At 41.2% G+C, this 72,089-nt stretch overlaps 1 protein-coding gene across 1 annotated transcript; it reads right to left on the bottom strand.

Moving 5' to 3' along the window:
• Positions 1-29,991: 29,991 nt before the first annotated feature.
• On the bottom strand, positions 29,992-71,041 carry SEC63 (SEC63 homolog, protein translocation regulator). The gene is made up of 21 exons (XM_063124823.1): positions 70,838-71,041; positions 59,945-60,044; positions 58,761-58,875; positions 57,927-58,039; positions 57,078-57,139; positions 56,376-56,434; positions 55,353-55,403; positions 54,326-54,434; positions 52,686-52,780; positions 52,473-52,605; positions 50,203-50,295; positions 49,544-49,698; positions 45,312-45,459; positions 43,403-43,485; positions 42,183-42,242; positions 39,379-39,549; positions 37,428-37,583; positions 35,876-35,977; positions 32,907-33,005; positions 31,494-31,598; positions 29,992-30,402 (listed from the first exon to the last, which is right to left on the bottom strand). The coding sequence occupies exons 1-21, from the start codon at positions 70,959-70,961 to the stop codon at positions 30,259-30,261; spliced, it is 2,277 nt and encodes a 758-aa protein (XP_062980893.1). The 5' UTR covers positions 70,962-71,041; the 3' UTR covers positions 29,992-30,258.
• Positions 71,042-72,089: the final 1,048 nt, after the last annotated feature.

The following is a 72,089-nucleotide window of genomic DNA, read 5'->3' as shown; positions in this document are numbered from 1 at the left end:
AATGATGCCAGCAAAAGGTTTTAATGATGTTCTAGAACTATCACACAAATCTTATGCTGTAAATCTAATACTACTTTCCTGAGCCATTTCACCCAACTGGGCCAATATTCAAACTTGAAATGATGATGATGATGATGATGATGATGATGATGATGATGATGATTTTCATTAAACTGGGGAAAAAATCAATACTTTAGAGTACTAGCATTTGTTATACTGTATAAACATTCACATTTAGTTTTGGAGTGCCACAGTGCCACAGTTACACTAGATAGAAAGAGTTGCATAAGTTATATTTAAAATCTTAAGACATTACTTCTCCAAAACAATCTCTGTGTGATTGGAGACTTTTTTGTTAACAAAAGTTTTTTTAAAAACGGAAACCATATCTTTATGAAACAAAAAGTGCAAATGCTCTAGTTAAAACATTTTTATTTATTGATTGCTCCTTTCATTCAATTACTACATATTTAATACCACACTGGGCTTTGTGCTGTACCAAGCAGTCCCTGCCCAGACCAGGGGGTGGGGGATTTCTACAACCCGCTCTCCTCTTCTCCGAGATCAGCATAGTGACAAATATCCAAAAACGTTCCTCAGCAGAATCTTACAAAGAGATTGTTTTTCTCTTCCTTCAATTCTGTAATAGTTTTCGACCATGATTTCCTGCCATCCCTGTCTTTTTGCATTTCCTCAGCAGATGTGTCATTGCTGTGGCTTGTCATGTCCAGTTATGTCGGTCATGTCACACAACGGTACCAGTGTCATGTAACATGAGCTGGCTGACACAGCAGCAGCATTGCAGTATGGCATTAGCCTCAGCCTGATTTTGTTTTGTTTTTTAAGCTGGAGGAGAGAACTTACATTCCCCGCCCCCAAACATCCTCACCCCTCACGGTTTTAATTCAAGATCCAACTCTTATAGACCAGCTCCCATAATTTCAGTAGATGGCTTGCAAGCTTACGAAGGGTAGATTTAAATCAATTAAATATCAATCTGAATTTAATCCTAACAATTTACTGGTGTGGTGAACTAAAAATGCTTTTAGAGGAGTCATGCGGGCAGATGCCGGAAGCCTTTATATGAACTCCAACCTGTGTGGGAGCAACTATAGAGTCTGCTTCAACCGCACAGGTTTGTCTACATGCAAAGCAGGGCTGGGGAACATCTCTCTCTCTCTCTCTCTCTCTCTCTCTCTCTCTCTCTCTCTCTCTGCATTCCCATCTCCATGTTCTGTCCTACCACCTTCCCCACAAGCCTCTCAACACAAATACACATCTGAAACTCATGGGGTGCTGGTGGAAGATGTTAGGGTTAGCCAATTTGACACAGTGGAAGTTGTCAGGGAAAGGGTTAAATGACCTTTCCCATCTAGCTTCTCCACTCTATATTTCCCCTTCCTAAAGCTGTTCTTTCTGAACAAAACAGGTTAGTTAGTTATTCCATTTATACCCCATCCTTTTTCTTCCAAGGCGGCATATACAATCCTCCTCCTCCTCTCCATTTTATCCTCACAACAACAACCCTTTTAGGTTGGGCTGAGAGTCTGTGACTAGCCCAAAGTCACCCAGTGAGCTTCCATGGCTGAGTGAGGACTAGAACCCAGATCTCCTGACTCCCAGTCCAACACTCTAGCCTCTACAGCACAATGGCTATTAGCATCTACTTTGGCCCTAACAATGCTAAGACAACGTAGAATTCCCTGGATTCTTTGGGGGAAAGGTATGGCAGTTAAAACTGGTATAAACAACTAGGGACCAGGATAGCTGAGAGAGCGCCTTCTCCCTTGGTCACTGAGGTCATTAGGTAGCATGCTCCTGGTAGTTTCACATGGACCTATGGCTCAATTGGAGTCACCAGGAGAAGAGCCTTTAGTGTGGTAGCCCCTTCTCTTTGGAACTCCCTGCCCCTGGAGGTCAGCCAGATACCAACACTGTGCTGCTTCTTGCGCCTCCTGAAAACAACTCTTTTCCAGGGCCATGTCTTGACAGCAGCGCATTGGTGCAGTCAGTGAGCCCTCAAACCCCTGCGTTTTTGCTCCTTCGCATTGTCCCCACGTGAAGGAGAGAGTGCGGGGGTTGCAACGAGGAAGGGAGGGAGAAGCAGCTCTGCTGTGCCACCAGATGGGCTTGGCACCTCCCTCCCTGGTTCCCACCCCCCTTTACATTGCTCTCACTGGAGGATGCAGCTGATCTTTGGCTCTCTGCAGAGACACAAGGAGGCGGCGAGGCCCACCCCCTGTCCAGCTGATGCAACCAATCAGGGGTTGGCATCGTCTGGGGCAGATGCCGGTCGTCACCTCACTCCAAGTGAAAAAAGTTGGGGTAAGTCCCTGTCTTTTTAAATTCGGAGCTTCAGAGGAAAGCCCAGGGATGGCTCTGCAATGACTGCTGCATCATATAAATGACCTAGTGCCACTGTGGATCCACCCCAAGGCTTTTCCCTCATCAATACAAGGCCCAGGAAGCATTTCCCCAAGTGAACAGCCACTATTTTTATTGGTACTTTGTTTTAAATTGAACAGTTTTAATTTGCTGTTTTAATCTTTTTATCTTTTTACTGTTTTATTCTATGTTCACTGCTCTGGAATCTATTTTAGTTATGGAGTGGTATATAAATATTGTAAATAAATAAATGATTTGATAGAGGTTTGAATTGTTACTATACTTTCAGAACCTGTACTTTAATCCTGTGCTTACGCTTGGGTTTGTGAACCACTATCTCCTTGCACTGAAGGACAGAATTGCACCAACAATCTGCAAATAATTACGTGTGTTTAAGTGCCATGAAAATAAATGAGCCTTATGTGTGCATTACATATCATTGCGACTACCCTAACCTGCAACCTAGTGTGTATGGAACTAAATTAGAGATCCAAATCTGTATAAAGAAGGAATTCCTTTTGCCATGCAATTAGAATCTGGCCTCTGCATTGTTTTTGTTTTTATTAATAATCATCACAATGATTGTCATTTACATTTCGATACCGCTCAATTACCAAAGGTCTCTTGACAGTTTACAAAAGATTAAAACTTTAAAATAAAATATAAAACATAACATAAAAAACATTTACATACAAAAAGAATTAAAGACAATAGAAATCCCAGGACCAGTTAAAGCATTTTCATACGCTGTCAAATGCCTGGAAGTAGAAAGAACTCCTACCCTAGCATGGAAATGATGACAGTCTTGGTGCCAGGTGGACCTCACTGGGGAGAGTGTTCCATAATCAGGGCGCGACCACCAAAAAGAGCTTCTACATTGTTGCTGCCCTCTGAACCTTCTTAGGAGGAGGCAGATGGAGGAGAAACTCAGGTGATGACTGCATAGGTAGGTTCATTTTGGAAGAGGAGCCCCGTCAGGTTTTTAGCAACAAAGTACCTGAGACCTGTTACTACAATCTGCTCCTAGACTCCATCTTTAGACTGTGATTAAATGCAGACTTTTGTCTTCAATATCAAGCTAGATTCCCCATCTAGCAACCTACCTGGTTTTACTTCACATACAGCCTGATGGAGAAGTTTGCTCATTATTTTGTGACATTTTGGTTGGTACTAGTGAAGATATTGCTTTTCTGAGGATTTCAATATTTTTCTAATGGACCTCCACAGCTTCCTCTTCTTTCTTTCTTTCTTTCTTTCTTTCTTTCTATAAAGCAAATACTAGGAAAATGCAGGCAGGCAGAAGATAAGGAAATTCTATGAAATATAATTTCCCCCAAAGGCAGAGCAGCCCTTGTTTCCATCCTTTTAATTAATTCATTCATGTGCTTATTAGCCGGCCTTTTCCCATTCACCAGGGAGAAAGCCTGCTGCATCGGTTAAACAACTGACTACTGTCTACTCATTTTATCACAACGCATTGTGGTTGGTTATAGGGCATAACATTATCCTTCGCATTGACATTTATAGGTCAGGCTTCCGTAAGAATCTCAAACCCAGCCTCTCATTTTTAACGTTCCGCTGACATATTTATGGTTATACATCTTTTGTGCAGTTCCATAATCTTCGAAACTACACTTGTCCTTTCAAATACGATTTGCATGTGAAATGCAAAACAACTTAGCAAATTTGGATAAATGTCAGAATCCCATGATACCTTAAACACATTTGTTGCACCACAGCGGTGGGCAGAAAAGAGCTCTCCATATGTTTTTGGACTTCAACTCCCAGCATTCTTGTCCATGGCCCATGCTCTCAGGGGCTCCTGGGAGTTAGAGTCCAAAACGTCTGGAGATCTGCCTTCTGCCCAACCCTGTTGTAGCATGAACCTTCCTAAACTAGGGCCTATTTCTTCAGATGCATGAAGTGATCCGGAAAGCGGAAACCATTTTCTTTAGTATAGGAGTGCGGAACCTCTTTCAGCCCAATGGCTGAGTTCAACACTGGAGAAGTTCTCTCTGTGTGTGCATGTGTATGTGCGTATGTATGTGCATATTGCATTCCAGTGGTGGGAACTTAGGAAAGGCATTTTGACCTTTTAGAATGAGGAAAAACAGCCCCAAAGCCAAGAAAACACCAAACAATTAGTTGGGGGGGGAGGGTGTGGCCATCTGGGGAAGCCCGGGAGATTAGATTGGGACACCAATATAGTGAGAATTTTAACAAATCTAGGAAATCACAGAGCTACTGTACATGAACAGTTCAGAGCTAGAAGTTTCCCACCAGCTCCCAGGTGAGTTCTGTTGAGTGAAAGCACATGCTGTCTCATTTCCTTTCTTTCCTTTGCTATATTTTTGTCCCGCTCTTCCTCCATGAAGCTCAAGATGGAATATATGGTTCTCCCCCTACTCATTTAATCTGGACAACAACCTGGTCTGAGAGATGGTAATTGGCCCAAGGTCACCTAGTGAAGTTAATGGGTGAGTGGGCATGTGAGCTCAGGTCTTCCCAGTGCTGGCACAACACTCCAACCACTGCACCACACTGGCTCCCCAAAGCTAAAGGCCTTTCTTCAACATTCTGTTTGCAAGTGTACTGGTTGAACACAATCTTATGCATGGCTGGATGAGGAATGCTGGGAGCGATAGGCCTTTTTTCCTGTCTAAACATGCATAGGATTGCACCCCTAATCATATCAATAATCACCAACTCCTCTCGCTACTTTAAAGTCTTATTAGTTTAAAGTCTGGCAAAGACAGTTATCAACACACAAGAAAATATGTCAAGCAAATATCCATGTCTAGCCATCTATAAGTTTCTGTAGTTTAAAAATAAAGTCTTTCCCTTTCTGTAGTTCTGTTTCTGAGCTCAACAGCAAGCCATAAACATCAACAAGTGTAGCCATATAATGCTCTGTGAAACATTTACAAGTGTCTGTACAAAGACACATAATGAATGAACAACATGTTCAGGTCTGCTCAGTAATACTGTTCATCATAAAAGGCTTCTGGCAACTAGGAACGCGGAGGGCAGGCAAATTCGCAGAGGATCGGGTCTGTCAGTGGCCATTCGTCATCACAGCTCCCTAGAAGCTCCGTATTTAGAGACAGCGGACAGAATCAGGAATGGAGTTCTGCTCACTGAATGGGCTTTCCTGGTTCCTCCTTCCCACGTCAGTCCCTCGTATCCCTGGAAAGCCACTTCTGAGGTTCAGTGAATCCTCCAGAACAGCATGGCGTGTAACATGGCGCTGTGTGTCAGCAGTACATACCTTTAGGACTGAGGTTTATTCTGCCCAGTCATTTCCCAGTAAGTTGGTCTCTGTGGCGTTAGGATTATAACGTTCTCTTCTGCTACCTTTGCTTTCAGATTTCTATTTAGCCTCACTGGTTCTCCACCTTCAAATCTTTTCAGGGAGAAAAATGCAACCTTTTCTTACTTGCATGTGTTTATATATCCCCCCCTTCCTGTCAACATTTGATGTGAGGAGGCAAGGAAAGGTCCATAGGGACTGTTTTCATGTGGAAGAGAAGATGCAAACTAACTGTATTGTCATGTCAGATAGTATTCAGAAAATAATAATAATAGCAGCAGCAATATAGTTTAGGTCAGACATCCAGATTGTATAATACATTAATTGATGTACCATCCAGTGTGAGAGATCCTTAAAGTTAATTACATAAATGATTTCATATTCCTGCTACCAAGCAGATTTTCTAAATGGTTGGGAGACAGAGCTCATCTTCATAGGTTGCCCTTGAAAAGTTGTAGTTTTATATGCTACTCCACCCCACCCCACCACCACAAGTACTCTAGGAACTTGATTCTTTGGATGCCTCTAAATGAGGCTTTTATAGAGCCATTGCTCTGTCGCATCCACATAATTTTATGGGGTGCGCCTCCTTTAAAAAAATGTTTTAAGGAAAATCTTGGAATTTTTTTAGGGCAGTCTTCTTTTTCTCCCTTTCTATCCTCTAGCTTTGCTCTTTCTTCCCCTTTGTCTTGCTATTTTCCCCTCCCCTGCAGCATCTAGTCTTGATGGGCTTCTTATTCTTAAGATATAAGGGAAATTGTATTGCCTTACTGTGGCTTTGTTTCCTGCTTCTCTTACACAAGTGTAATGGGCTGCTTTACATGGACAGAAGGGGGTGACCGCATGGTCTATAATTGAAAACTTCCCCTCCTCTTATTTATTTTATTCATTTACAACATTTATATACCGCTACCCATTGAAAATTTCAGAGCAGTGTACAAGATAAAATAAAAACAGAATAAAACACTTTAAAATAGATTTTAAAATAAGCAAAATGTACAGTAAACCATAGTTAGTCATTAAGGAAAGGCTTCCTGGAATAATGACATTTTCAGTGCTCATAGCCTTCAATGGACAACAGCCTCTGGGTGCTTTGTAGCACAACTTCAGCTGCACATGGTAGGAAATCCCATGATATTTCAGAGGAATCGGGATATCCAGGTGTTTTTTTAGAATGGAATAACCAGGGGAAGGTGTGGGAGATGTGCAGGATATTGATGTTGTGGTCAAAAGGACTCACAAACGCCCGTGAGTGGCCAGTCACGAGCATGTAAGGAACCTCAATATTTCTCTCCCCCTGCCACTTTAGCTTGACCAGCCACCCCCATGGCAGCCATTATATGACTAGCCACATCAACTGAGATCCATTTTGTGGTGGTGCCCACAGCACTTCCTCAAATTCCCAAATGTGCCCATGAGTCCAAAAGGGTTAGGGACTCCAGTCCTCACCCAGTTTCCCCTCAAGCTGATACCCTCCATATATATTGGACTACATGCTGGCTGGGCATGATGGAAATTGTAGTACAACACATCTGATTGGGAAAGTTGAACTAGCCTCAGACCAGAGTAAATGTTATTTAATATTTAACTGGCATACTACCATTGAAGGCAATAGAACCAAACCTGAGATGTAGGGATAGGCAAGATTTTTTGTTCTTTGTAATTATGCACTCATTTTCATTTATTAAAAAACAAACTAATTTGTTTTGTTATTCACGTGTTAAAATCTCATTCATTCCTTTATTTATTCATTAACATTTAATTTTGTTTTGTTGTTCCCATTCATTGGAGTTGGGGGGACCCAGCTGCTTTTCTGCTTCATGTAATGTCTGTGTTTTCCATCCAACAGGCATGAAATTTTCAGGCATTCTCCTTCAAGGGATCAGACCTGCCCATTTCAGACAGATAAAAAAAAAGGGTTGATCTTTATTTTTAAAAACGTGCAGATGCCCTGTCCAACTACTATCTAAAATGTCTTGGACATCTATAGCTGCTCACACTGAGCGAAGTAAACTCCCACCTTCTTCCTGTAACTTCCACCTGACCTGTTCTGGCCAAAAATAAACCACACAAGTGAATTCCAAATATATGGCCATTGGGAGCTAATGTGTTTCCCCCTATTTGTTTGGTGATAAATAATGAATGAAACAAATGGGCCTCATTCATTCCAGCTTTTTATTCATTAAGAAATGAATGTACACCCCAGTGAGATGTAGAAATCCCTGAAGTTTTCCCCAGTTGCTAGCAAGGTAACTCCATTACTGCCTTGAAATCCTTGGAGGAATGAAAGGATACAAATGTAATATTAGTTATATAACATTTATAGATAGATATATAACATGGCCTATAGTAATGAGGACCTTGCACACATGGAGAGAATCCAGCAAGGGCCCCTTTCGTTTATGAAGCACCACTGTGCCAGTATTTTTTACCCCCAAACACAATTGCTGTTCTGTGACCACATATTAACAAACACAGCACATTGTCCACAGTGTTGAGGAAGAGGAGAAAGGGGGGGTGACAAGGGAGCATGGAATGTTGAAAAACAATTCCTCCAGTTTTAAAGCCACCCTCAATGATAAGAGTTGTAGAATGGCTAGATTGGAACGCACATGAATTAGTAGCGCATGAAAACTGCAATCATTTATTATTATTAATATTTATTTATATAGCACCATCAATGTACATGGTGCTGTACAGAGTAAAACAGTAAAATAGTAAAACCCTGCCGCATAGGCTTACATTCTAATAAAATTGTAATAAAACAATAAGAAGGGGAAGAGAATGCACCAAACAGGCACAGGGTAGAGTAAAACTAACAGTAAAAAGTCAGATCAAAATCAAGTTTTAAAAGCTTTAGAAAAAAGAAAAGTTTTTAGCTGAGCTTTAAAAGCTGCGATTGAACTTGTAGTTCTCAAATGTTCTGGAAGAGCATTCCAGGCGTAAGGGGCAGCGGAAGAAAATGGACGAAGCCGAGCAAGGGAAGTAGAGACCCTTGGGCAGGTGAGAAACATGGCATTAGAGGAGCGAAGAGCACGAGCGGGGCAATAGTGTGAGATGAGAGAGGAAAGATAGGAAGGAGCTAGACAGTGAAAAGCTTTGTAGGTTAACAAGAGAAATCTCATAATAGTCATGGGGGGGAATGGAGTATTGAGGGAGAAATAGCCTCAGAACAATGGGTTGGGTGGTGCATTGTGCACCATGCAAGTGAACTAAACATCACAATAATGAGATAAAATGCTAGTATAGATTGTTCCATGCAAGAATATCATTGTAGTAGTCACTGTTGCAGTCCATCATACCTGTACTTCCAAAAATGTAGGAACATAGTGACTGCAGAAAAAGTCTTTGCTAGCAATTCGAAGACACTACATAAAGGCCATTTCCCCCTCGTTTTCCACTACATAACATCTAGGTGGCACTGTGGTAGAGTGGAATAATGCAAATACACAAGAGGAAATCATGTTTTCTTTCACTTTCACAATTATATGCTGCATATTCCCTGCTCTTAAAAAAATACTCACTGAAAGTGCTCTTGAGATACAGAAGTTTTGTAGAGGGCCATGATGTCGTCTACAGAACCCATAAACAACCATTAGGGAATGATGAGTGCACAACAAATGCTTTGTATAGAAAAGCCCTCTGTCACACACACCCCACATCACCCATTCCCAACACACACAGAGAAAGAGAACCCTTCCCTGCTTTCTTCCCCCACCCTTGGCTCATTTCAAAGGCCTCTTGAACCCCACCCATTGCTCTCCACAGCCCTCACCAATATCAGCCCCTCCCATCTCTCCACTTCCTCTTCCCACCCTGTTGTGCCACCACCAGTGCTATCCCCAAACTTCCTTCTTTACCAGGCAGTGGCAGTGAGGTCTGTCTATCTGTCCCTTACTTACTGATTCCCTGAACCCTAAGTGAAAATGGATCCAGATAATCAGTCTCATCCAAGTATGCCTGGATCTGGTTTGCCACCACCCAGTCAAGGACCTTGCCCGGAAAGGAACATTTGCCACCATCCTAAAGTTGTTAAGATCTTCTGGGTCCAGAGAGGATTTCTTCAGGAGTGGTCTCACTGCCTCTTCTTTCAGAAACATGGGACAACTTCCTCTCACAAGGAGGTATTAATTATTTTCCTGCTGCTTTTATATGCTTAGAGGAGCAAAGGCCAGATTTGTGTCAAATCACTATGAATGTGAAATAAAAAGCAAGAAATAACACTATGAAACCATGAACACAGTATATGGAATATGGATTGTGCCCTAACAAATATCAGTGCACTTCAATGCTGGTATAAAGCGATATTTATTTATTTATTTATTACATTTTTATACCGCCCAATAGCCGAAGCTCTCTGGGTGGTTCACAAAAATTAAAACCATAATAAAACAACCAACAGTTTAAAAACACAAATACAAAATGCAGTATAAAAAGCACAACCAGGATAAAACCACGCAGCAAAAATTGATATAAGATTAAAATACAGAGTTAGAACAGTAACATTTAAATTTAAGTTACTATTAAGTGTTAAAATACTGAGAGAATAAAAAGGTCTTCAGCTGGCGATGAAAAGAGTGCAGTGTAGGTGCCAGGCAGACCTCTCTGGGGAGCTCATTCCACAACCGGGGTGCCACAGCAGAGAAAGCCCTCCTCCTAGTAGCCACCTGCCTCACTTCCTTTGGTAGTAGTGTTGCTCTTGCCAAATATCCTGTATGGAAGTGGTTGCACAAAACTGTTCAAGCATCATGTCAATATCCTCAAGCTGTACCAATGGAAAATCATCCAAGAAAACTGAACAAGGCTGTGCTCTGGATGCCTCACCTGATTCTATCTTTGGATTCTAAATCCTGGCGGTTGCAAGAGATTTTATCCTCAAAGTGCTTATCAGGTGTATTAAAGTGGGCCTCAGGTCCAGCATATCATAGACCCCAGACAACCCTGAAAAGCTTTGCTGGGTGAAAGATAGAAGATTCCATAGTCAGTGAGATGTTGTTTCTTTGCTGTCCTCACTGCCCCTAAATATACCTTACTGTAGGCACACACCAGTGTTTAATTGCATCCACTAGGATTTTTTCTCCATCTGCACTCTGGAATATACCATGGAGCTCTACGAGCTCTACCATGGAGAGGGTGCTCAGGAGCAACTGTGTCAACTGCCCAGGTCATTTCTGCATTCCACAGATCAACCAGGTTTTTGACAGGAGCACCAGCCATATTATCGGGGGGGAAACCCTGGAAACCATCTGGATCCCTTAGCCTCTGGGGGCAGACCATCTTAGTAGATCCCCACCTTTGCAAAGGGGGAAAGACGACATCAGTCCAATCCTCAACAGGAGATGATCTGACCATGACAAAGGGACCAATTCAAAGTCCCCTACCTTCAGATTCCCATGACCGGCTGAAAAAACCAAGTCTAGCATGCACCCTGCTACATGTGTTGAGCGATGACATTCCGTCACTACCATCAGCTAAACCATACCGCAGAAATAGAAGTAAAATGAATATGCTCCCACAGAATGTCATTTGACATCAAACAGTACCCTATAATTTAGATAATTCATTTAAAAAATAATTAAGTCAAATTATCCTAAGCTTTCAGCAGAATAATGAAACTGTCAGGTTAAGTCAAAATTCAATGCATTAGTGAAACCAGCCTAACACAACTGAGATGCATGACCAAAGCAAAAGGAGTGTGTAGCATTAAATTCTACATATGTCAAACATCTTAAAAGAGCACATATATTATCAACTCAGTGGCAAAACCATCATTGATTAGAATTGTTCATGATTCATCTTAAGGTTGCAATTGTAATTCACTGGATTGGAAGTGAGGCAGGCATCCAAGTTCAGGTTTGAGAGATGAGTTGGCAGGTCTGAACTTTGAAACATTGGCAACCAGAACTTTTCCTTGTCATAGTATGAAATAAAGCAGGAAGTAAAAAAAAAAAAAACCTGTTTAGCTACAAGCAGGCAATCACAGATCAACAGACACTATTTTTATTCTTTAATAGGAGATGGCACTCTCAGTCCTCAAAAGCAATTCTACATGATTCCCACAACCAGGAGTGTCATCAGACGAGCATTTTATAGCACACTCGTTACTGGGCACTCACCTGTTTTCACAGGTCCTATTCATGACGTCATTCACCTCCCATGCTTCTCCTGCGTGTTCTAGCCTTCCTTCTGTGACAAAACAAGACCCCAGTAAGTCCAAATTATTTTTAGAGATGGAACTTGCTGCTATCTCCTGCTGTGTGCAGGAGAAGTGGTGTGATAGACAGCCCACTGAATGGGCCATGTGCACATTGTTTACTTCCTCTTTCCTCTCTGAAAGAGGACGTATTCAGCAACAAAAGCGAGAATGGAGAAGCAACGGTAGGAAACAGTGATTTTCCCCCCATCTGATGGAGTTCCAGGTAATGTATGCCACCATTTTCTAGAAGAGTGGAGCAACAGAATGAGCCATTTGCATGTTGTTCTATGGGGAAGTATACACAACTTCATACTTCAGATCATGATCTCACCCACTGAAGATCTACATAGAAAGGGACTACTCCATTCTGTAAGTACTTCTGAGTGTCTTACAATACACAAAAACATATACATGAAACTGAATAGTGGGAGATTCCAAACAGATAAAAAGAAGTACTTCTTCACACTGCACCTAACTAATTTGCTACCACAAGATGTTGTGATGGCCACCAACTTTGAGGACTTTAAAAGGGGATTAGACAAATTAATGGAGGATAAGGCTAGCAATGGCTACTAATCACTCCTGATGGCTATAAGGTACCTCCAGTATCAGAGGCAGTATGCCAATGTACACCAGTTGCTGGGGAGGGCGCTATTGCACTCATGTCCTGCTTGTGGGCCACTGTGTGAACATAATGCTGGACTAGATAGGCATTTGGTCTGACCTACAATGGCTCTTATGTTAGGCTGACCATATGAAAAGGAGGACAGGGCTCCTGTATCTTTAACAGTTGCATAGAAAAGAGAATTTAAGCAGGTGTCATATGTATATATGGAGAACCTGGTGAAATTCCCTCTTCATCGCAACAGTTAAAGGTGCAGGAGCTATACTAGAGTGACCAGATTTAAAAGAGGGCAGGACACCTGCAGCTTTAACTGTTGTGATGAAGAGGGAATTTCCTTTTCTCTTTCCTGTCCTCCTTTTCATATGGTCACCCTATCTTATGTAATACAAATGTCCAAGAACAACAACAAAAACCCAAATGAAATATAATATGTACTAAATCTGCATTCTCAGTTAAAAGCTTAGCCCTGGCCAACAACAGCCAGCCTAAGTCAGAAAGGTCTTGCACTGCTTTCTTGCAGTGGATGTCACTTTATGAGCCTCTGTAGGAAAGGCGTTCTGTAACTCTGAGGCAGCAATAGAAGGACCTTCTCCAGGGCAGGATCTACACTACTGCTTTAAAGCGCCTTATAACAGTTATAAAGTGCTTTAACTGCTTTAAAGCGCTATAAAACTGTTATAAAGCGCTTTAAAGCAGTAGTGTAGATCCGGCCCATGTGTCCTCATTATCCAGAATCATTTACAGACCTAGATCTTACCAGGACCCAGGGGGTAGGAAGGTGTATCCAAAGCAGCATTTCTCAAAGTTTATGAAATCATGCCATGACCCCCTACTCTGAACTTGCTATATCTTCCATAAAAGTACCCCAATCTGGAAACCCAATTGGATACATGCTATTATTTTTTGTAAAACTTCTGCATCACTTCTTCCCTCCTAGCTCTCAGTCCCTGCATCTCCTGCCCTCGCCTGCCTTCTACATCCCACTTCCTTTTCCTGTATTGCTTCATATCCAGCCCTGCCGCAGTCACGGCCTTTTAATGCCACCCATCAATCAGCAATCTGAGTAGGATGAGGACTCATGTGTTGGGTAATTCTGAACTTGTAGTGGGTTGATCCAATGGTGTCACTCTGCTGATGAGCGTGCGCACGCGCACACACACACACCAGGCCCCCTACAGGGCCCAAGCGATTAAACCTTGAATACTGAATATTATGTATTAGTTATGTTAAGGGAAAGAAATTTAGTGTGCGATCTTATGCATGTTCAGGCCAAAAAAAGTCCTTCAACTTCTAGAATGCCTCAGCGAATTGGGGCATGCTGAGAATTGTAGGGTTTTTTTCCTGTCTAAACATGCATAGAATTGCACCCTCAGTGAACTTTTACCAGGCATTCTTAAGAATTCAAAACTCCCAACAGGAAAATTGAATGTTTGTGTCATGCTTCTTTCTGGCAGTTTACACCCATGACATCGAATATGACCCTTGCCAGTTATTGATGGAACAGAGGAGAACGCTTGAGGCATTTGCAAAAGATACCCATTTGGGTATGACCTTTACTGATAAACATCATTTTATTCTAATATTTCTTTCATCTCTTAAGAATGACCAGTAAATATTAACAATTGACCCAATTTCTGTTGTCTACTGAACAGTAGACAGTGAAATATACCAAATGAAGTGCACTAAATAGAAGAATTGAACTTACATGTGTTGGCATGTGCTTTGTAGCGCTTGTATTTGTAGCTCGATTCATGCCTAGAATCCAGTTTCATAAGTGTGCAAAGCAAGGTCTAAAAATAAGATACAATTCTACACACAATGCAGTGATAAACAGTGGAAAGAACATACCCTCTGCTACTTCTTGAGCAATTCACCACACATGGTCAGGCACTCATCCTGGCATTTTATTAGCCATTAAATACCTGTTCCACAGAATGTTTTATTCTTGTGTTTACAGCCAATGCTGTCTTGCTACTAGGGTTGGCGTAGTATTTACAGGGGTTGTTTTACCCTCCTGGGGAAAATGAATTAGGCCTAGTTTAAGGCAGTAATATCTTTCCAATTATTTTCTATTATCACAACTGTTGTATTACACAGTAGGCTGCAGCTGATTAACACAGAGGTAAGATTTAATTTCATTTTTACATTGCGATGGTTTAAGGCAGAAGATTCAGGAATAAACGTATGATTGTCAAATAAGAAGGGTACATTTCAAGGGTAATGCTAAGGCGGGAGACTATCACTTTTTGAGAGACACAGACAGTTAAAAGGGGCACAGTAGAACCACCATTGCCCACACTGATGTACACACTCTTTTCTTTTGTTCTGCTCTCATCTGTGGTAAAACAGGGTTTTGTAGTGCTTAAAAAAGCCTGCAAAAACTGTTTGACTACAAATGATAGCAGGACAAAAGAAATGAGCAAACGCACACCATGGGAAATGATACATCTATCATACCATTTTCAATTCTCTATTGTCTCTCAGACAAAACTATTGTCTGTCGTCAGCCTAACACATTACTTCTGAGCACCCACACACTATTTTTTTTTTGAAAAGGAAGATATAAACAGATTTACCTTGAAAATAATTTTTTTGTGGGGGAGGAAAAACCTTTCTGCAATTGTTAATTGTGTGAATGACATCCCACCTGGTTTGGCCCCGAGGAGGAAGGCAGAGATGGCCAGCTCCTGCATTTTGGGGATACGGTACTGTAGCTCGATGACAGAGCACGGCCTGGCCCTATTGAAAAACAATCTTGAGTAGCTTTCTAGACAGGTGGGATTAGACCTCTGTAAGTTTTAGTCCCGTTGAAAGGCCCCTGCAGGAAGGTAGCATTGGACTATATGGACCAATGGGCTGATTTAGTATTGCAGCTTCATATGTTTCTGTGGAGGAGAGAAAGAGCTAGAAGCAAGAGTAACAAGGGTGTCCTGGTTGTCATAAGAAACGTATTTATCTCTCTCTCTCTCTGTTTGTTTGTTGTTTGTGTTTCTTCTGACTGAGAACACTTCATGGATCTAATGAAGAAGATTGTAGTCCACAAAATCTAATGGCATATTAAATCTTTGTGCCTTTAACAGTGCAATCTTATACAAGTCTACTCAGAGTTCAATGGCCTTACGCTCAGATGTGTGCATAGGACTGCAGCCCAAGACATTCAGTTATTTCTCTTACAACCGACTATCAAAGCTACCTCTCTGGAAAATCCTGTTTGTTATTAGCTATTTTGAAACTAGTGAAATGGTGGAATAAATGCCTCAGTTTTTTAAGTCATGACTCTCAAGAGAAGCAAACTCTATGCACTTTATCTGTACGCATCAAGTGTGTGTCCATGCAGTAGAGAGCTTCTCTGAAGGAGCACACTCATGATTGTTCACTCACAAAAGTTTGCAGGTTCTTTTCATGACGTCGTCAGCCTCCAATGCCTCTCCTGCCGTTTTCAAGCAGAAATCCGCCATTTTTATAAAACCCTGAAAATGCTGTAATAAATCAAATCACACAGTAAAGCAGCAACACCTGCTGGTGGTACATGGGCTTGATGAGGTTCTCTTTCCATTTACTTTACTGAGCCATATGTTCACATGTTCCTAAGGGTTCGCAACAAACTCAAAGCAAAAAATAATACAAGGCAACGTCAACTTTCAGACAGGCTAAAATCTCTGTTATTGCAGCAAATGTGTTGTTCTTATCCCAAGTTCTTGGCATCTGTTCTGCATAGGTCAAGGGGAAACATTGACTCCATTTTCAAGAGCCCCAGGGCCACTGAGATAAATAATTATGCAAGCCAATGCATGTGCAGTAATAGAAGACTCTTTACTGACAGAATTCATACTTGCCTGAATATATAGTGTCCATATGATCAGATATCCATCTTGTGAATTCTTTCTGATCAAGAATGTTGTGCCATGCATGGATTTTACAGAACTACAGCCATTAATACTTTCATCTGAGTAACCTCTCTTGTATGACTAACCTCTGCCCTGCCGCCAGTAATGTACATTTTGCAGCCATTACAATCTAATCTCTCCAAACTTGATTTACAAAGAGTAATTAAAGAAGCCTTGAAAGCTAATAAATCAGTCATTCCACATGAATGCAAATCATGGCAATTAATTAAATTATGAAAGCGTGTATTTCAATAGTACAGATTGACAGTAGAAAACGGGAGAAAACAAACATAAAGCTCTTAAAACAAAGACACTGCAGGAACTGGAGTCTGTACAGCTTACTGCAAAGGAGAGCAGCAAGTGGCATGAAAAGTGTGGATTTCGAAGGCTTTAGCTGCCTCCTCCCTCAGCAAGCAGCCTCTGCCCCCATCCCAGGAATCCCCAGTGCATATATGCGTGCGGGCATGTGGGCACACATGTGCAGCCCCCCAGGCACACAACCAACAGGTCGTGCACCCCTGTTGTAGAGCATCAGCCATGGTGGCCAAGCTGTGTGTTCTTTAGGAAAGTATATCCACTGTTATTGGCTCTTCTCATCCAAGAGCCCCTTCAGGAATTCGGACTGCCCATGAGAGCAAGGCCATTATGTCATAAGTTTCCTCCACCCCTTGCTGATGTGGTTTGGGAACATTACATAGAACTGACAGGCATTGAGAGTTTTCATAGATCAGTGGGGAGGAACCTCTTTCAGCCCAAGGGCTGAATTTAACTGAGGAGTAACAGTTCCTGGGGGCAGTGTTCCAGTGATGGGGTCAAAGGGAAAGGGGTGCCCCCCCCAAATATCAACATATTTTCACTTAAAGCTCTTCCTGCCAGTAACTAAGCCTTAGGAGAGCCATTTCAACATTTTAGAATGGGGGGGGACTGCACAAAAGCTTGGGAAATGCCAAATGATCAATGGGGGGGGCAGAGGTGGGTGTTGTCATCTGGGGACACACACCCCAGGGCCAGATGTTGCCAAGGGTGTGTGTGCTTGGAAATGACAGTGTTGAAATACTCACTGAAAGCAGTTTATCATGTTAAAACACGCCAAAGTTTTTCTAACACAACAGATTTATTGTGCAATTGTGATTCCTTACTCACAGTTATTTACTAGTTCTTTAGATGACTTTGTGACCCTCCAGTTTCCCTTCTGTTTTTAAACAAAATTTTTGGTGAGTTATTTTAAGAGCAGGGGAAATGCAGTATTATTTGTAGAAGTGAAAGAAAGGGTATTTTTCTACTTGGGTAATTGCAATATTCCACTGTACCACAGTGCCACCTAGAGGTTATGAAGAGGGAAATTCCTTTGTATAGACCTTTATCTCAACCCAAAAGTAGATACAATGATTAACATCCCTGTAGAAAAGCTCTTAATTTATCCACAAACACTGGATGGGTGAAATTATAGTTCTTCCAGAAACTCAGGCTCAGACATTACTAAGCATCCTAAGTACGAGTATATCACAATTGTGCAACTATCACTGTGTCTTTGTCAAATGGATTTCACACATATTTATAGTCAAGATGATGTTCTTGGGCTGCAATCCCATGCAAACGCCATTGAAAAAAGATTGGGTGAATATGGAGGAAAGTTCTATCTAGGGTGCTATATCTGAGTGCTCATTGACACATCCAAGGCATGATTTAATATTGCAGATAATATGTGATGAACATGCATGTGTAAGCCAGTCCAGGACATCATGCAGAATTAGATCTGAATTATGGATCTGTCTCTTAATTTATTGTGGGGAAATCAAAGGAAGTATCCAATGCTGTCTCGGCACTAGCACAAAACTAATGCTAGTCCAGCGTTATTAGCGCTAGAACTCTGACACCATTCGATACTTACTGGATACCAAGTAACTGTTGTTAATATTTATGAATGTCTTCAAATTGTATAAAGAACACCCATTATTTTTCAAAGTCACAGAAAACAGAATTCTTCCGTAAATTATAACCTCTTTGTGGGGCATTCTTTGCTCCATTTACACTTTACAAAGGCAAACAGTGAGCAGTATCCAAGCCTGCCTACACACCAGTAGAACCCACTCCTGGCGCAACAGGGAGCTAGCAGTTAGAAAAGGAACCAGAAAAGAGCAGAAACACTTGTTTATGGAGTGGGGCAAGTCAGCGGGACTTGCAGAAGGAAGGTCTGTTGACCTGTCCCAGTCGAAAAACGAGCATTTCTGCTTGTTTCTGGGGTTGCTTTTCGAACTGCAAGCTTTCTCTGAGCCGACAGTGAGTTCTACTGGCACAACAGACCAAGCAAGAGCATAGAGGCAGTATTGGATACTGACCAGTGATTCCATTTTTTAAAAAAGATTCAAGATAGCCCCAAAATAAATTCTTGGTATACACCTGTTGCTAGGACTCTGCACCTTATGTGAAGGAGAAAAGACATTTCACACATTTTTTTCAAAGAATAAATTATAGCCAAAGCCAATGCATACAGTTTGACAGAGAAGATTCCTAATACCAGCTTCGAGCCCACTGATGCTAATTACATAAAATTATACTTCATATTAAACCTCATTGTTGCAAACAGCTCAACCACCAAGGAGGAGTAATTAAATTAAATCCAGTCACTTAAGCATTTAACCGAATAGCAGAAACCAGGTTAGTATGGCAGCAGATTAGTTCACTTTAAAAGGAGGTGATGGATTTTTGTTTAAAGCAGCACAATCAGGGTGGGGATGGTGTTTACAATTGCCTGCTAAGGCCAGTCAGTAGAGACCACAAGGGGGGATCTACATGGCTGCTTTTAAAGCGCTTTAAAGTGCTTTAAAGCGCTTTGAAAACATTTTGAAACCTGTATATGCAGTGTGTCCTGGGCCCCAACAGTTGTCAAAACTGTTATAAAGCACTTTAAAGCAGTAGTGTAGATCCCCCCCAATTGATCCTCCTGGACCGTTCAACCGCTTTCAAATACAACCAACTGCTGAATCTTTCTCAGTAGCTTGTCTGGGAACTGAAGCCACTGAACTGCACTGGTTCTATTCCTACCTGATGGGAAGATTCCCAGGACAACTACTTGTAGATCCCTGCTCCATTGGATGGCATCTGTAGGATGCCACAGGATTCATGTTCAACTCCCATACTGTTGAACATTGACATGAAATCTCTGGTTGATGTGATGGCTCTCTCAATACGCTGAAAACGACCACCTCCATTTTCCCTATCCACACAATTCAGGTGAGATCATAGCAACAGTAAGAAGGGCTGCTTCCAGATAGGGCTTTTATGGTGCCATTGCTATGCGTCATCATCTTCCACTTGTGAGCCTCCATAATTTCCCAGCTCTTTTTCATACCATAGGTATAGCTACACAATTCTACCACTAGGAGTCCATCTGGAAGCAGCCCAGGTAGTTGGGAGTCAGCATGGACTGGATGAGGCTAAACTGAGGCTCAATCCAGTCAGTGTGAATACAAAAGATGGCAGGGCTCCTGCAGCTTTAACTGTTGTGACAAAGAGGGAAATTCACCAGGTGCTGCATACAAATGACACCTGCTGAAATGTTCTTTTCTAGGCAACTGTTAAAGATATAGGAGCCTTGTCATCCTTTCCATATGGTCACCCTATCAAAACCTAAATTTGGAGGTGTTTTGGTTTGTGGGTGTGGGTGTTTTATCTGTACATGCATGCATGTGTGTGTACATCACCAGTTTACCTTCTGTGAAATGGGTATTTTGTTGTGCTTTGTGGGGGTAAAATATGTAATTTGACATTCGGGGACCAGCCCTTTTCTCATCATGATATGCAGTTTCCCAGACAAGTTACTTGTCTCTGAGGCTTATCAGTGTTGATATTTGTGAAATAGATTTTGGAGCAGAAAACTGGGTTCGAAGGAGTATTGGGGGGGGGGCAGTTGGAGCTCAAGGAACAGCTGTCTTGTACTCGGGTTGGTGAGCAAATTACTATCCTTTTAGTCTCACAAGTTTGCCTCCTAGGTCATGGATATTTTGTGATTGGTCACACCCACCATAGCAGACATTTTCTGAATGACAAAGCCCCACCATAGCAGATATTTTGTGAGAGTGCCCATGACACACTCACAAAATTCCAATTTGACCACCAATCTGAAAAAGGCTGGGGTCCACTGCCCCAGCAGTCTTGATCTCCAGAATGACTTATTCCCTTAAAAAGGAGAAGTAATTTGGAGACAAGCAGAGAGACATGGACGGGTACTGAGCAGGTGTGGAAATGTCTTTACACAGGTCATAGTAAACTTATAGAATTCACTGCCACAAGATATGATGGCCACTAGTTTTCAAGGTTTTAAAGGTGATCAACAAATTCACAGAGGATAGTACACTCAATGGCTGCTAGTCATGGTGGCTATACACTACAGGTTAGAGGCAACACGCCAGTCCTTTTACAACTTCATTGGCTGCCAGTCCAGGTCCGGGTCCAATTCAAAGTGCTGGTATTGACATTCAAAGCCCTAAACGGTTTGGGGCCAGGTTATTTGAAGGAACGCCTCCTCCCATATGTACCTGCCCATACCTTAAGATCATCTATAGGGGCCCTTCTCCATGAGCCCCTGCCAAAGGAAGTGAGGCAGGTGGCTACTAGGAGGAGGGCCTTCTCTGCTGTGGCACCCCAGCTGTGGAATGAGTTCCCCAGAGAGGTCTGCCTGGTGCCTACACTGTACTCTTTTCGTCGCCAGCTGAAGACCTTTTTATTCTCTCAGTATTTTAACACTTAATTTTAACTTAAATTTAAATTTTACTGTTCTAATTCTGTATTTTAATCTTATATCAATTTTGCTGCGTGGTTTTATCCTGGTTGTGCTTTTTATACTGTATTTTGTATTTGTGTTTTTAACCTGTTGATTGTTTTATTATGGTTTTAATTTTTGTGAACCGCCCAGAGAGCTTCGGCTATTGGGCGGTATAAAAATGTAATAAATAAATAAATAAATAAATTCCTGGAGATCAACCGCAGGAGGGTGCTATAGCCCTCCTTGTGGACTTCCCAGCGGCATCTAGTCAGCCACTATGAGAAGCTGGATGTTGGGCTACATATTTTTGGAAAGAGAAAATGACGTCTTAGCCATTTAGGTTCAGTGGGGGGAGTTCTTGTGTTGTTTTTATTTTATTTGGTGTGGGTTTTTAGGTAATATGTATTTCATTTATACATATATTCATGTATTTCATGAAATACATATTTATAATATGTATTTCATTTTTATGTTGCATGCTTTCAATTGCTACATTCACTGCCTTGATTGTTGTGGAAAGGCAGGACAGCAATATTTTAAACAAACCAGTTTAAAATTGCATTTCTCTGGTGCAAATGCATGCTGTGACTCCAAATGCAGCCTCCCACCCCAACAGCGCAGTGCTCCAGAATGGCTGACTCCTGCAAAGTTGTGACTTTACTCTGCCCTGCCGCCTCAGCTGCCATGATGCGATCATGCAGCTGCTGTCCGTAACAGGCTGACCTTGGAAACTGTTGATCCTTCTACACCTCAGCCACACATCACAACATCAGCTGTTTTGCAACACTGTGGAGGTAGCTATGAATGAGGAGTTAGAATACGGAACATGGTGACTTACAGGAAAGCCGTGGGTTTTGCCAATTTCCCAAACAGTGACAGGAGCTTGAAAAAAGGCCAAACGCTGAGATGGAAGCTTCTGAAACCTCCACAGGCATCATTGCTCTGATGTCACAGAAGTCTGGAGTCCGGACCTGCGAAAGCTCTGGCCATTTTTCTTTTTGTTTTTGAAATGTTGGCTGAGCTTGCTGTTGCTTCATGCTGCATGAGAAATCACCCTTCATGGGCAGCCACCTGGAAGGTCTTAAACCAGTTCAGCTATGTGCCTGTAGATGGCCTTTATGTAAGCCACGCTTTCACGAAAGTCAATTCTACACAAATTAAGAACTAACATTTATTACCTTTGCCTCACACGAAGAGCTTTTTTTCAGAAGTGCATCACGAATTCAAATATATCTATGTTGAGATTCAAGAAAAAAAACCTGCACTTTCAAACATAAAACAAAGAATTTGTATTCCTCTATGGTTATGATCTACTTTGAAAACAAATAAAACAAGATCTACAAAAGGCTCCCAGCATTCAGGTTTTGCTGCATGCCTTTCATAGTCTTTACTACATTTATATCCCACCTTTCCTCCAAGGCACTCAAGGCAACATACATGGGTCTTTCCCTTCCATTGTATCCTCACAACAACTTTGTGAGATAGGTGAGGTTGAGATGCAGTCATTGACTGAGGCCTTAGCTAGACCTAAGGTTTATCCCAAGATCATCCTGGGGTCGTCCCTGCCTGCTCCCGGGATCCCCTGTGTGTCATTTACATGAACAGGTATGACCTAGGGACGATCCCGGGATAAACCTTAGGCTAGCTAAGGCCCTAGTGAAATTCATTGTCAAGTGGGGAATTGAACCTGGTTTTTCCCATTCTTAATCTAACACTCTAACCAGTACTCAACAGTGGATCACCCCAATTCTTTACACACACCCGCAAACCTGTGCCCCCTTAGTTATCTAGACTTTCTCCCATATCACAGTTGTCCAACAAAAGGATGGCTAATTCATGAAATACAATTAGACCCAATTAGTTATAAGAGGGAGTTTTCAGTTACACAGATCATTAAAACCATCTACACATTTTTGTTGGAGCATGAAATACAACATTTGAAGATGTTTAAACTGATCAGCAACAGAGCCAGGGCAAGAAACAATTTGGCTCTGAAGTGTTTATACTTAGTGATCATGCTTTACTAGGTGCTTTATTGCAGGATAATTTCCTGAATATTGCATAGAACCTGGCTACACAAGTTTAGCCAACAACACAGTAGTGATTATTTATTACAACTTTTAAAGCCCACTTTGAGAAGAAATTGGCACAACCAACGAGTCACCAGGGGGAATATGCCAGGGGTCACGTGCTGGGTGGCACCAGAATATGGCCAACCCCACCTGACATGCATTCATTGACATGGTGTAGATGACACAACAGCCCCACCATCTACCAGTAGGAATATGCAAGCCCCGGCTGGGGTTTGCTGTATCATGTCATATCGTCTGAACCCTGGGCAGCAGGGGTTATTTGAGGTTTAAACAATGCTTGCATAACCCATGGTCTGTTTTAGAAGTATGTGAGGGTTGTTTAACCCTCAAATAACCCATGCCGCCCAGGCTCCGATGACACAATAAGCCAGAACAATCACCAGCCAAGGCTTGCATATTCATAATAGTGGCTTGTACACACAGCAGCTCTTCATGGGTAAATTAACCCACAATAGGCTGCTGTGTCATGGGAACTGGCCCACTGTCTACTTTCCTCTCTTTCTCTAAGGTTGTCACTATCCCACACTGTTTCTCTCTTAAGAAACTTGCAAAAGAGAAAGAGAGAGAGAATCTGGGTTGGTGATTATTTGAAAAGAGGAACAGTGTCCAATGATGGTCTTAAGATCACACCCTACACTCACGAACACAAACACATGCATTTAAACCATTCATTCACTACACCCTATCCACTCTGACAACAGTATTTAGAGAGTGCAGATCCAGCTAGAACCACTATTCTTTCTCCACTTGGGTCGGAGGGCCCCATCCCCTCCCTCCTGGACAGAGATGGTTTGGGCACACCATCCTTTCCATTTAAATCATGCTCCTTGCAGCCTGCCAACCGACTGATTGGCTGGCTGAAGTGAGTAAGACTTCAGCAGCGACCAGGCCAAAAGAAAGGCATCACAGACTGCAGACATGTGCTCTGTTGTAACCCATAGTGCCATGTAACTGAAATAACATATTCTTCCTGTTCTTATCTCCCTCCCCTTCCTCATTCCCCATGTCAGTTTCTATGTTCCTCAGGGGTTGACCATGTACACTGATGGCACAATAAACACATTTGACTACACAGAGAAGGCTAATCAAAATCAATATAGTTTACTTTCAAAATATTGCATGCCATGACAACAGAAATCAAACACTGAATACTTCATTCTTCTAAATAAGAGCTGAGAACTTTTTTTAAAAAAAATATCTGTCATGTTTATTTTTGAGAAAACAACATTTTTTGTTTTCCTTAATAGAAAGTTATGTAGCTGTCTCCCCCTACTGGAAAGGACCGAGGCACTGCAATAAAAGTTAAATACTAAAAGAGAAAACAAGTTTATTTCTGGTTCCTTGTAATCAATGAATAGTTGAAGTAGTAATACGTTAGTAAGTACAGCCAAAAAGTCCTGTGCATGAAGTGAGCAGGCATCCAGCTGTCCCAAGTTGCATATGGTGGGGAAATGTGCAGCAGGTGAAGGAGGATGAAAATACTAGCAATTATCTCCACTGTTGAGAGGATGTGGGAGGATGTGGAACAGAAACCAGAGCAGGGGAGCAGCTATGTGGTCTGGAATAGGGTTGAAACACAAACCCAAGATAGAAAGGTCATGATCTATTTCCAATTAAATGCCCTAAACATGCCAGAATCAGGGGGAAAGTGCCCCCCGCCGCAAGCTATTATAGTTTGACACAGAGCTTACTCCCACATTTTAAGTATCCTGTTCTTCTAACAAAGGTAAGTGTGAACATGACAAACAGGTGTTCAAACACACGTTTATCATACAGATACACTTGTCAGAGAGCTAGGATTAGCTACAGCTCCATGTAGGGATGTATGAATTTTGTAAAATCGGTTTCGTCAGTGTTCACGTACTGGTAGGTGCTTTTTGTCCCATCATCTGCTCACAGATGGAATCAGATTTTTTCAATTTCCTGAATTTGCACAAATTTGCACTTGCAAAATGTGCAAATCCCCCCCCCGCAATTTACAAATCCCCCCAAAATGCACATTTTCATGCTTTAGTCTAAAGGGGAATTGCTCATTTTCAATCAGTTTTCTTTTATTTTTCTACGACTAAATTTGTGTTAAAAAAAAAGAAAGAAAAAGAAAAAAACCAGCCCGCAAGTCCATGGAATCTGAAAAGCCGGTGCAATTTAGAATCCGTGGGACAGATTCCTAGAAATCTGAACTCATGCCATTGAGGATTTCTTCCCATGTGGCAAACCCAAGTTTGTTGGTTAAGGCCGGAAACTTTCCTTAGGCAAGCAAGTCAAGCAAAAATCCTTCAGCTACAAGAACATAAGTACTCAAGGAATGTCTGCTCCAGCATTCTGTTCCCGAAGTGGCAAACCAGATGCCTCAATGGGAAATCCACAAGCAGGACATGAACACAACAGCACCCTTCCATTCTTGTTCCCTAGCAAGGAACACTGCCTCAGATTCTGAAGTAATATAGAGCCATCATCCCTAGTAGCCTTTGACAGCATTATCATCCATGAATTTGTCTAACCACATTTTAAAGTAGTCCCCGTTGGTGGTCGTTACTACATCTCATGGTAGTAAATTGCATAGTTTAACTATGTACCATGTGAAGTACTACCTTTTATCTGTCCTGAATTTCTTACCATTTAGCTTCATGGCATGACCCCGGTTCTAGTCTGAAAAAAAGTGACTCCCTATCCACTTTCTCCACATCATGCGTAATTTTACCATGTCCCACCTAAGTCACCTAAGTCACTAAAAAGCCACAAAAATTGTAAACTTTCTACATAGTCTTATTTTAGTTGTCCGTTTTTGAACCTTTTCTAGCTCCACAATATCCTTTTTGAGGTGTGGTGTCCAGAACTGTACACAGTATCCCAAGATTTGTATCAAGGCATGGTATTGGGGATGTTATGTTTTATCCCTTTCCTAATGATCCCCAATGTGGAATGTGATCTTTTCACAGCAGCTACACACTTGTACAATGTTTTTATCAAGGTATCTGCCATAACCCCAATATGCCTTTCCTGATCAGTCATCACCACTTCAGACTTTACCAGTGTGAAGTTAGGAATCCCCCCCCCCCGAAATGTGCATCACCTAAAACCTGCTTACATTGTACCATAGTTGCCATGTTAATGCCCATACCCTACTATGAAGAACTATGTGCCTTTACTAGAGGATTGTACCTGAGCAGTGATATATAGTAAGTAGAGTGCGCGTGAGTGGCAGTACCTGTCACCATTGAAAGGAGAATTTGAGGTTTCTGTTTTTGCATAAGAAGGTTGGAACAAAATTATTTTAATGTGATTGTAGCATAGCTAAACAATTCTAAAGAAGTCTATTGACCCTGAATGTGCTGGAATGTTGGCCACACCAAAACTGATTGGATGGAGGGTTCTGCCATGAGCGAATGTGAGGAGCTGCTGAGAAGCATCTGGGGGTGTCTGTATGGAGAGTTCATCAGGTGGTGTCTTTGTAAGTGGATGTGAGTCTGAGGAAGACATCAGCCAAAAGAAAAGCAGCTGTAAAATCAGGAAGCCAAGCTGAGAGCTGGTGAGACAAGAGGCTGAAGGAGTTTTGAAGGTGAGGAGAGGAAGACTCCTGGAGCAGCCTTCACAAAGAGCTGAGCCCTGAGAGTCAGATGGTGGCGGTGGTGGTGGTCTGAAGATGGAGCAATGTTAGACGAAACTCAAGATTTCAGGGGAAGACTAGTGAACAGCCTTAGAAGTCCCAGCCTAGTCAAGCCTTACCAGAGAGAAGAACGCTTATGAAGCCCTCATTGCTAGGCCTGTGAATTAGTTGGGGAACTGGCTTCAGTTTGGTTAGGGTTAGGAACTGGAGCTTATATAACCTGGATGGTGATAACAGTAATAGCATAGAAACCTTGTTTTTAAAGGAACAATATTAATAAACTTTGTTTTATTCCCTTTTAATAACATATTTTCAGTTTATTTATACTTGTACCTCCGATCTGTGTCACATGCCCAAGGGCCTTAGGAAAAAGGGGTAGATTAAATATAGGGGTGTAGATCTATGGGGGCAATGGAAGTGAATAAGGGGATTGCCCAGTAGTGAGGGCTGACCCTTTACAATTGGTGCCTATAGCTGTTGTGAGTATTATAGTTAGAAGGGGTATACCTCCACAACCCCAATTTGGATTCTTTTCACTGTCCCTTTTCATTTTAACCACCCTAAATAATTTGATGTCAGCAGCAAACTTGGTCACCTTGCTCACCCATAACTCCAGATCATTCCTGAACAAGTTAAAAAAACACTGATGCCTGTACAGATCTTTGGGAGACCCCACTGTTTACGTTCCTCCATTGCAAGAACTATCCATTTGTTCCTTATCCCCTTTTCTGTTACTATTTACTGACCCATAAGAGGATTTCTCCTCTTATCCCATGACTGCTAAATTTGCTCAGGAATCTTTGGTGACTTTGGCAAAAGTCATTTGGAAATTCAGATGCACAAGTCCAGATGAATCCTATCTGCATGTATGCTGAACCCTCTCAAAGAACTCTAAAACGTTAGTGGGATGGGATTTACCTTTGCAGAAGCCATGTTGATTCATCTTCAATAAAAATTGCCCTTCTATGTGGCTGATACAAGAGGACAAGTCTTGCTAAGGAACAATAAACAAGAATTGCAGGATCTTGGGTGGATTGTTTGTGGTTAACAAACCATGACTTGTTAGCATGGCTGAGTTCACACGACACAATTCAATGACAACCTACATTCAAACGTCTATGGCTGTGTTCACATGTTGTGTGAACACAGCCATAGTCAGCAAACATAAAGAATAGTGCCACAGCTACCTAGCATCTCCAAACTCTGAGAAATGTTTTCTCAGAGTGTCTGCTGCCAGATCCACCTGGAAAAATAAATTTCCCAGTGCTCCAAGAGGGATATAAAGAGAAAGAGAAGCATGGAAAGGAAGAGATTCCGTGGCCTTCCACCCTTGTTAATGGAGCAGTGGGAGCCAACAGCAGAGCAGCCACCACGTAAGCAGAGGGATGGGAATGCTTCTACAATTTGGGCTTCAACACAATCTAAGAAAAAGCATGATGGTCATAGTGTTCATCTCCTTTAAATGTGAGTATTATATGTTGCCAAGATTCTTATTCTAAACCAAGGTTGTATGAAGGTTTAACAATGTTCACAATTTACATCATTAAGTAATAACTGTAATTATCACTTCATAAGCCTGAATGTGTAAGCTGCTAACATAGTCATCAGTCTTCGCCTTATCACTTCACATGCAATATCCCAAAATAAAAACACATGCAAAATGCCACCTTCTAACCTGTTACCCAAGGCAACCCTCTTTTTTATTGTTTACTTGCTTAATCTAAAGTCGAATTGGTAATTTGATGACTGTTTTGTACCAAAGCATTTTTGTTGTTACACTGCGGTCAAAAGCAAACTACTTGAAATTATAATGGTCTCACACTCTGGAGGGGATATACTGCTAAACAGAAAACTGACCACAAACCCTGATGCACACTTACCTGGAAGACCCACCCACTTCTGGATGGCCCCCAATGCAATTCAGATTTCAAACAACTTTATCTCGAGAATTCTTTTTTTTTTTTTAATGAAACTATTTTCACATTTAGGACATTTTGAAATTTTATTTGCAACTATTGCAATTACAAAGAAATATATCAATGTAAGTTTGCATTTAAAGTGACAATCCTCTATTTCATAAACAAGGTCACAAATTAGTGAGCAGCTCATTTGGCCTTTGGGTGGCTTCCATTATATGGAAATTTTCCTGTATGACAAACTTACTTGTCACAATGCTTTACAGTATTTCAGTCTTGTAGTTCCTCAATATTTAGTGATAAAAAAACTTAGTACATGATTGACAGTCGGATGTATTTCTGTAGCTTCTAACCACATCAATAGTTATTACCTTTCCATGTGGGAAGAAAGACTGGAATTTATTGTAAGATTTTGCTTATCCTTCACAAAAAAACCTTAGATATATACTTAAAAATCAAAATAAATTATTTATTTTGGGAATGAAGCCTGGTTCTCTGTGCTAATATCCCTGTTCAGCCCTCAGTATAGAGGAAAATGCACTATTACAATGCAAAGTTTTATCAAATTTAGTCCAGCTTATTTTTTAATTATTCTCAGTAAATACAAAAAACGTATCTTAGTGTGTCTGATTTAAAAGGCTTCTGACAGGATAAGGTAGATTAAAAGCCAAGAATTTCAGCTTTTGATAGTTTTACCTTTAGTAAAAGGTATTATGTATTAAGCCATCACTTTGTATAACATATGGTCCCACAATCATTTTTCACATACAGTTTTACCAAAAGAAATAAATCCTGCATGATTTGCTGATATTTGACGCTTAGACATGTTTTGAGCCATTAAGAAATCAAGAAATACTTATAATCTGGGGCAAAAGTTAAGGTAGTTTAAGTCTCAAAGGATCAGCCCTCATGACAATGTGGAATGTACCCAACTAAGGGCAGGATGCCAATTTCTGAAGTCCAAAGCAAACAAAACAGAAGGTTTAAAGCTATGAATAATCTCAGTTTCAGTAATGTTCATAATATCACTGCAAAAGATCTTTCAGACAGAAACTTGAGATGTTAATTTCAACTGGCGACTTGAAAGACTTTATCAAACAAACCTAATATGAAACATTGTTTTAAAGATTGCTTCTATTTAATAATAGTACCTCTTAATATATTGGACCAAATTTCAATCAGACAACATAGCCCACACTTCTGGACATTTAGAATAAAAAAAGCTTTTATTTTCAGTTGGAATAAATGCACCATCCTGTAGTTAAAGGCTGTAAAGAGCCATAAGCATCTCCCAGGTTATACCAACTGATCGACAGACCTCCACTGGGAAGTTACATAAAGCACTCATAATTGGTAAAGAGAAACTAAAGAAAAAAATCCATCTTCAGTACTTCAGCACTGTTTTGTTTTATTCTTTCCCAGGTCAAATGTTTGTAGAGATGTCCCATATAACATAGTTAGTTCATAGCACTGTTTAATCATCCTCTTCTTCCTCTTCCTCCTCTTCCTCAAAACTGTCTTCAAAACCCTCACTGTCTTCCTGGTCCTCATCTCCTTCTATTGCAGTATCCCACTGTGGATGATTTTCTGGCACCGGTTTAGCTTCGTGAACTTCCAGCTACAGACAGAGTTTGGGGAATTGTCCAGAAAAGGATGGAGAAGAGGGAAAACACAAGAGATGAATTATTTCCAGGATATTATCAATGTCTGTGCCACACAGGATTATGAACTAGCTCAAAGATGTTTCAAGGCTGGATATGAAGTTGTAAAGCATTTTGTATACACAACACACATTATGATAAACAATTAACTTCAAGGAAAAGTGTAGCATTAGAGAACGCAAAAAAGGCAACGCGGGCTCAATAGTGACCACAAGGACTTTTATGAGGCTCCATCTACAAATGGAGTCAATATGTCTTTGCTTATTTAAGTGGACTGTACTATGATATATCCCAATAAAAATATTACTACTCTTAGAATTGGAGGGCAAGAAATAAAAAAAGCACTCATAACCAGATTTTATTTTACATCTCTGGATGACATGCTGAAGTGGCTCCATATAAGTGATATTACTAATCCTGAGTTGTAACCCCACTGATAGAGCAAGTGGAATGGATTCATCAGAGTCCCCCAACTGCACCCCACTCTTCCTAGCATTGCATACAACCTCTGACTTAATGAGCCGGTTCACATATTATGCTCCAATTCCTGGGTTGTTTAACTCAGAAACTGCCAGGGACGAGAGAAGCAATGAGTGTACTGTCTCCCAAGTGCTCATTGTTTCCACTGCTGTTCCTGGGTTATTTTGTGATGTGCAAACTTGGAAATTCTGAGTTGCTTATGGATTAAACATCCGAGAGCTAACCCTAACAAAGTCTTCTATCTGGTGGACAAAGCTCTGCTCCAAGTCCCCTCTCTAATGGCATTGGAATGAGCTTATGCAAGAAAATGTGTAAACTAGATGTTGTTATCCTGTTTTTTATGCCTAAATACAGATCTTTGGATCCAGCCCTTATGTTTAAGCAGAACTATAGCTGTTTAAAGTGTAAAGCATTCTTTGAACAAACAAAAAACCCAATATGAGCAAGTGTAAAAGCTGGTACAAGACTATATGCCAATACAATTCTACATAGCAATAAACACCTTCAACAACTGCATTGAATTTGCAGAATCTCCACCCACAAATCCCTGAAGTTTTAGAAAGCCTACCTTCAATGGTTTAATCTGGTCCAAACCCATGTAGGAATCCGATCTTAAATAAACTGTATATTGGTAGTTTCCAGGTTTGCCTGGTGCAGGAAACTTTAGTTCTACCTAGAAATACAATCCAGCCACAGCTCAAGTTATAAACAATCATCTACAAGCAGAATTATGAATCAGTTTCAGTGAAAATAAATAACCACAAGCCTAGAAATGGCCAGATATAAATTTCCTTGTTTAGTATTCCAGATTCAATGAGTAGTGTTTCTGAGAAGAGAGGTAAAGTTTGGAAAAATATGGAAGACAAAAGAAATAGCCATTTCTTCTCTGGATTCTTTTTATATTTTCAAAGAAGTTGAAATACTGCAGTGTTAATTACCAAACCTTGTTCTATCCTATTAGCTGAAGTCTAATTACCAAGGATCCTTTTATTGGGACTGTCCTACTAAGCCCATTCACATTTCTAATTCATACTAATGCTAGATCCTCCTTATTAAAAGCTCATGTTTTTCAAGCCTGCACCTTTGCAAAAAGCTAGCTTATGATTCACATATGGTCCCGGAGCAGCTAAAATGTACAGAAAGAAAACAATCATTCCCAGAATAACTCTTCAACCCCTCTATCAGACCTTCACTGGGCCAGTTGAGAAGTCAGCTGAGGAAGCTGTGGAGAGACCCCAAAGCAGGGCTTCCACCAAAATGGTGGGCCACACTAGATGAAGAACCATGGCCTATTCAGTGACTGGAGAGGGGCAAGGAGAAGCCTTGGGAGACTTGTTCAGAAAGTGGGAAGGATCAGAAACATCGGGGACTGCTGAAGAGGGGGATGGGGTAGTAGAGAGGAAATCCTATGGCTCTTCACTGTGCAATGTTTTAGGTATATACCAGGTTGGAACCAATACTGGTCATCCATTAGCAGAACAGGAACAACCAGCGGAAGGGATTTCCCCTCCCCAGCAATCCTCAAAATCTGTTCTAGAGGGCTGGGGAAACCCGCAGAGCAGAGTGGGGATACACATAGGGGGATTCAGGGGGGAGCAGAGGACAGGGAAGTCTGCTCACATGTCATTGGATCCAACCCACTGTTTTTACCATCCTAGCCCTAAAGCATTTCCTTCTATAACAGGAGTAAATGGATCCTTCTGTTCCCTCAACATGCCCACGGTCTCTCAACACCCTGAATTGCAGGCATTACTTTCATTAATGATTTGTGTAAAATTTAACAGGATAGCTGTCTTCCTCTGGAAGAAAAGAGGACAGTTTCACTTGCTGGAGTTGGGCTTCCATTGACACTCCGCCATTAAACTGTCATAGAATTTTTAAAGCAGCAAGAAGGTTATTACCTATCTTTTTCAGCCCGGGAAAAATTAAACTGCCACCCCAGCAAATAAGATAATTTTTGGGAATTGACAAAATACTTTACCTCTTCTCGATCTTTTAGTGTACACACATGATATGGCATAGATATTAGAGTTTGCTCCTTTCTATCTGCTATATATAGCCACCACCACTCTTGTTTTTCCTGTTGAGGGAACAAAATGAATGAACATTGGAGATTATTAGCAATCCTTATAAGAGCCTAATCAGGCAAACCGAATTTGCAATTTCACAATTATTGGATTTTTGCATCCAGCAGGAGATGCAAGCACTCTGGTTGGGTTGACTGATGCCAAAAAAGGAGAGGAGCACAAGACAATGGCTTCATCACCATTGCTTACCATTGCCTCAAAGCCCAGACAGTCAAGTATTATCCTCTGGGTAGTGAAAAACTCAAAAGGAAGGAAGCCTCAAGTCTGTACACCAAATAGAGGAAGAGGCATTCCTGAAGAGGTGCAAAAACCTAAATAGGAAGTGAGAAGCTTCAAGAGCAGGGATAGGCAACCCAGTGAGCTCCAGATATTTTGGACTTCAATGCCCATCAGCACCAGCCAGCATAGTCAACGGCCAGGAGTGATAGGACTAAAAAACCTGCCCTTTAACCTTCCTCCACTGCTGAAACTCTTCCTTCAAACAGAACTACAAAACTTCTGTTCCTGGATGTCTGAAGCTATGAACAGAAGCACTCCTCTCAGAGGTAACTGAATGTTGACAGGACTGGAGCCAAAACTGGGTGACTGAGAAACAAGAGGGAGGTATCAGCCTGTTCATGCGAACCCTGAAGTATGCAGAATTTTTTTTAAAAAAAAATTCCGCACCCCTAAAACAGCCCAATGACAACAGAACATACTCAGTAGCCTCCAAGAACCATAGAACATTGTATGTCAGTTGCAAAATTGAAAGCGGGGGAGTTGGCCTGCTGTGACAAATATTTGCCCCCAAAGCCTTTGCATCTTGCAAGACTCCTGCACCAACTGGCATAATAGGCTACACTGCAAATACTTATCCAAAATACAGTTACTCATCTTCCACATGTTTCTCATAAGTGGTAACTCCCTAGGCTATGATTTTCATAGAGAAACAAATCAAATATTAAAATATATTCCTATATTAAGTTTGAATCAGTTTGATTCTTACAGACGCATCCTAACAGAAGCATTCATGCAGGCATGCTAAACTCTTACCTAGAAGCCTGCTAGGGGAAAGATGAAAGGATAATTGCATACTGGACTATTGTCCACATGCCTATTTATGTGTACTTATGACATATAAGCAGACATGTGAACATGAAATACTGTGAAAAGTAAGCAGAACTAAGAAACAGTTCAGGTTTAAAATAGTGAAATAATAAATGTACAAAAGAGAAGCAAATGTTATCCTGTTTGGGGAACTAAAGGAAATGTCAATAGTACTGATAGAAGATGAAGTAAATATATCACTTCCCAAATCATAGCTGGGAATTCTTATAAAACTAATAACTCATTTTTAACTGAATCATGTAAGCAACCGTCAAGTTATTGGTCCTCAAGACCAAAACGCCTGTCACTGACTTCTCTACACTCCGTTTTGCTTCAGCTCGGAAATGTCATTGGGTAAGATGCTTTAATTAAAGGCAATGCTCCTTGAACTAAATTTAGAATAACAATTTTAGAAACATGTTTTGCTTGCAACTATTTATTCTTGTGAATTTAATGCTCTTATATCATGAAATGAAGAACCCACTTAAGATTTTATAGCAAAAGATGAAAAGATATGCTTGATCTCACATCCCTCTATTTAAAATCTATGTGTTAACAACATAGTATGGGATATGTTACCTGCTGATCCATGATCAAGCTAAATATAGAAATCCTATATCACATCACTTACAGATTATAGCATCCTGAAGTAGGGCATGGCATCATGTCCAGGAGCACTACCGCTAGGATTTTGTAAGAAGTCCCATTTGCTTCTATTTTGTTTTGCTCAGTTTCATCCAAAAAGAAACTCAGGAGCACACTGTTGATTTCCAATTTTTACAAACCGGTTCTAGCTCTCAAGTGTCTTAAGTTGCATGCTTAATGGCACAAAAATCCAGACAGGGATTAAATGGGGCAATTGTTTACATAAATAAAAGCTGTTGTGTCGTTAAAAAATTAATCACAATGGCCAGTTACAGTCTTCGACATTCTAGTGCGGCAGATGGATGAAAAATGAACGGTTTGTGGCAAGCCAATATTAATGAGATTATCAGGCACAAATTTGAGGAAATGCATCGCATGGTCCCAGATGTCAGACAGAACTAAGCACGTGGCCGCTGTGTTTGGCACTGCTTGATGTTTATTTTTGTTCTAAAGATTTACTTTTGAAGTAGACCATTGTTGGAATCTAGAATCCATGCCTGGGTTAAGCTGGCACACTACCTCTTCAGTTCACAACGTTTCTTTTAAAACAGATGGAAGGCAAATGTAGGCACACCAGGGAACCAGTTTGAGTGTTGTGTTGAATACAAGAGCAATATGCAATTCCTAAATCTACTTCTCAAGAAACTGTTTATTTAATATTTTAAATAGAAGCAAGGTATAGGCTGTGTTCTCACACAACTATAAGTCAGGAATCCTGGTGTAATAAACCACAATGAGAAAGAGCTGTGTGCACACAGCCTGTTCACTCCCACTTTGTTCTTCGCTTCATGTGAACAGGAAAAGGAAGAGCTTTGCATGATGTCCAAATCTGAGATTATGGTTAAATGCACCTAAACAAGCAAGGATCATAAGCCAGCTTTAAACAACTTTGCTGTTGTGTTACTTGTTTGGGTGCAATAAAACATAAACCAGGGTTTAGATATCATGTGAAGCTCTCTTTCAAATTTATTTATCTGCTCACACTTAGGGAGGAACAAACTGGGAGTGAACACGCTGCATGCTGTTGTAAACATTTTTTAAAAAAAGCAACTGATATTCAAAATTGGCTTTATAAATCTGTCAAAATTAGAATGATTTCATCTCAATATTGTTTAGTTATCTCTGTGCTGACCTCAGGAAAGTAGAGGCTGTAAACAGGATGGGTTATTTTTGATTTGGTTTCCAAGAGAGCCCGTTCCTTTCGTTGTATACTCTGCTGTAATTCCTGCCACTCCTGATAAAGACAGAAAAAGGATTCAGTACAGTTTCTTCTACTCATTTTATGTTGTCTTTTAGAAAGTAATTTTCCAGCATGGAAGGAAAAATAGGGAAATAAAACTGGGAATGCAAAATGTATCTGAACATTACTGACATCTATGAAAGGGCAGAAGATGAGCTATTTTGAAATCAATTCTTCCGAGTTTATCATTGCCATCTTTCAAGAGATTCCCTAAAGCATTTCAATGCTGCAGTGAGAAATTACCAGCTTCATGGTTTTATATGCTGCAACTGAGGGGGTTGGATCCACTGCTCATTATAAACTAACGGAAAGTGCTAGTAGAATGGTATTTCTCCTCCCCCTGCAGCACTCATGTACCCCTCAACCCTGCTCCAGAGGGTAGGGGGATGCTCTTGAGCAGATCTAGAGCGGGGGACTGCAAGAGGGAGAAAAAGATGGGCAAGAAGCTGCACTGAACAGAGCAGACTTCCATTACTGTCACTGCTGGATCAAACCCAAGGTATGGATTTTCTCAATGTAATCTCCATTGTAATTATTTTACTGCATCTATCAGTTTTCTCTGCATTTAAAATTACATTATAATAAGTAGCTCAAGATGGGAACATATTGGACATGCTCAGTCTTCAGAAATTCTAGCTCTAGACCTAATTGCTTGCAAACCTATAAAATGCAATGATTACTGTACTATCACAAGGTTGGATCCAATGCTGTTGGTTCCACTGACAGCAGTCCCTTCAGTGGAATGGGGGAGGGGGGAGAGGAGACACACACATACGCACCCTGCTGCTCATGCCCTCAAAATTTGCTGTGGAGGACTGGAAAATCCTCCGGAGCAGATTTTAGGGCAGCACCAATGGTTGCTGGGTGGAGGAGAGAGGGAGAAAATCTCATCACACTAGGAAATGGCCGTTAGCACGATGCTGGATTTAACCAACATCACACTTTCCAAAGCAGAGGGTTGTATGCACTGGTGTCATTCAAGCTTCTATCGCTTGAGGAAAACCCATTTTTATCTTTGCCCAAGTGTCAAATCCAACACTTGGATTTTGCCTCCAAAATGTGTTAGACGAGGTGTTGAGTCTTCATTGGGCTAGGTGTTCTTATGCCAGCTGTGCTAGTTGGTCTGTCAGTAGTTGTGCAACCTCTAGTGGAACAACAACTCTTGCAATTTTTCCATTACTGTAAAAGTTGGATATAACCGAGATTTTATATGGGGATTTATTCAGGAAGCTCATCCACTACCAAAATGCACATACAAAAGCTTTCTAGTTCCCTCTATGTTTTCTACAGTGTGATTTACTAGAAAATAGTATTCCCCTCCGCATTAAGGACTGAGTGGACCCTCTTAATGATACAAGACATATGAACTGACCAGTTGACCATCACCCCATTTGTCTAGCCCCATGGCAATGACATCATACAATGAAATAAAGTGAGCCCTTACAGCTTCATCATCCTTGCTTTGTTTCTCATCTTGTTCTCTGTCAGAGTCTCTATCGCTTCCATCATCTTTGTCACTTAAGGAGTCTCTATTAGTATCATCTTCATCAGATTCACTTCCTTTATCAGAAACTTCTTCTTCTTCGTCCTTGATAATTTCCTTTTTTAAAAAAGGGACAATAGGGTGATTCTTTTAAGTTTCAGATTATAGTGCTCAGGAGCTCTAACATAGATGGATTAATCTGGACCTGAGGATTTTAGGGAGGGAGATTGTACTGAAATCATTATACTTTATGGATATTGTAGCCCTTACAAACTGCCCCTTGCATGAATTATGTTACAGAAACTCTTGACAATGTACAGCTGCTAATCCAATCAAACAAATAAAGCCATGCTATCAAATGCTATCTAAAACAGAAAAGGGCCTTTGTTATAGTGCTTTGAAAAAAAGCAGGGGGGGAGGAATACAGTAAGACAAGTGGGGAAGTCCTGTCTTCATTATTTGTTTATTTTATTTGTTTTATAGTATTTTTATACTGCTCCTCAGCCAAAAAAGGCTCCTGGAGCAGTTTGCAATTAATCAGCAATGAAGACAATCCCTTCCCTCAGGCTTATGATGTAAAAAGGCATAACACACAAGGAAAATGGGATGGGGAGGGAAGAGGAAAGATGTGAAGGCCTGGGGAGGGAAATGAAAAAAAATGTGTGGGGGGAAACAGTTTCCCCCCAGTTTTTTCCTGAAGCCTTCCCTCCTTCCCCGACCCTAAAAAATTGGAAAAAAAAGTTTTAAAAAATAAAGGGATTACATAACGTCTTATTTTAGGAGGATGAATAAAATGTTTAAGAAACGGTGTTCATATATTTACTTCTCCAAATTATTTCTAAAAACTATGTACAGTATTAGATTATTACAATTTCTGTGCACTGAGGACAAGCAAGTCCTAGGTTGCAAACTGAGACTACAACTCTCAAATGCAAGAGCAAGATTTCTGCCTCTAGGGGGCACTGCCATTGAAGCAGAGACTGAAACTGGTAGCGATAGCTAGAGCTCAGAAAATGAGTCTGATTAAATTTCATACATATTCACTGAGTGTTGGTCCCCCCCCTTTTTTCAGTTTTTTATGGGAATGGGTGCTTTATGACTGCTTGACACTGTGGAGGACTAGCAGAGAAATAATTTTCTTTGTTACTAATGCTGATGGTTTCTTCTGTGTGTTTTTTAAATTGTTTTTTACCTGCTCCTCATAAATTGGCAAAACCAAAGAGGTTCCTTACAGTTCAGGTGTTCCTTACAGTTCAGGGGTTTGTAGCACCATTTGTTACAAAAAAAAATGTAAAAACATAAAAAAGTACATTCAATTTGTTATAATTATTTGAATACATTGTACTTTAATATAACAAATATGATAATTTTATGCCAAACCAACTTGTACATAATTATATTTTATGTTCCTAAAGTAACAAAGTGGCTTTCAATCTGTAAAAAAGTGCTACTATTGCATTGTTTTCAATTTTCCCAAAAAATTCTGTGGGGGGGGTGGGGTTCTGGAAAACCCCAGAAAAATGTCCCCCACCCCACCCCCATGGCTTCAAAATTTCCAGAAATTTTACATCCCTAGGGAAGAGTTGGCTTAAACCCTAGATACAGCTGGTGCCCAGCTACCAACCTGCTCTCTAGAAGTTCTGGTTATCTCTTGGGGCCTGCCCCCATTACTGGGGCCTGCCTAGGGGTTTTGAATAAAGGTACTGGTGTCTAATATGGGTAAGGTGATTTTACATATTATAGCATACACTTTGCAGGTCACTCGCTTGACTTTAATTTCTATAACACTTTTTCAGGAAGTAAACTCAAACACTGCTCCATTGTTCCCTTGAATTTTAACCAGTGATTTTCACAGATCTTTCTAGTAAGCCTAGAGCAAAGCTGCCTTTTCTCCACTTAAGTTGATACGTACACTCCCAGCTACCCCATTTGCTTGCTTTTGCTTCTGCTGTTTTGTTTGTGGCAGAGGTACAGGGGCAGGCTTCTTTTTCACAGGCTTTTTCTTCTTTGATTTTGAAGCTTTCTTTGCTCCTTTAGTCTTTTGCTGCCAGCCTTTGTTCTTCCCTTTGCTAGTGTCTCCTTGCTGCAAAAATAATAAGTAAGAATTCACATTAAGGGCGGCCACTGCAAGGTCAAGCCACATTCAAAATGGCCTAAGTGTCGGAACAGGCAACCGCAAGAGAGCCTCTTTACATTTATGGCAAGGTAACAACCCGTGGGAAAGCACAGGTGTCAGGACACCTGTAGTCCTGCTCCAAGCATCCCACTTGAGAGCAGCTGTTCTTGGGAGGCTGGCTAACACATGTATAGGCCAGCTGGTTGAAAGGGAAGCCAAGGCAATGAGCCAAGAAAATGAAACACAAGAAAAGCTCATCTATTGTATTTGTTTGTTTGCAACATTTATATACCGCCTACTCGATGTAGTCCTCTGGATAGTTTACAAGAAATTAAAAACATGAACAATAAAGTCTGGCCTTCAACTAGATTAAAGTCCCCACAAAGCACAACTGGATTTTTTTTAAAAAAAAAACAGCAACGAAACAATAACCACAGCAAAGATGAAAACCTATGAGGATCTTAAAACAACCTTAAAGTGACAATAAGCAGCTTGGAAATAGTTGCTGTATGTGGGCATTAGCAGGTGTGGTAGAGCCACTAGGGGTGTGCACAGACCCCCCGCTCCGCTTCACTTGCAGATCCGCCATTTTCCGGATCGGGCCGCTCCGCCCCGCCCCCGCTCCGCCCACTTCCGCTCCGCTCCGCCCGGAGCTCCGGATCCGGATCCGGAGCTCCGTTTCCCCCCCCCCCCCATAGGCTTGCATTGAAAGCTAAAAAATTATACAACTTTTTTTCTGTTCAAGTTAGAAACCTCATGTTTGGCACCATGACACCTCATGGGGATATACACACGCATGCCAAGTTTCAAAGCAATCCCATCATCCCCTGATTTTTGGCGAATTTTTGAAAATCGGGCACCCCACACACACCATCCCTGCGAGGTGGGCAGGGGAGGAGGGAGGGAAGGCAGGCAGGCATGCAGCTGGCATTTCTGGGGGCATAAGGAAGTGAGCCAAGGATAAGCCAGTAATGCATATAAAATGGAATAAATCAATCAATAAACAAAGGAGGGGTGGAATTAAAAGCAGCAGTGTTGCTCAATAAACAACAAGAAGAACTTTTTTTAAAAGGCTATATCTGTCTTTTACCAGCAATAGGGGGACGTGCCCGGGGGAGGGGGAAGTAGCTGCCAGTTCAAGACACTGACAGCCACAGCTCTGAGAAGAAGTAAAACGCTCACTTCGACTCAGAACAGGCATTGCTCCACCACTGAAAAGTGACCATTCACTTCAACTCATGATAGGCATTGCTCCACCGTTTTACTCTCTTTGGAAGGCTCTAATGGCCTTCCAGTGCAGGAGAGAGTGGGGGCACGTCCACGATGAGATGCCCTAGGGGAGCTCATCCCCTTGCACCACATCGATTCAGTTGTTCACCAAGGTTAGGGTGGGGAGCAGTGCTGTGTTTCTATCTCTTATTCTTGGCTTAGTATATGATTTCAGGTTGTGTTTGTGCATTTGGTGGGGCTACTGTGTTAAAAAACACGGGGAAAAGCCCGTTCAGATGAAGAAAGAGAAGTTTCCCAGAATCCCAAGTTACCTGTTTTGCCTATGCCCTCCTCCAACTTTGGGATCATCATGACCGGGAGCTGACTCTGCCCCTCAGCCCTTTGAAAAAGGTATTTTTCCCGCCGATTTTTTAAAAACGTCTAGCCCGCGACCCGTACGATGCAGAAAGTTGAGAGTGGTCTCAAAATGACCCCCATCCACGACTCTCTGTGCACAAGAATTTTCAGAACGATAGCTTAAACCCCCCCCCCCCCAGTTATCCCCGATTCTTTCCCTCAATGCAATCCTATGGGCGAAAAGCCGAAAACGCAGTTTGAGCCGCGCGGTTGACCCGATTTTCACAAAAATATAGCCCGCGACCCGTACGATGCAGAAAGTTGAGAGTGGTCTCAAAATGACCCCCATCCACGACTCTCTGTGCACAAGAATTTCCAGAACGATAGCTTAAACCCCCCCCCCCAGTTATCCCCGATTCTTTCCCTCAATGCAATCCTATGGGCGAAAAGCCGAAAACGCAGTTTGAGCCGCGCGGTTGACCCGATTTTCAAAAAAATATAGCCCGCGACCCAGACAACGCAGAGAGGTGAGAGTGGTCTCAAAATGACCCCCATCCACGACTCTCTGTGCACAAGAATTTCCAGAACGATAGCTTCAAAAACAACGTAGTTATGCGCTATTATTTGCCGCAATGCAATCCTATGGCGAAATGTTTTCAAGATGGCGACCGGAGCGCTCCGCCTGAACTCGGAGCTCCGAAAAATGGGCGCTTCTCTTCGCCTTGCTTCTAGGGGGTCCGCGGTCCGCTCCTACTCCGCCTCTGGGTAAGGCGGAGCAGGCCAATCCGCTACTGCTTCTACGCTCCTAATCGGAGCGGAGCACATCCCTAAGAGCCACTACATTTTCTGAGACCGATCTCACTGCTCTGATTGTGCCACATCCCAGGGAGAAGGGGCCTCAGCGTTGTATTTATGCAAGTGAAAGAGGAGGCTGCTTCTCATATATCAAAATTTCCATATTCTATTTCTCAGATGACTGCAAGGGCATCATTGAGTTACAACACAATCCCTCAAAATGGGCATGCTTCACTTACGCCATCCTCTGCAGGCTGCTCTTCAGCTGAACAGGTCGACTGTTCCTTTTCAAACACTTCCTGAACAGAGAGGAAAGAAAGGCTGTTAGTCTCCCTGCACCACCAGTGTGAAAGTATGATAATCAATTAAATATTCAGCATGAATATTACAGGGCAGCTCACATCTCCCTCCACATATGAAGATTTTAATTATTAGCAGGGCGACACTTTTAAGGAACAGTCAATCTAGACAGGGTTGGGAAGACTTCAAGCGTCTGGAACCTCAAAGTCAACTAACTGAAGTCAGATGTAAAATAGTGGCTCAGGACAGACATTCACCTAGAACAAATATGAGCAGGGTGTCTCTGAGCATATTGTTGAGCAGGAATTTGTTTTCTTGCAGCCCTTTCAAAACAAAAACCCATTCCTTATGTGCCCCCCTCCCACCCCAGCTCATTTTAGCAACCTAATCTAGAGGTGGTGGTGGGGAGCTTTCGTGTTGTTGGCCCCCCTAATGAAGTCACTAAGGTGACCCTCACCATCCATGGTAAGCGTTTACCAACTTTTGTTCAAATCTTCATAAATATGCAATGTATATAAAAGGGAAACTCTTAAGACATTCAGTCATAGCAAACCACGGCTGCAATGTATCCTTGTTCCTCCTCATGATTAGCAGATGCAATTATGCAAAAGCTAATAAATTCTGCGACATGTACAATGTAGGCAGATTGTCACAGAACCTAGATTGGCATGGTACAGATTCCTTTCCCCCCACACCACAAGTCAGTTTTCATCTGAGCGAACACATGGCGAGGTAACATACGTCAGTAACTATCTAACAGTCACGCTCTGGATGTTGCACCTCTCTGAAGAAGCCAAACATGCAGTTGGATAGAAATCTGGTTCTTCCACTCAACACATTTTAGTGACACTGAACCCCTACGCAAACTTTCAGCCAAACATATGAGAGCAGAACTGTGCAGGGGTTGCATATGCCAGCCCTGCCCCCAATGTTCCAGCATTTGCCGATCTCACATACTCCACTTCCAACCTTCGTGTATTTAATGTGAAGATCTGAAGAGAGATTTTAAGCATGCTCAGCTGAACGCACATAGCTGCTGGGAGCAGGGCCAGCACATGCAGCCCCATAGCCCCTACACAGTTTGCTCCTTCAGTTCAGCAACATACCTGAATACAGCTTAAAATAAGCACAAGAATATTGTGCACAGAAGAATACTCACTGTCATTGTCTGCCTTGTTAGAGTGACCAAAACTGTGACTAGCGATCCTACTGTGATGTTATTGCTGTCTTCATCATCCAACACTGAAGTGAAAGGGAAGGGAGCAGAGAAGGATACATCCATTTATGTTGGTTCCTTAATTACACAGCTCTCTCATGAACAGGCTTTATTAAACTTATCAATCTTGCTGGACAATATCTTAAAAGAAAAATCTGAAAATGTTGGCAATATAAGCCCCCACCTACACCTTTAATCAGCCATTCCACTGAATTACAAAACTAAATAAATCTTGGTGATGCAGTGGAAGCAGCTGCAGATCAAGGGGTGGTGGGGAGTGAGATGTCACAATGCGCGACCAGAAAGGCTTTGCATGTTCTGAAGATGCTCTCTGATTTCTGGCCTTAATATTAATAACAGAGCATACAAATGTTTGAGCAGGACCAGAAATTTCTAGGTAATCTTTTATGTTCTTTCAAAGCTCTAGTAAACTGTCAAATAGGCCACAATTTAAAGGGATGCACATGCACTAGAAATCCAGGGGTAGGGTCTAAAAGCACATACTTAACGAAGTTTGAAAATTTCCCCAATCAGCTTCCACTAACTAAACCCTCAAATAGGTTTCACACACAGTCTTCAGGTATGTGTTCATTCCTGATAGGTGCTCAAAGGCAAACTTGTACCTGCAACTATTTCTGCTTGAAAGGCTCTCTAGGAAATACCCAAGACCCCAACTCCACCTCACCCTAAACACATACACCACTTTTTGAATTTACAGGGCTTACAGCAGTTCAGTGTTTTAGGAGTGGGAGAAACCAGTAAGGAAATTTAAAATAAATCCAGATGATGATAGGATTTGTAATCCAACCCACCTGGAGGACACCAGGTTTGGGGATTATGGCCCATTTGACAAATCAAAACAGTAAGCAAACTAAGTGTGAACTGTGAAATGCTCATAGTCTGAAATGCCAGTCTGGATTTATATTTCACCTTAAGTCCCTTAATTTAACCCAAAATCTCAAAACACACTATGTAGAGCTGTCACTTGACTAAACAAATCTTAGTCAATTAACTATGAGTTTCAGTTAATCCATTAAATCTGCTTAAGAAAAAAAACAATTACCCTAAAAGAAAAAGCACGCCTTGTTTTCAGATGATCAATACACACAGTGCAGCACACACCTTAAAGCAGGGGTGGGCAACTACAGGGGTTCCCAGGGTCCAATTTAAATCCCCCCTGGGGCTAGACCACCACCATGCACCACTGAATTTCAGCAATGACGGTGGCAAAAAAAATTAGCAGTCTGCTACTAAATTTTAGTGGAAAATCATGACAGTGGCCTATAAAACCAGGATTTCACTTTATAAGTGAAGTACATGCCTTGAATTAAAACTAAATTTGTCCTTTTCAGGCCACTGTTGCAGTTTACCACCAAAAATTCAGCAGCAATCTGCCAATAGTTTTTCTGCAACTGCAGCAAGGCCAGAGGAGGGGCTTGTTGCCCACCTCCGCCTTAAAGAAATCCCTTTTCTCACGCGCAGGCTACTCCACCACCACCCCCAACACACACACACAAATACTTTGAGATGGAGACGTCAGGGGCTGAAGCTGTGTTATTCTGCATGCAGAGGATTTCCTGAGATGCAAGTCCTAAGCCCAAGAATCACTTGAAGCATTTCATAGTTAAGCAAATACCAGATCCTTCTGAGTAAACAAATAGTGGCCTGACAACATGGAAGTACGTACACTACTTACTTGAATTCTGAATTTGAAATGAAAGCTGCCAATCCAGAAAAGCCTGAAATCCTTGAAGGCTAAGCAATGTAATTTTTTTTAGACACCATTAACTACACCATGAATGCTTACCAAATAACCAAGAGAGCAGACACTCTGAACACCAACACCACCTACCTTGGGGTTTTATATCCATGGTGATATGTGGGAAGCTACCAAGGACAGCCATAACTTCTTCGTATTTTTCTTCTTCAAGGAAGTGCAGTAAATTGTGACGATCTGCTCCTTTTAAGCTCACCAAGTCTTGGATAGTTTTGATTTTATACTGGATTGAAAAACAAAAGAAAATACCTATTTTGTTTTGAGAAAATACAACATTACACCATTAATATTTCAAAGTTCATGAATTAGAAAATATTTAAAATATTACATCTGTTCTACTACTGTTTAAAAACTAACAATTGCTACTTAAACGGGAACATTATATCAATAAGACAGAAAAAGCTTCTGCATAAACGATTATGAAAATGGAGGTGAGACAGCAACAATTTCGATTATGGGTGATATTCAATGCCAACTGTCTGCCAGCAGAATGGAATCCACTGGTAAAATGGATTTTCCTTCCCCCTGCATCCTCCAGGTATGGGAAAAATGATCCACAGGTTGGATCCAGCTTGCCAGCTTCTTCCCCAGGTCCAGCACCCTCTCCTGGCAGAGAAAAGCCCTTACCACTGATCAGCATCTCTTACCCCAATGAGCTTTTCTTTGCTGTTCAGTGAGAAAGGGAGCTTTTGTTACTGTGCAGCAGGGAAAAGGTCTCATTTCCAATTAGCTGCTAACTGGAGATAAGAGCCTTTCCCTGCAGGGGACAGTGCCTGGGGAGAAAACTGCTTTCGATACCATCGACCATGGTATCCTTCTGGAACGTCTGGCTGAGTTGGGAGTGGGGGGCACTGCAATGCAGTGGTTCCGCTCCTACTTAGCAGGACGGCTCCAGAAGGTGGTGCTTGGGGGACATTGCTCGGCCCTGTGGACTCTTCAGTATGGAGTTCCGCAGGGATCGGTCTTGTCCCCCATGCTGTTTAACATGTACATGAAACCGTTAGGTGCGGTCATCCGGAGTTTTGGAGTGCGCTGTCATCAGTACGCTGACGACACGCAGCTCTACTGCTCCTTTTCATCCTCATCAGGTGTGGCTGTGGATGTGCTGAACCGGTGCTTGGCTGCGACAATGGACTGGATGAGGGCTAATAAACTGAAGCTCAATCCAGACAAGACTGAGATGCTGCTGGTGGGTGGTTCCTCTGATCGGATGGGGGGTGTTCAACCGGTTCTGGATGGGGTTGCACTCCCCCTGAAGGAGCAGGTTCGTAGCTTGGGGGTTCTCCTAGAACCATCTTTGTCACTTGAGGCTCAGGTGGCCTCGGTGGCACGGAGTGCTTTCTACCAACTTCGATTGGTGGCCCAGCTACGCCCCTATCTGGACAGGGATAACCTAGCTTCAGTTGTCCATACTCTGGTAACTTCCAAATTAGATTACTGCAATGCCCTCTACATGGGGCAGCCTTTGAAGACGGTCCGGAAGCTGCAGCTTGTGCAAAATGCGGCGGCCAGATTGATAGCTGGAACAGGGAGGTTTGAGCATGTAACACCGATTCTGGCCCACTTGCATTGGCTGCCTATATGTTTCCGAGCCCAATTCAAGGTGCTGGTCTTAACCTATAAAGCCCTACATGGCTTGGGACCACAATACCTGATGGAACGCCTCTCCCGACATGAACCTACCCGTACACTGCGCTCAACATCTAAGGTCCTCCTCCGAGTGCCTACTCTAAGGGAAGCTCGGAGGATGGCAACAAGGGAGAGGGCCTTTTCAGTGGTGGCCCCCCGACTGTGGAATGATCTCCCCGATGAGGCTCGCCTGGCGCCAACATTGTTATCTTTTCGGCGCCAGGTCAAGACTTTTCTCTTCTTCCAGGCATTTTTAACAGCATTTTAACAGCATTTAACAACGTTAAGTTTGTTTTTAATGGACCCCACAATTGTTGTTTTTAAATGGATACTGTTGTTTTTATACTGTTTTTTATGTGTGTGTGTGTTTTTAAATTGTATACTTTTAATGTTTACTATTTTTAAATGTTGTAAACCGCCCAGAGAGCTTCAGCTGTGGGGCGGTATATAAATGTAATTAAATAAATAAATAAATAAATAAATAAAGCGTTTCAGTCCTATTTACTTTTAAGTAGTCCCACAGAGGCTTGATACTTGGGATGCTATTCAAAAGTGCTTCTGAATGAGCCACTCTGGCTTACTTGTGAGCAGAAATTCAGAGGTTTATCCTGTTTACTTCCAAGTAGACATGCAACAGCCTTGCCTGCTTCCTTCTGAGTAGGCTTAAAATCAGCAATCACTTTTGGGCCCTGCTCACAGATGAAATGCGACCTCAGAGACCATTTCTCAGATTGGAATTTGGCCCTTGGGCCGAAAAAAGGTTCTTCATCCCTGCCCTGGGGGAACCTCTAGGGCAGATCTGGGGGCTCACAGGAGGTGAAGAGGAGAGAAAGGGGAAGTCCTGTTACATAAGTGGGAGTCCACTTGTATGATAATTTTGGTAGGCGAGTCAAACTTGCACAGGAGTTTCTCTTACTATTTCCCTTCTCTCACTACTCACAACTATAGTAAAGTGCAGAAGACAGCAACGGGAACGCATGACTGTGTGCCCCTGGACAGTTAGACAAAAGATGGCAGACTTTTTCCTTAATGCTTATTTTTATTATTACAACTAGCTGATATACCCGGCCTTGCACGGGTCCCTGAATGATGTTTATTTTAAAAATAAGATATATGTTTCCAAGGTAATTTTGTTGATTCCAATTTATACCGGGGTGAGTGTGGGTGCATGGCTATTTGGGCCCGCACGCGAGAGACCATTTCAGACATGCAGAGGAAGGGGGAAGAAGGTGGTCAGAGCTTCCACTTCACATCCAAAACAATGCTCCGGCCTGATCGTCGGCTCTCCCTTGGGGCCACTCTTACCTGCTCAAAGCTGCCATCCAAAGCCCAGCACTGTGTCATGGGAAGCCTGAGCAAGGCGGATTGTACTACCTCGTGTGGCTCCTACAGGCCCCAACATGTGAATGGGTGTGCTAGGGGCTGCTGACTGCAGCCTTTGCTAACTGCTCCAGGGCGGCCAACTGCAGAGTCATGTCCCATGTAGTAGCAAAGGGAAGTGGATCTCAGCGGACGCTGGCACCTCTGTCCAAGACAAGCTGGGATGCGTAGCCGTTAAAGAGATCTTGCAAGAGAGCCCACGTGGCTGCGCGCAATCCCGAGATCTGTGAAATGCCTACACCTCCCAACATTCCTTCGGAGTTGCTGGGAGTGGCAGGCATTCTGGGAGTTGTAGGCAACAGGCTAGGATTTGATTTTAATCATTTTAAAATAATTAAACCACAGAAATTCTGGTTTTTGGGGTTTTTTTCCCCAGTACATTGTACACAAAGACCTATAAGCACCACAAATTCCAAGGTTTTAACTCATCTGCAAGTGGGAAACATTTTCAGACATACAAACCCAGACATACTTTCAGCTTTATAGTGGTACACCTCCATACAGATCTGAACCAACCAGTCGTAAGCCCTTTGCAGAGGGGAAGAGGAAGGCAGTAACATGGCTTCCTTTCCCCACAGTTGCAGGCAGGATCCTCTTCCCCAGCCAAGACAGTCACACCAATAACAAGCTCTTCATACTTTTCACTCCAGCAATACCAATTATTAGTAAAAGCTGAGACAACAGCAGCAAATTTATCTCTACTACAAACACAGTTGTGGCAGGAGAAGGTAATTCTTTATGCCAATCCAATGCATGGCAGGAGGTGATGACAATGTTACAAGGGAGTGATTGCTGCTGCCGCCGCCGCCTAATTCAGAGATGAATCCAGGAGATTATTCAGAAAGTGTGGAAATAAAATTGCCTACAACAGCTGTACTCATGTCTTACTCCCTCATCTTATAGACAAGGTAGCAAGCTGATACTCACAAAATTCTTAGAACTACATAAGAACATAAGAAGTTCCCTGCTGGATCAGACCAAGGATCCATCTAGTCCAGCACTCTGTTCACACAGTGGCCAACCAGCCGCCAGCCAGAAATGAACAAGCAGGACATGGTGCAGTAGCACCCTCCCACTCATGAGCCCAAGTAAGCATGGCAAATGGAGTGGGATTAAGAAAGTCATAATCTAAAACATCTGGAGGACACCAGTTTACCAACCTCTGTCATACAGACTTGAAATACAATCCTTTTGGATGAAAGCTTGTATGAACTAACCTCTCACCAAATAAATATTTTCCAAGTTGGGGACAGAGCAAATTAGTTTTAAAATGGCACAGATTATCCCCAGTGTTTTACCTTTTTATGATTTGAGACGCGTCTAAGATTATCCTCTTCAATATGTGGGAGTTGCAGTAATGGGGATTTAAATTGCTGAAGCCCTTGGACAGTCATCTGTGAAAGTTTCATGCAGTTTTCCAGGGAACCCAATGATGGAGCACGGAACTCCCTTTCTGAGGGAATAGAAGAAATGATATATTCAGGCTGAATTTACAACAAGCAGTAGTAAAACAATAGCTTTTGATAATTCTCTGATTATCCTAAGGTAGTAGTGTGTATTTTAGCATAGTAATAAAAAGGAAAATTCTTTTTAAAATACAGTTCTGTGGTACATTTTAGATTTTGTTGCACCAGTACACTTAATTGCAATTTAGTGATAGGTATCTCACCCACCCAAACTCAGAAAACTGAAGAGACTGATTTGAAATAAGTCAACAAAAGGCTTTACAAACAGTTTCTGAAATACCAACATCACAAAAAGTAAAAATGTAATTCCAAAGTTTCTCTTTCCTTATAGAACACTAGCTAGTTGTCTCCATAGGTAAGTTATTTTCCTAATAAATTTCTTCTGACTCTTAGCAACAAACTGAGGATAGAATTCTAATATTTTGTAGGCCTCACAAAAATATAAAAAGAATAATTTTACTAGTTGGTCAAAAGTAAAGCTTATTCCTTACCTTCACGGCTGCGTGCCATGATTATTAGTTGACAGATTACGTTAACCATTTCTTGAAGCAAAGCAGGGCACTTTTTCAAGACAAACTGTTGATCTGCGAGACAAGAGAAAAGTGCCATGTATAAGGCAATTATTGCAAATGACTGTAGCCTCTCTTGTCTCATATTTTGCTTGTTGTATGTCTGTTAATAGAACTTTGCCATTTGCTCCATATAGGTTCCATCCGATGTCATAGGAGTGACCTCTCACACAATCAGACTTACCCTATATCTCCTCCTCCATGCACCCTACAAATCCACTTGAGTTAGTCCCCCAACCTCTCAGAGCAGATTTGGGGGGGGCATGCTGGAGTTGCAGCAGGAAGGGAAAATCTATACCACTAATGGTGTTGATTCAATTAGCAGAAAGCAACCGCTATATATTTCACCCTATGTTCATGTCCACGTTCAGATGATCAAATCCTGGCTTAATAGGCCAAGATATGCACATACACCCCCATCCACATACAATCCCATTACTACCACTTTGCTCCTCCCTTCATGAGAGCAGTGAAACAAACCAGGAGGACAGTTAATCACTGCTTCCCATTACGTGCAAACTGGGAATTCTTTATGGCTTCCAAAAAAGCTAGCTAAGGAAGCTAAATTTAAGCCTTGGGAGGGGAAGCACAACAGCAACAAAGGAGACGCACAGAATTTGTACATTCTCTGGCTTAAGCCGTGGTTTGATTGTCCGAACCAACGTCTATCACCCACTAGCGGCTAAAACAATAATCTTCAACCATTTTTACATAAAACGAATATGGGACCCAGTTTCAATGCTTTACTGTACATGTATCTCCCTCCTTCCTCTCTAGCCAATGGATCCCAGTCTCTGGCCCACAGTTATTGTTGGATGGCAATTTTCATCAGCTCCAGTCAGCATGGCCAATGGTCAGCAATGATGGGAGATGTAGTCCAACATCATCTGGGGGCCCAAAGTTGGAACAACTGCTCTAGTGCAATCAGCTACTCAGGAGAGAATTTTGGAAGGTAAAGCTTGCCATGCATGGGTGCACCTGCTGAAATTCCCTTTTCGTTGTTCAGAAATAAAAATAACCCTGCTCTTCTCTGTGATGACCGTGTTACCCATTTTTCAATTTCGCTCCCCCCAAACCCATTTGCCTTGCTTTCATTTTAAAAATGAACAACACCAAAAAAGAAGGAAAAGGGTGATGGTACTACTGATGCAATCCACTGGTGGGTTTTCATCTACCAGTTGAAGCCCAATATTCCACAGAGGCCAAGAACAGAACTCAAGATTGGGTAAACATACAGGACCTGGTTTGATTTTTAGTTGCTGAAGTTATCAACAGAGAAAAAGAAAAAGAAAAAAACCCAGCCCAATGGTGTTCCTAAGTGTGCCCTTTTATGTTCTCCTGAAAAAGTGAATGGCTGCCATGCAGAAAAGTAAACTGCTCCACTGTGGGAGAATACTATGGTGACAGCAGGTAACTAGCCGCCACCAACAGCTAAGACAGTCTCCCTCTGTAGCTAAGACAGCATCCCACCTTTCTCTTCTGAAAGTAATTCCAGGATTGTGAAAAAGATATATCTGCAACATTTATTTGATTTCCTCTTCCTCAAAAAACATAGGTGTTGGGTTCAAGAGGTGGGGAGAAAAAAACAGTTCATGGGCTTGTGGCATTCCCATACAGAAAAGTGCCTCAAGTATTCAAATTTTCTTTTCAAGAAGAGCTTGTTCTGAACTACTTGAATTCTTGTAACACCACCAGACTGTGCACATGCTGCAATTCTGAGCAAGTGGGGGGGGGGGGGGAGCGGTGTGCAGAATTCAAACACCTCTGTGGTATTAGGCTCTTTCAATAAAGCAAAATTTTAGCAGTGCCAATTGCAATTATATGCTTGGAGGTAGATAAGCAAATGCTTTGTTGCAACCTCACAAGCCATCTATTAAGATATCCAAGGGTAAAAGGACAGGGTTCCAAGTGTCCTGCATGGTTCCCTGAAGTAGGAGCAGCCCAATATATTATGTAAGTAAAATAGGAAAAATTGTTTAATTTGCATAATTTACCGGGTTGTAGAATTTTGCTTCTCTTGGCGTAAGACTTGGATCCAGACAGGTGTGTGAGTGTGGGTGTGGGTGTGTATATACACACACACCTTTGGTCATAAAAATACAGGAGAAATAAGTAAGATTGAACTAAGTATTTTAAAAAAGTAACTTGACAAAATGCGTTTCAAAGCTATCATGGTTTCTAAAGCAAGGTACCTTGTTCAAGTGTCTCAGGAATTTTCATTCTGGCAAGATGAGCCAGTAAGAGCACTCTGGCTTTCAAGCTGTATGGACAGGTAAGTGGAGGTTCATTTTTCTTTAAATTAATGCTGCCAATTTCTCTGATGAGCTAAAATGAAAAAGGGAGAGTTAAGTAAAGAACATTCTGGCACCAACAACATAGCAAAATATCTTTCAGTAATAGCAAACCTGTGGAATTTGAATGTTGTCTACAGGTCTGCTTGTTGCATCTTTATTATACTGAGGATCAAATTCGGATGCTCCTGCTAAAACCATTGTCAGCCCTGCAAAGAAAATCAGAATATAAATGCAAATCAAGCATGTAAGAGTATTCAAAAATATGTGAGGAAGTTCTGTGAGGAAGCAAGACTCTTTTCTATCATCACTCTCCCCTTCAGCTATCCATCAAGGAACAAACGCTTGTAGCCTTCCCAAGTGAAACTTAACAAAGATAACTCAACTGACTGAAGGGCAGACACGTCAACAGAAATAAGGACCAAGTGTGTCTGCTTTATAGCACAATGTCATACATGTATACTCAGACATATGGCCTCCTGAGTTCAAAGGTACATACTCCCAGGGAAGTGAGTGTAAGAAAAAAACCAAGTACTCCCCACTACAGATGCAGACGTGTTTGGGAGCAAAGAGTGACTCTTTTCACCTTGACCCAGGAGATGAACATCCAGTAAGATCTGTGAACCTTGCTTAGATCAACTCAGATTCACCATCTTCTATCATTCTTTCATAATTAACATTTTCCTCTTTGATTCCAGAGAGGGGAGTTTGGATACAGTAAGTCCAGAAGCTGCCATGCTTCTTGGAAGAATTTCGTCTGGAGGAATCACCACTGTTATCTCCAATCTTCCAGAATAGCGGGGATATCGAAGGCAGGGAACTTAGCCAGCACAGGGAGGAGCAGTTGTTCTTCCCAACGCCAGCTGAGTCCATTCATGTGGTGCACACAGCCCCCATGGGGACGATGAGCACAGTGTGAAGCCAGGGAGTCAGCAGGTGATGGAAAGAAGAGAGCCCGTTTGCATGGTGTGCACTGCCCCATGGGGATGCTGTGTGAAGCTGGGGACTTCACTAGGAATGCGAGGAGAAATGGTATGCATATAACCTCTGCTCAGCACTGGCAAAATTCCTTTCTCTCAGCTTAAAGAAAGGCAAAATGGATGGAGCAATGACATCAATAAGCATGGTCACTGTCAATCAAGGGCCACACCTACTGACAACAACCAGTATAACTGTGCCTACTTGTGTTATCCAGCCTGCAGAGGTCCCAGTGGGGGACAATTCAGCTGCCTGCCTAAAACTGGCTCCTGATCCCTGCCCTACATTTAAGAACTTGATGTCAGGGAGAACAGTTTTAGCCTAGGCCTTTCCCTAAAAGGCTACTTTTTAAATATGTGGGGCTGGGAAGCGTTTTCTAGGAGGAGAATTCAGTGGGGCAAGTCTCCACCTGAAGTCTAAAATTGTACAGCCCACACATCAGCAATCCACATCAGTGATGATATGGCCTACTTCCCACATCTTCCTAAAGCAGCCTTCCCAAACCATGAGTCCCTGGACTACAAGTCCCACCATCCACAGTCTGCATGAGTAATAGCCAAGGATGGTGGCAGTTGTAGTCCATCATCATCTGGAATCCAAGTTTGGAAAAGGCTGCCTTAAAGGAATCAGGCAGCACACTACAGAAAACTCTGTATTTACAAAGTTTAAATGCCTATTAAAACCCATGAGTACATATTTATCAATAAAGAATTGTGAATTGAACATAGATTGTAACAATTTATCCTTTTATGTTTAACTGATGTTTTAAAACTTACTTTTCATATCCATATTTCTTGTTTTATAAACAAAATAGGTATAAATTTGAGTTGTGCGGATGAGAATCTGGTCTCCACTGTAACGTATTGATCGATACCACCAGGAGCCCTAAATCATTTAAGAGAGAAAAGTTGACAGCTCTTAATGTCACACAAACACAGCAGAAAAAAATTACGATGAATATACTCTCCTGTACCAACACCCCACACTAAGTAAAATATCCTTGTTAGAGATAGTGTTTATCAATTTATTAAGGTCTGTGGAAGTCACAGAAATCCTGGCAGTTCTATCTCAGCCACTGTTAGTTTAGCACTCTTATCTTTTGATCCTGTGAAGTTACAAGAATCTGAGCTTTAGAAGTGTGTCTAGTGCCTTCAATAAGTTATAAAAACCTGGAGACACATCATGTACGTTTCATGCCTATGCCTGGGAACACCGGCAAAACATAAAGCAATGGAGTGAGTACATGATTTATTAGGAATTACAGCAGACTGTTACATCTTCCCACCAGAAGGTATACTGTTTCTCATTCCAGAAAGAGATACAAATTGTTTACTTTACGCAACAACCATCTAAAGAAAGAAAGCTCCCAAAGCTACCCTTTTTAATTATGTGCTAGGATGCAAGGAGTATTAAAACATTCTTGACTATCTTTGCATGCTCCTGAACATTCAGATCCATTCTTGTGACCATGTTCAGGTTCCAGCCATTGTTTTTTGGCCAGAAACAATGGAAGTGTTTCTGGCCAAAGCCAGAAGCCTCACACAGCAAAAACTGCAATCTCCCAAAGCCAATAGGTCATGAATGAATGAATGCATGACCATGTTTAGTCTTTCAACTTGTCACACAGCAGCAGCACATTCAGGGTGCAGTGAGTTTATTCAAAATGCATAATTTAAGTTATAGGGCCATAAAAATTACCAGCAGATTGTAAAGGAGGGAAATGATTATGAGCCCTGGGTTTTGGATTTCTGATCTTTTACCAGAATACAGTCTCTCTTTTTCATTTTTTAAAGGAATACTTACTACAACCACTGGAAGAATAACCATAAATGCTAATCCATAAACCAGCAAAACCTAGGAAGATATGAGAGAAGAAATATCATACATTTTCTGATGAAGTCACAAATAATTATATAGGTAGAGCTATCAAAATCAACATTTCAGCCATCTGTTAAGATGTTTGAAGGACACAAATTCTAAGTATTGAAGCAAAGATTTCAAAAACATAGAAACAATCAATTAAGAGTTTATAATATGCATACTGAAAAGCCAGCATATGTTTTCTTGTAGACTATTTTAAGTTATCTGATATATATGAGCTACAGGCAACTGGGAAAGATTGTCACCCCATAGATGTTAGACCAGCAAAAACTCTGCAACCATCTGTTTAATTTTATACCATAACCAGTTGCCAACTTCTGTCCTTGGATGCCTTTATTGCTGCAGTTCTTGAACCAAGAAAGAGGAGAACAACATTGTTGGATTGGCAGTTCAAAGCACGTCTTAAACAGCAAACATTGTCAAAACAAATATCATTAAACTGCAACAACTCTAAAAATTAAGAACTGTTTTACCCTTCCAGACCTTCAGGACTTGAAACTGCAGGGAGCGTCAATATCCTTGAAATTTTCAAGGAGTTGGAGGCCCCACCCCTTTTTTTGTACATGGGCAGAGATATGGGACCTGACAAAGGCTTGGAAAGACAGTGCCAGGGACGATAGGATCTGGTTTCCACTGCAAAGAAAGCTGGGATACCTCGCTGGCCAAGCAGGAGGACTACTGAAAGAGGAGGGATGAAGGGGGGGGGGGCAGGGAATAAACCACACTGCTTAGTTTGCTTGTTAGATGGTGTGTCTGGAGCTTATCAGTAGGGAACTTATCGCCCACTATGGGTTAGTGTGACTTGTGAACAGCCTATAGTTTGAACATGGATGGATTGTTATCTTTCCGTAATTGCAATGGAAATCCAGTATGCTCACAGGCAACCTGCATTATGGCTTTCAGCTTGACACAGACAATTTGGAAGTGAACAGAATGTTATCTTACCAAAATAGAATTCTTCTGATCCACAATCCAAGCTGGCAATGCAATCCCAAAGCTTGTAGCTGCAAAGAACAAAAAAGTTATGAAATACAGCAAGAAGGTAGACTCATATGAATACGTGCAGTTATATAAGCTCTCTATTTTTATAGATTTTTAATATCCTTGTACTTTGTGTTGGAAAAACAGGAACAAATGTTCTTCAAACAGGCATCTGTACAGTCATACATATGGTGTTTTGCACCTATGCAAAACCAGCTACGTACACATTCTAGCGCTCTAGCAAGGAAGCTGGCACTCAAGGTTCCTTCCCCTCATGAAAATCTTTTACCACCTGCACATGCCTTGAGAGCTAGCCCTTTTGCATTTAGTTCCATCACAGCCATCAGCACATCCTCCCTTCCTACTGCAGATGTCCCTTGACATTAGCGGGAACACCTGTTTCCCTCTAATGTCAAGGGACATCTGCAGTAGGAAGGGAGGATGTGTTGATTTGTATAAAAGCACAGATGCCTTAAAGAAAAAATAACTAACTTGGGACACATCACTACTTTTCAGATTAACCTCACTTAAGAGGTTGGTGCAAAGCTAAATGCAATAACTGTAAACCTGCAGTGAACAAAATGAATAATGAAACCAACAACCACAGGGCAAAAGTTGGGGATACTGCAAAAAGTGGGATAGAGAAGCAATAAGCTACAGGATTACCTTGTGGCCCATCAGGATTGCCAAATTCTTCCCAATTTTTTCGAGATTCTTCATCAGTTAAACTATCAAAAGAAGGGAATAACCATGTTAAAAAGCCCCAGCTTGTGGCACGTTTTCCTCATTTAAATAGCCTGGTCGTAAGACTTGCTATATAAAAACACAGATCCTTAGAATGGAGAGATATAACGACCCAGTTCACAAGTAATGGCAGCAAATTTGCCATAGTGCATGCCAGGCATATTCCATGGCTGTTTTGAATATTCAACCTGGTTGCTATGCATGTCCAAATGCTGACACTATAGGTTAATTGTGGCTTAAACAACCCACAGTTAACCTACTCTCTATAGATTAATTAACTCATGATTTGCTGCTATTATGTGCAAACAGCCACACTGAAACAATACTGCTGTAGCCAAACAAGGCAAGTCTTTCCCAGCCTTTCCTGGAGATGCCAAGGTCTGAACTTGGGACCTTCTACATGGAAAGCATGTGCTCCATCACGTCAAGCTACAGCGCTACAAACAGTAAGATTTTATCTGGATATCTGAAACTATTTCATAGGATAATAATGTGACTGCCAAAAAAATGAGGCAATATTATGTTTTATAAGCTGTTTTTAGCAGCCTGATCTTAAGACATAGACTATCAGCACACACCAGTGTAGGATGAAATATCCCAATCAGCTAGGGCAGCACAAAATCAGTACAAGTAAAATTCGTCTGGTTAGTAGCAATTGGTGATACCATAAGTAGACCAAGTGGCGCAAAGATTTAATCAAGATTTAATCACTATATATGTTAGCCTACATCAAGTTCCCTTCCCATGCATAGAACATATTAAGAAACTTACGCTGCATAAGCCTTTGCAATCCTCATAAACATAAATTCATCACCTCCTTTATCTGGATGGAATTTCAGCGACAGCAAACGGTATTGCTTTTTAATTTCTGCCACAGTTGCCCCCTATTAAAATTAAAATGTCATATTACTTACATCAACTGCATTAATGCTGCAATCCTTTAGCCCACTTAATTGGGATTAAGTCCCATTGAACTCACAGGGGATAGTTATGAAAGAGAGGTATAGGATTGCAGTCTAAGTAATCTAGTCCTATCATACTTCTACTTGAGACATCTTCTGCAATTTCTCAACATTCAACAATTGTAGCGAAGGGAAAGATATAGTGTAACAGTTCATATACACAGCCAAATGCTGAAAGCTTTCTGTTCAATGAGGATCCACTTGACTCTTCATCTGCAGAAGGTATCAAACATCCTAAGCCTATATAACCACAGTCAAATCTTCAGGTTATTGTAGAGGACAATGGATGTTTTTTTACATTTTAGAAAAAAAAATGTTTTTCACATTTTACAAAAATTCTGATCCACCTTTTAGCCCTCAGTGCTAAAGTAGCCTCCATTCTAAAAAACAAGAATATAATAACCAAATAAAAACCAAATACAATATATTAATTAAATAATTAAAAGACATAAAAGAGGGACATAAAACTAGGTTAGTATGCCATAGCAAGAGGTTAAAATAGATTAAAGGCAAGTCTCCACTGTGTCTGCAGAAGTCCATCCACATGATATTGGATGGAGCTGATTACTGCATTCTGTCTAAGAATACAGGGAAATTTACGTCAAACTAAATTAAAACATTAAATAGTGAAGGTATTACTTACTGGATCTAAATTTAACACTTCATATGGATTGTATTCTTGATATTCTCTGTCTGTTTTGGAAACTTTGTAAGCAAGAAACAAAAACAGTGCCCATCCAGCAAGCAGAATTACTTTCCTGTTGCAATAGAAAGATTAAAAAAGGAAGGGTGTTTAATTGTTTAAAATTGTGAAAAAAGTTCATTGCAACCAAATTATATATTGATATGTGGAAGAGATTTAACAGCGCCAGCAACAATCCTAAAGGAATCTCTAGACCACAGGCTCTCTCAAAATTAAAGGGAATTATACAAAATCGTCACTGCAAACTGAATAGGTTGATAGTGAATACTGCCCATAATTTAGAGGACACATTTTCAGTTTTAGGTTATTAAACCTCATTTCCTGAATTATACAGAAACTGCCACATAACTCCTCTGTGGCAACCTATAAAAAAATGAGACAACTCAACAAGCATAGATTGCATGTGGTGTACGCAAGCAGAGAACAAAGCGGAAGCAACTAGCTATCTTAGCACCAAAAGGGAAACTGTCATAAATTTCTCATTACTTCCCTTAATTATGGTAAACTACACATTTAATTTAAAGCAATAATTTTCAAGCTTCCTATCTTAAGGAAACCCCCTCAACATAAACTGGTCCATAAGAAAGCCTTGCATTATCTGCAGAACCCCATGCATTGAAGAAGAGTCCAGAAGTATTCTAGAGTCTGGGAGTTTACCCTCTGAGTTCTTGAAGACCACCAGGCCTAACAGGCCTCAACAAGGACACCCCCACCAACACTCCTCCACAGTGGGACTTCAGAAGACAAGATTGAAAGATGTCTTGCCCACCACTACCAAGAAGCTTGTCTGCCACTCATCTTCTCTTCAAGGAACCCCCAATAAATTCCTAAAGAACCCCAGGGTTTCTAGAACACCATCTGAAAAACACTGTTTTCAACAGCTCATGAACACAGTTGCCTGCTAGAGCTGTGGACTCCAAACCTTTCACAATGGATACCTAACAGAAATATTTTGCTATGTGGAGCCCTTGACATAGGGATCATCTTCCTCAGTTTTATAGGAAGCACACCAGGACCTACAGCTAAAACACAGGTCACCATCTGGTATCACACTATTGAGAATAAAAATTATGGTTCTTATTACAAAAAAAGGTACTAAATCCTAGATACTAACACATACTTACTTTATTGTGGGAATTATATTCTGCTGGGGTTTTAACAACCGTAAACGATACCACAGGCATCTTCCATATACTTTTCTCAAATTCTTTAAGCGAATTTGTTCTGTGAAGAGGAAAAATATCATTTCAAATTTTGGTAGCAGCAAAATTAGTGAACTAGGCTCTCTTCGTAAATCTATTAAAAAATGCTCTATAATTCTAACAATGAAGATTTCAGCATTCAACAGGCTGCCAGCTTCAATAACAGGTTTGCAAAGAGTACAGTTGACACCTGTAATATATGGTAAAGTGCTTCTCCCTCTGCAACGGTCCAAACAAACTTTACTTCTCAAAAGGAGAGCCATATTAAAAAGTAATCTTCTTAAATTACATTAAACATATAAATTAAGGCAAACGTGAAATCTGATTTGACACGTCAATTCATAATATATAGTTATGTATGAACCCCAGAGCTTAAAAAGTTGCTCAAGCTTGCATATTATGCAAAGCTAAGTCCTCCACCTCAAGTCACATCTCTTATGATTATGTCCCACCAGAAATACACAAACTAGCAAAGATCAAAACTGAGTTTAAAAATCAAACTGTATTTATTAATTTAAAGAGCACTGTGGACAGCACTTCTCTGTGCAAATAAATCAGAACTAATTCCTTTCGTATTTTAAATTCAGAATATTTACATTTGAATACAAGATAAGTCTCATTAATATGAAGACATTACAAGCGTTTAAAAATTCAAATTCTCCAGTACATCTGCAACAAAAATATTTGCAGTGATATGGAAAAAACGATTTTAATGCCTCTGATAATAACAAAATTGTTGCACATCTAATTTTTAATATAACAGTGGCACTGCACTACTAAATATATGTACATGTACTACTCAAATATTTAAATAGGACTTACTTTGAAGAGACTTAAAAGTAAGGAATTCTGCATATGTAATGCAAGCTTGGTAATAATTATGGTTAAAGTACTGGACGAGGGGGGTGTCCCCCACAGCCAACACCACACACACACACTTTTTTATCCTGGTTGGCATTATGCTTGAGAGACGTAATCCTGCAGACTCTAACTGAAGTCCTGCTATCATTATGTTGGCAGTTGGCATTAGCCTTTAAAATCTAGCAAGTACCTGTGGGTTTAATCTAATTATGCACATGTTCACATAAGAGCTTTTGATCCAGCAGATATCTACTTTCACCCATCATACCATCATTTATCAATTCACATACTTGCCTTTACCAACAGTCTGAGTGGATTGAGTTCAGAGCCTATATACTTAAATTAGATATTCCCTTTAAAAAGTCAATATCCACTGTTATTTACCATTGTTTCAAGGAATGAATAATGTTGAACTAAACCCAAATGCAAGAAAAATGTTTACCTTTCCAGCTCATTTATTATTGTTATGCCTCACTAGTTAAACTGTTGATGACTACCTGTTCTCTCTCTTGTATAATACTGTGGCCTAAATTGCAGCTAGGAATACAAACAAACTAAAGAGCATATACACATTCTTTATCATACCACTAAGAGCACCCGATATTAGAATCATGAATTTTAAAGACAACTTGGAGTTGTCTGACTAAAAAAAAAAAAAAATGATTTTAAAAAAAAGTCTTGGAATTGCCTAAATAATTGAATCAAGTCAACTGAGAAGACAAATGCCATCATGAATAAAATGGGGACCAGTAGAACTGATCTCTCAGTGTTTAAATTGGAAGGATTTTTGATTGATTTTATAAATATGGTGAGCTGCTTTGAGAGTCCAGGCAATAAACAGGATACACAGCTAATAAATAAATATCTAGTTGCTCCTCACTCCAATTCATAGGAAGCAGTTTAAGTAGGTTAACTTTTATGGAACTCACAAAGTTGAACTAAGGTTACAGTTTGAGCCAATTATTTGGTTCAAATATACCTGAGGCTGCACAACAGAGATCTGTAACAGAAGATCAGTACGGTAACACAAAGCTGAACCACTGAGATCATCCTAGATTCTTTGCAAACCAAATGTGCACATTCTTAGAATTCGTTGATAACTGTAGCAGCTTCTTCCTGCAACTACATGTTCTTGAGGAAAGTATTGCCATAATGACACTCCACAAAGAACAGGTTCATTTTTTACATAATAATGTCTATGACATGCTCAAGTGGGTTTGTGCAAGCATTTGTTTTCTCAAGCATGTTTTGCTAACTTAACAGGTCTCCTGTGCACACACACTTGAAAGACACCATTTATACTCCTCTTACAAAAAACACAAATGAAAACCAGTCGACTATACAAGACAGACAATATTGAATGTCACCTTCTCAACTGCCAACATGATCCTATGGATATTTACTCAGCTGTAAGTTCTACTGTGTTCAATGGGCCTTACTCACAGGTAGGTGTGCACAGGATTGCACTTTAATCTTCTTTCTAGACGATTTAATTTATATACTCCCCAACAATGCAACTGATCTGCTTTAAAGTCAAGTTCAATAATAAAAAGAATGTATTTGGAGATCTTGTTTCAACCTCAAAACCTTTCAATTATCTCTTTTCTTATCTTTATGAAAAGTCTGCTTTTATTGAGCACAACTTCCTTAATACTGAAGTTGTTTGTAAGACAATGCTTTATTCTTTTCACAATAATTGCTTCTAACAGTAATACTTTGTTACAAGGAGTTCTTCCAAACAATGTGATTTTTTAAAAAAAACAACTGATCTCTTAGAGCACAATGTAAAGTACAGAATGTTAAATAGGAGAGCACAAAATCCAAAGCACAAAGCAGAAGAGGAGACTGGAGTCAACGTGACTTAGGTTGCAAACCTAGATACATTGATTCCAGGAGTATGCCACATTGGGACTTACTCTGAACACAGTGGGACTTAGATTTGAGTAAATATGGATAGGACTGTGTTGTTAGGATGCCTATCCAATTTTTTAAGACCCACTGGATGATAGGTGCCACTTCAGACTTATCGGTTTTCTGATTCATAGAATATGATTTTCAATTAAAAAAAATCGGATTTTTAAAATCCGGATTTTTTTCAAAAGAAAAAGAAAAAACAAAACAGTGTTCCATTGTACAAATTTATATTTTGGAAATTTAATTCTGTTTGTTGGACTCTGAACAAAGCAGACATTCCCCTCTAGTGGGAATGTGAAAGCCAATACAGATATCGAGAAGCACACAGAAGTAGAAATCAGCTTGTATTCTATCCTCAATATGCCTCTCTCTCTCTCTCTCTCTCTCTCTCTCTCTCTCTCTCTCTCTCTCTCTCTCACACACACACACACACACACACACACAGTGAAGTTCACAATCACTTTAGTTTTAAAGGCGGAAAGTCAACGGCCCAGTTCAGAAGACACCTTAAACCACACTGAATAAGGCTTTTTCCCTTATTCACCATGGTTAAGCCATGGTTTAAAGTGTCTTCTGAACAGGGGCACTGTCAACTCAGCACTGATCCTAATCCACACCATGGTTGATTATCATCATGCTGGGTGGGAAGTATCCCCTAGATAAACAACTGTTGAGTTTATTATTACCCCACCATTGACTATTGTGTTGTCTGAATGAAGCCTAAGTTAGATACGATTTCAAACATTCAAATGGTTTTCCAGAAAGTCTACCAAGTAATGATTTATACTCAAATATTAACATTTGAGTTTTTGGAATGTTCCCTAGACAACATCAGCTAAACTCTGTGAACCAAATAATCAGGCACACACTGAGCTATCCAATGAACATTTACTGCTCAGTGCTGAGATAGCTCTCTAGAAATATGGTAAAGTTAAACTAGTTAAAGATATCATTCCCGAAGCACCCTGATATCCCAGGGAAATTGATACAGCAAATAATGAAAAGTTGTCCTTCTATTCCCAATGCACACAGGCTGTAAAATGATTTGTGTGTTAAATTAACACTTCTTAGTACTGATGTAAGGATGTGAAGAAAGTCTCTTTAAAAAGAGGGGGATGTTGACTTCAACAGGCTAACTCCACATCTATCAAGACAACACCTATTAAAAGAGAAACAGTAGAGAGCAACATTTCACCTTAATTTGTATATAATCATACTCATGCAGATGGCACAAACTGATAGATTATAAAATATACACCCCATCAATTTTGGTCTCCTGCAAGCCCAAATTATCACTTCCTACTGCACCAAATGACTGGCTCTGACACACATTCTAGTCATTAAAATTATTCTACAAGTTTAGATTGCAGGGTGCGTACACAAAAAGTTAGTGGCCCATAAGAATGTTTGCTTACCCACCTAGATCCAATGTATCTTGCTTTAATAGGCAGCCAGCATAGCACAGGGGTTAGAGTTTGACTGGGACTTGAGAGATCCAGATTCTAGTCCCCACTCAGCCACGTAGGTCACTGGGGACTTTGGGTCAATCGTAGACTCTCAGCCTAACATACCTCACAGGCTCAATTCGGACAACACGTTAGTCAACACAGTGTAAAAATTCTATTCAACGTTTGAGTTTTTAGAGGGTACATCACACAACATGTTCTAACTCCACCATTGTGTGACTGTGGGCTACCGTGGAGTTGAGTAAAACCAGAGTGGATAAAAATCAATGATATTTTTTTTAAAATCGGATTTTTTTAATTTAAATTGATTTTTTAAAATAAAATGCTTTTTGAGGAAAAATCTATCTAAAGATAGCTTTCTATTTAAGATACATTATACTCCAAAGGTTATTCATCATGAAATAAGGATTAGTTTTTAATTATGTAGCATGAGGCTGTTTAAATTTTTTGGTAAATGAATTCCATTAATCTATTCACAATGTCATGCTCTTCCAGAGGTTTCTGCAAGATTGTTTTTCTCCTCCCAATAAAGTACAGCAGAAAAGTTGACCAAATATGAATGATTAACCTACTAAACTGGAGATAGTTCACCTCACAATAATTTCATAATTTATCTATCTACGATGTGTTTCTAATAGTATAACCAAATCAGTATTTTTTTATATAACTGTAAAACTAATCTGAAAAGTTGCTATTCTAAAAATGAAACTTTCACTGGGTTGTAAATATTAAGATTATACCAGCAAGAATGAGTCTTTGATAACTCTGAGTTGTGTAAAATATAGTGAGGAAGAGTGTCACATGATTAAATCGAGTCTTCCCTAGAGCAGCACTCACTTCTTTCACCGCTCTTGCCAGGGAACTCTGTACCTAGTGGAAAAAGTCAATGCAGTGGAGAACTTCATGGAGCCTGCCACACAACATGAAACAGCAAGGATATTCTGCATGGAGTGTGTTTTTTTTAAAAAAACTCCACCATTGCATGGAGTTTTCCTGCCAACCAACACGTTTCTCAACCATGGTGTAACAACTTCACCGTGGATTTCTAAAACCACTGTTGACAAACATGTTGTCCAAACTGAGCCACAGAATTGTTGTGAGATAAAATGTAGAGAGAGAAAAGCTTCTTTACTTGATCACTGGGGCTAATTCTCACTCACCAGAGACAAGTAGCTGTTTAGAAGCCTTCCACAACCATACATCAGATGTATAGAATGCTGTACACATCCATAAGGTTAGAAGCAGTAAAAATAAACTTTTAAGACTTTTAAGAAAAACTTTTAGGGATTATTGCAGTCCATAGTCTTCTGAGATCCAGCCTCAAAACTGACATCACCACACCATACCAGTTTCACCATTTTGGACTTCAGGTAGAGGAAAATTGTATTTTAAAATGCCATATCCACAAGAGAAAGAAAATAAAGAGAGCATTAGCAGTGCTCTTTATCTTTCATATAAGATTTAAATGGACTACAGTACAGTACAGAAGTGTATCCTCTGTACAACAGTCAAGACAATCTAGAAGAAACATTGGGTTGGATCCAACTTGTACTCTATGAATTTCTGCTGATGCTTGAGAAAAGGAGTGGGGACCCTGGAAGTAATACAAAACTCTTTAAAACCTTCCCATCAAGCTCTTGAAAATTCTGTCCCTAAACTCAATATGCAAATACCTTAAATTAAACATGCTAGCTCATTTAGGGTGATCATATGGAAAGGAGGACAGGGCCCCTGTATCTTTAACAGTTGTATTGAAAAGGGAATTTCAGCAGGTGTCATTTGTATATATGGAGAACTTGTTGAAATTTCCTCTTCATCACAACAGTTAAAGCTGCAGGTGCCCTGCCCTCTTTTGAATCTGGTCACTCTAGTGTAGCTCCTGCACTTTAATTGTTGTAATGAAGAGGGAATTTCACCAGGTTCTCCATATATACAAATGACACCTGCTGAAATTCCTTTTTCTATGTAACTGTTAAATATACAGGAGCCCTGTCCTCCTTTTCATATGGTCACCCTAAGCTCATTCAATGACCATATTCTAATATTCATTCATTTTCCCTTCCAATGCCCAAAAAATGCAACATAGGGAGTTCCTTATACTTGAGTCAGATCTACACCAAGCAGGATATAATGTTTTGAAAATGGTTTGAAAATGGTATATGGAATGTGTCCTGGGCTCGAACAGTTGTCACAACCATTATAAACCGTTATAAAGCAGTAGTGTAGACCCTGCCTTGGACATTTGGTTTTCCTTGTGGTAACTATGCCCAACTATACAAATCAATATATGCTACTTCTTATCATCACTGTACCAAGCCAAGTGTTAAAGGCTTTCACACACCATCTTTATTAGCAAAATAGTAATTAAGGCAATGAAGAAATCCCTACCACCAATGTAGCACAGCACAGTAGGGCATGAACCTAAGATGCAATCACTTCTTGGTAAAAGTAGCAGTATCAGCTGGCATGACAAGGCCCCAGAAAGTTCCTAATCCTAGAACACCAAGGGTTTGATTTATGAACAGAATGGTGGTTCCATTGGCAGAGGGAATCAGAAGCCAAGACAGCATCACTGCTAGAAGAAAGGGTCGGGTGTTGATTTTCACTGATTCTTCCTTCCCCCTGCATTCCTCACACACTGTTCTGTAGGGTCTCCCAACCCTCCAAAGCAGATCTTTGGGTTTGTGGAGGCTGCAGAAGGGAGGGGAAATTGCAAAAATCATCAGCCAGTTTGTGGAGTTCCATTCCAGACAAACTCTAGATCCAACTCCATGTTTGGCAAAACAAAGTAATTTTTCTTCTAACTGCCAATTTTAATTTACAAGTAGCAACACAGTTTGAGGGATGTTGCCACTTACAGCATTTTAAGTACCTAAAAGGAAATTTATCCAGACATAATGCTAAATGATAGCTTTGTATTACATGAATGAAGATTGCACTCCTATCTCCCCTCTACCAGCACAACCGCAAGAGCATGAGAAGTTTAGTGTTATGCCTGAACTGGACAAAGTGTGATTAAACTTATATAGTTTACTAAAATAAGTCAATTTCAAACCAAAGTTGGTTTGCAATTCAGTTACTCTAATTTGAGATATCAGAATATCACACACAGATGCATGTTTATGGCACAGGTCAATGTTTCAACAACTGTTGAACCTTGCCTTGAAGATTGAGCTGTCAGAATGAAAGCTGGTGTGCATGTAACATTTTTGATTCTAATATTATCTCCATATCAGCCACTAAGTTCTGATTAGGACACTGATATGGGATTACAAACAGACTTAATCCTTACAGGACCAAGTGTTTCTGGTCAGTAAGTCTGAACTTGGGATAGGTAGGGATCAATGTTGAACATGAAGCTGCAGATTCCAATTTAAAGAGTATTTCAATTTTAAAGAATATTTTAAAAATAGAGCATTCATCAGCCTTCCTTGGCAGTATCTCTGTCTTTTTAGGAAAAAATTGGGTAAAATCTGGCAAAGATGCTTTAGATATATGATTGCCAAACACATATCAGAAGACTAGAATGCTTCCATCCAGTTTTAAAATTCTATTATCCCAATACTCTAGTGACTTCAACCACTGCTAATGGCTTAAGAAAAAAAGAAGAGCCATACAATTCAGGAAGACATTTTCAAAACTTAGAAAAATGTCATTCTTATAAATCATCATAATACAGTACACAATTTATTACATGGTGGAATATTGCATGAGATATTCAAGAGGAAAGGTTACTAATTTATTTCCTTGATTTTAGTATTTCTGTGAACCGCCCAGAGAGCTTCGGCTATTGGGCGGTATAAAAATGTAATAAATAAAATAAATAAATAAATAAATACTTTGCAATAATTTATAAAAAATGAAAACTCTCTATCCAATCCTGCTCTCACTTCCTCTGCTTCCAGCGCATACCCACCCTAAAAGAAAAGGCTATACATTTAGGTCTTCTGTATCCTAGCGGATTCTATTAGATTATCAAGTTGAATGATCAAAAATAAATGTCAAAATGGCTTAAAGATCAGTATATATGTAAACTGCTATTATTTCAAGTGCTGGCATAAGAGAATATTTATGCCAGCACATCGGAACCTGGACACTATAGGTTAATCATAGATCTAACTACTAATTGTATGTTATCTATGGGTTATTCAACCCACTATGGTGTCTGGGTTTGAACGTCATGTAGAAACCTCTGACTGGGGGTTGAATATTCAAAATTGCGGCAGAATGCACCCATAACAAGTCACAACAAATTGTGGATTAATTAACGCATAATCTGTCACCATTATATTGGTTGGCTTTTTATTGGTTTAATTTTTTTCCATGATTTGGCTATCCCTGTAACTTTAGGGATGCAAAACTCTAGGATCTCGGTAACTGGAGGAGATAAAGAACTCAGCTACTAATCTAACTTACTTGCTTTGCCTCCCATCTAACTCTTGCAAAACTTCATTGGCTCCTAAACTTTGCAATATCCCTATCTATAACAATTTTGTCTCAATGCTGAGAAGCAAGAATTAAACTTGTCTAGGAAAGCTATTTCATATACGATCTTGCCTTTTCTTACATTTCTTCTCCCCAAGAAACCATTTTACATCATCTTTTGCCATTTGAATTATCTCTGATACTGAGATGAGTACATCAGACTTCACGAAACTTGGCAATAAGCCAACCTATCACCAAGAAACAGAACAGAAAATCTGGTGATGATAGTGGGTGTAAATAAATACACATTAAAGAAAAGGTAATATAAAAAGCAGTCTGCTGGCTTGCATTTACTCCCATTAAGATGGAAAGCAGGAAAAGAACACTAATGGCTATACCCCATTGATAATATCCTTCAAAGATGATAGAGCACAGTGAGAAAATAATGTGTGGCCAGCTGATACCAATGCATCATGGCAAAGATGAGAAAAATACAGATTTGCAACTGTTTCTTAGGATTCCAATACATATAGACTTAAGAGTAGGAGAGAAACCCAGGAACTGATAGGAATTTGTGGTTGTTTACTACAGCGTATTTATTGCAAACTGTTCATGGATTTTTCCCAATACTTTCCTAGGGGGCTGGAAGTGAAACCACTACATAGTCATGTGGGGCATGGATTGCAGTTTATTATCAAGTTGTCAGGAGAACATTTATTTAAGGCTATACTGAATGAACACTTGGTATCAACGTGTCACTTATTCTGGAGCACTCACTGAAATAACAAGGATCATTACTTTACTTCTCTATGACTATACCTACTGCATATGTTGTACTCACAATCACAATGGTGGACAACATCTTCTCTTCAAACATGAAATCAGCTAACCCACTGTATAAACCAAGTGTGCAGTTGATGACTTTTTCTCTAGGTTAATTAAGTGCTGCATACATTATAATCTTGACTGCAGGGCATCAAGTGAAGTCTTAAAGAAATGGCTGTCCTATGTTCACCTAAGGCACAGCTGGGGAACATACAGCACTCCAGATATCATTGGACTTCAACTTTTATCAGCCCTAGCTAACAGAGTCAGTGGCAAGAACTGACAGGAGTTGCAATTCAACAATACTAGGATGGCCACACATTCTCCATTCCTGAGGCTGCAATATACACGCAAAGGCTCTTTCCACACATTACACTAAGAACTTTTGTACATTTCCACATCCTGCCATATGAAAGCAACAAACAAATCCCTTCACCAGAGTTGGACAACTTGTAGTCTCTCAGATGTTTTGGCCTACAACTCCTATAATTCCTCACCACTGGCTATGGTGTATGAGCATTGTAGGGCAAGGTATCTGGAGGACCAAAAGTTGCCCAATCCTGCCTAACACCGCCTTTGGTAGAACTGATTTTTAATTTTTAATTATTACTGTACTCTTTATCTATTGGTTATTTTTAATTTTTAATTATTACTGTACTCTTTATCTATTGGTTATATTTACATCCCACTTTTACTCCAAGGATCCCAAGGCAGCTTACACCATCCTTTCCCCCCACCCCACAATTTTATCCTCACAGCAATCCTGTGAAGTAGGTTAGGTTGAGAACCAGTGACTGGTCCAAAGTCACCCAGTGAGCGTCATAGCCGAGTGGGGACTAGAACCCAGATCTCCCGAATCGCAGACCACCACCAGAACCAATACACCACACCTCTCTTCCGTTGTCCAAAGAAGCAGCCGCCGCTCCGTGACACAAACGGCAGGAGAGAGGCTTGGAGGGCTTTTCTGAGTCGACGTGACAACGGCCTTACACTGGGGCGCCTCTCACAACTCCAGGTTGTGGATCTCCGCTAGGACGGCCACATTCTCCATCTGCCCGCAATAACACGGAGCGTGGCGGTGATACCCGGTAGGGTGGGAAGAAGCAGGAGAGGCACACAGAGGGCAAAGCGCCCCAGGCCCTGCAGATGCCTGTAGGGCGACGGGAGGAGGGCGGGATAAGAGGCGGTGGGGGGGATGGGGAGCCCCCAGAAGCCTGGCTGACGACGCCTGAGGAGAAAAGGGTCCACACACGCTGCGCCAGGCCCGCCGTGGCCGGAGGCGCCGCTGGAGAGAGGGGCAGGAATACTCGGCGCCCGCACTCACCGGCGTGCTGGTCCCGCGGCCACAGGTAGTAGGTGGCGGGGATAACGATGAGGGCCACGAAGCTGGTGAGGAAGTAGAAGAAGGTGTTGCCGCTGTCATCATACTGGAACTGCTGCCCCGCCATGGCCGCTCGCACGCCCCGCCCCCCTCTCGGCGCGTGCGCTCGCCCTTTCTCGCTCTCGAGCCAGCCAGCCCAGCAGCGGCGTCCCCGGGGATCCCGCGAGAACTGGAGCAGCCCCCGCCCCTCTGCCCGCCTCCCCTACCCACTACTCCTCAGTGGCTGGCTGGCTCTCTCACTCTCGCCTACAACTCCGGCCTCCCCTCCGGCCGCACCAGCGCAAGCAAGGAGGGAGACGTGTCACTGCGCACGCGCCGTCGTAACCTTTGTGGCGTCTCGCGGGTGCGCGCACGCGCTTCAAGTTCCGATTGGCTGCGCCCTTTCTCCCTTGGATGGGTTGGTTAGGAGGACACGGGGGCGGGGGGGAGAGTGCGTGAGCGAGTGAAACGGGTGGTGGGTGGCGGCGTGATGGTGGGCGGGCGCTAGGAGGAGCCGCGGGGTTAAAAATGGGCCGCTGGGGCTGCTTAATGGTGCTGTGGGGTTGGGGAGGGAGCAGGCACGTGGACCCTTTTTTCCACTCCCTGAACGGCTTCATCCAGCCTTTCACGCCCTTGTCGCGTTGACTCCAAAAAAAACCTCAGGTCAAAAGCATGTTTTAAAGAAAGGGGGCGGGGCGTTGCTAGTCCTCAACATCTCGGAAAACTTTTGAAAGACTTCAGTAGCACGTTTATAACAGCCGCATTTTTGGTGGTTTCTAACTCCTGTGATTCTAAGCATGTAATTCTATGTATTGCACACCTTGGTGGAAGTAAATCCCATTCGATTCAGTGGAGTTTCTTCCATCCCTGCTCACATCCATACGAAACGTTAAACGGTTTGAGCTAGCAATCCCCTGTTGGGTTCGATGGTGCTCAATTCTGTTAAATTTGCATGGGATCGCACCCACTATCCAAAGTAAAGGACGAAAGGGCTGTCGATGCACATCCGCGTTGCCGATATAAATCAGAAGTGAATATTGTGACGTGCAGTTCATGACACTTTTCGAATAGCTCCGGCCAAATCTACTTTCCCTTGGATCACACTGCTGAAGTTGGTTGCTAGTTCCCAGTTGCCACTTAGTGCCTGGGCTTGGAACGGTTTCGTAATCGTTAGAAGGTGCGGCTGAAGGCTGCAGTTTGGAGACTGTAGCATTTC

Source organism: Elgaria multicarinata, chromosome 4 (assembly GCF_023053635.1).
Source record: "Elgaria multicarinata webbii isolate HBS135686 ecotype San Diego chromosome 4, rElgMul1.1.pri, whole genome shotgun sequence".
Lineage (NCBI taxonomy): Eukaryota > Metazoa > Chordata > Lepidosauria > Squamata > Anguidae > Elgaria > Elgaria multicarinata.
This window is presented reverse-complemented; position numbering and strand designations above follow the sequence as displayed.

Bases quoted from the DNA above. Each gene is read 5' to 3' on its own strand.
- SEC63 (XM_063124823.1), bottom strand. From the start codon at position 70,961: ATGGCGGGGCAGCAGTTCCAGTATGATGACAGCGGCAACACCTTCTTC. The intron at 35,978-37,427 runs GTAAGGGCTCAC...TGTCTTTATCAG, and splicing joins AAAGCAAGGATGATGAAGCT to GAGTGGCAGGAATTACAGCA. The intron at 31,599-32,906 runs GTAAAGTATTTT...TTGTATTTCTAG, and splicing joins CACTAAAAGATCGAGAAGAG to GTAGAACTAAAGTTTCCTGC.